This window comes from Euleptes europaea, chromosome 14 (assembly GCF_029931775.1).
Source record: "Euleptes europaea isolate rEulEur1 chromosome 14, rEulEur1.hap1, whole genome shotgun sequence".
NCBI classification, from domain to species: Eukaryota; Metazoa; Chordata; class Lepidosauria; order Squamata; family Sphaerodactylidae; genus Euleptes; species Euleptes europaea.
The window spans coordinates 13,133,310-13,205,398 of NC_079325.1; the positions used below are offsets into that span (position 1 = coordinate 13,133,310).

Consider the following 72,089-nt stretch of genomic DNA (forward strand, 5'->3'; position numbering starts at 1 on the left):
TTTCCTCTAATTTCCTATACAATTAGAATATTTCTATAGCTCTGAAGTCTGGTCAAGAGCATCCTGTGCACACAAATGTCATTGAAACAGTGTGAAAAACAGAGATGTTGCAGCCAGAAATATTTCTGACTGGAAATATTGGGAAATAAAAACAATGAAACTGAATGGGAGGATAGTGAATGTAATGAAAATGAATGAAGTTTCTAAGCAAAACAAAACAAAACCAAGCTGTCTCTTGGTTTGGGAGCCAGCGTGGTGTAGTGGTTAAGAGCGGTGGTTTGGAGTGGTGGACTCTGATCTGGAGATCCAGGTTTGATTCCCCACTCTTCCACATGAGCAGCAGAGGCTAATCTGGTGAACTGGATTCCCCCCCCCACTCCTACACATGAAGCCAGCTGGGTGACCTTGGGCTAGACACAGGTCTGTTAGAGGTCTCTCAGCCCCACCTACCTCACAGGGTGTCTGTTGTGGGGAGGCAAAGGGAAGGTGGTTGTAAGCCAGTTTGATTCTTCCTTAAGTGGTAGAGAAAGTTGGCATATAAAAGCCAACTCTTCTTCTTTTTGTCGTCAAGTCGCATCTGACTTATAGCTACCCTAAAGGGTTTTCAAGGCAAGAGACATTTAGAGATGGTTTGCCATTCCATGCCTCCATGTCATGACCCTGGTATTCCTTGGAGGTCTCCCATCCAAATACTAGCCAGGGTTGACCCTGTTTAGCTTGTGAGATCTGACAAGATCAGGCTTGCCTGGGCTATCCAGGTCAAGGCCTCTCTTTCTCTCTCTATCCCTAGGGACTTACAGATGTCAAACGTTTTAATTTAGGAAATACATATCAGTGCACATTAATTATCTTCACATTAAATAAAACTGACACTGTATCATCCTAAATTGCAATAGCTTGACTAAAATTCATTTCATGCAGCCTATGGGCAGGCTGCAAGCCCTGTCCTTGGTGCTGAAAAGGGGCTGATGGCTCTGAGAAAAGAGAAGGAAGAAGAAATGAATAAATGTTGACACTGTGAGCCAGTTGGGTTCACTGTGTTTTAGAAATGCATCTCTTTATTTCTATTAATGTTTCACTTTTCAGGAAACCACTGCGAACTCTACCAGATCAGCTGCAATGGTAATTATAAGGATTCTTAGGAAGAACAGCCTAAAGATCTCTTATGCAGGCATTTCCTGGAAACAGCAAGCTGTTCCATATTAGGAACTGATACATCATGCAAATACTGCTATTGTCAAAGTTTCCATGGCTACAGAAATAATCCCCTGAATACAAAAAAGCAAGAAATTATTCAGTTAATATTACTTAACCTTTAAAAAAGAAATCTATTGATTTGTACAACCCAAAAATAATGTTAATAACTAGACTATCCATGATTGCATGGGAATACTTATTTTATATATGTTTAAGTGCCATCTGATACAAAGCTACACCTCCACAGCACCCTGGACCTCTGTAACCTCAGGCCATGAGTCTCAGAGCTGATTGAAATCAGTGCTGCAAAATGGTCATTATCCTCAGTCAGTTCAACTATTATGAGAAATTGTCTTAAAATGGCATTTGACCCTGCAGAAAATAGCAAAACATCAGGTTCTTGCTGATTTCCTCTATAGACGATGGTGTTAATAAGGATGTGGTGTTTTTTTTAATGGATGAAAATGTTCTTTCAGATGAGTTAAATATCCAGCTCTCCCTTATATCCCTTATATAAATGAGTTATTTAAATACAGAACTGTTGAGAAAGACCATGATGCAGTGTTATATTTGATAGTCATTCCAGTTTTGGGTTTTTTTTTGTGTGTGTTTGCTCTTAAGTCACAGCTTACATCTGGCTCGCCCATGGGGTTTTCAAGGCAAGAGATGTTCAGAGGTGGTTTGCCATCGCCTGCCTCCGCTTCATGCCCCTGTTATTCTTTGAAGGTCTCCCATCCATACACTTGCCAGGGTCGAGGCAGGGAGTATGTGACTGACCCAAAGTCACCCAGCAAGTTTCCATGCCAGAGTGGGGATTCGATCCTGGCTTTCCCAGATTCTAGTCTGACACCTTAACCACTATACCATGCTGGTGCTCATACACCATGCTCTTAGCATACACTAAATACTGCAAGACTCAGGCAAACCCATCAGAGCAAGAATGTCTCTAAATAGTGTGACAATAGTTAATGATCAACAGTTTACCAAAAATCCACAACAAAGATAGTAATGGTGGCATATCTCCATTCACACCCTCCAGAAGCCTTTAATGGCACTTAAGTCATCAGAAGAGGGGGGGCAATTTGTACCAATTCCCCCACCAACTTCAGATGCTCACTGTGCCCCTTCTACTGTTCCTGAGGGTCCATTGACCCCCCCCAGAACAAAACTGAGGGGGGGACCTACTGAGCTGCAGCAGCTGGGGGGAGCCAGAAAGTCCTGGTATGCAAAGCCCACTGTTGGTTGGATGCATCTCACTGAATGTTCACAGTTTGAATTCAAATGTTCACCATTCACAGTTTGAATTACTTCTCATGCGCAACCATGTGAGGGATGAATTCAGTCTAACAATTTAATACAATATGTGTGTGTGTGGGGGGGAGGTATATGTATAAGTGGTATGCAAATCATTCCCTTTGAAAAAGTGAATGCTTTGTATACCACTTAAATCTTACAGGGTTACAATGTGATGTGTTGTTTATCTTTTAAACATTTTGGTGACTTTTTTTTGTGGGGGGAAAGCAACAGTTCTTCCACAGCAGTCATAAGACCGGACCTTGACAAACATGCAACGCAAGGAATTGGACTGGAGATGTCCACTCATTGTTGGTCACTACTCAATGACTGCCACTTTAGTACCTGCTTCACTTTCTGCATCGAGGAAGGCATGTCAGACAGTTTCTTTCCCAAGGGCGTTCAGCGGATGGTGACCTGGGATGATCCAATTTTGTGTTTTTAACCTATGCATTGTTTTGTCTTGTGGATGGTCTGTTATGCTCTTTCAGTGCCCTCGCAACTTGTGGTAGCTCCACTAGCTGCCTTGATTCAAACGAAATAAAGCTGAAGGCTGTAGGAAAAGAGAAAGAACCGGCATGAGATGGATTCACTCAATAAAGGAAGCCCCAGCCCCAGACTGCAAGAACTGAGCAGGGCGGTTAATGATAGGACATTTTGGCATTCATTCATTCATTCATTCATTCATAGGGTCGACATAAGTTGGAAGTTGGAAGCAATGTTAAAATTAGTTGAATATTCAGTAAGGGCAAGCTTTATTATGTAACTGCTAAAGTATCAATATTATAGTGAACTAATGAGCAAGCAACAATTAAGAGTACTTTATTATTAAGATGACAGAATAGTTGGAGGTTTCATAAAATGTTGTATAAACATAATTGATTATGGTCGGAAGAAGTAATATCAAGAGCACCTATTATTAAGATACTAGAATAGTTTATTATTAAGGAAAATTACTGTAATGTTAACAAATTTATATATGGTCACCCAGATCTTATTTCTTTGTTTCTTTCATTGGTATATGTATGCTATTGTTTTCTATTTTTCTATGTATTTTTTTCAATTTCTATTTTGTATTTTTGTTTGTGTTTTTATTGAAAGGAAATAAAAATCTCTTTTTTAAAAAAGGAAGCAACTTGATGGCAGGTAAGACACAAATTTTTCAACTAAATAAAATGTGTAGTGTACCATTAGCTGTTCGGAGGCGTATTTAAGTGGGGTGTTTGTTGTTCAAACTCCCGTGCTATTTTTCCCCAGCAAATGAAGGTGGTCTATACATGGCAATTGTTAGCTGTAATTAACCATGTGGCCTGGCCTTCCGGAACCATCTACCACATCTGCAAACAAGTGGTTGGTGCTGACAAGTTGAGAGCCAGCATGGTGTAGTGGTTAAGAGCGGCAGACTCTAATCTGGACAACCAGGTTTGATTCCCCACTCCTCCACATGAGCGGTGGACTCTAAATCTGGAGAACCGGGTTTGATTCCCCACTCTTACACATGAAGCCTGCTGTGTGACCATGGGCTAGTCACAGTTCTCTCCAAACTCTCCCAGCCCCACCTACCTCACAAGGTGTCTGTTGTGGTGAGAGGGAGGGAAGGTGATTGTAAGCTGGTTTAAAGAAGAAGAGTTGGTTTTAATATGCTAAGTTTCTCTACAACTTACGAATTAAACCGTCTTACAATCACCTTCCCTTCCCCTCCCCACAACAGACACCCTGTGAGGTAGGTGAGGCTGAGAGAGTGTGAGTAGCCCAAGGTCACCCAGTTGGCTTCGTATGTAGGAGTGGGGAAACAAATCCAGTTCACCTGATTAGCGTCCACCGCTCATATGAAGGAGTGGGGAATCAAACCCGGTTCTCCAGATCAGAGTCCACCACTCCAAACCACCGCTCTTAACCACTACACCATGCTGGCTTGAGACTCCTTAAAGGTAGAGAAAATCAGGATATAAAAACCAACTCCTCTTCTTCTGTGGATCCCCACCACTTTAACGGAGCCCTTCGCAGGAGAACCTTGGTTCTGTCTAACTCTAATTATACAATAAGCCAGGTTTGATGCAAATATGAAGTGGAAGCAGGTGCAGCACCCTGCGGCTGAATGCTGACCTTTTAAATCGGTGGTAGGCAAACACGGGAATTAATAAGCAGAGAGGAAAAGAGAGGACGGACGAGTTGCTCAGCCGAACAACCGATAAAAAGCATCAAGCCAAAGGAAAGGGCCTTTTTATTTTTCCATAGTTAGCTTTGGAGCTCGCTTAATTAAGCAGTATCGCAGCCCCTCCAAAGACAGTGAGGTCTAAGCCAGGGTCAGCAACAAAGGGCAGTTTAATTAGTGGCCAGGCATTGTTGCCAGTGAATGTTACGGCGTCTCATTTGGCATTGCAAATGAACAAGTGGAATAGAAATGAAACAATTGGTTTTGTTCTACAGGCCAGGGGCCTCTTTCTCAACAGAAAGCAGCCAGATCCTCCCAAAAGCTGTGTGAGCTCGGATCTGACGTGAATCAGGCTGTCTGAGAGGTTTGTTGGGCAGAGAGCAAATGCGTGACTTGCAGCTTCCTCCTTAAAATCAAAATGGACAACATCCGCAGCTTCTGCTTGGTCTTTTAGGGCTGTGTCAATGCAAAAGGGACCCTGATACCTCTGTAGTTGCAATTGATCACAACATGGTTGCTTTTATTGTGCAAAGCTTTGCCAATGCTCATACGCACTTAGTAGCATCGGAGGGTCCAAAAAGGCAAACTCACTATGTGCTATGGCATATTTGCCTTGAACAGCTATTTGGTATAGGGCTGCAGAAAAATGTTTTTGGTAAAATTCGAAATCGGCAAATTTGGCCCCTTTTTATTAGGGAAATGGTGAAGTCCAAGCTCCCCCTATTTGGATCCATAGAATTCGGCATGAAATTCGGCATTCCCGAATAAATTCAGCCGAATAAAATCATTTAAAGGACATTTGCGGCTTTCTGCAGCTCCGGGGGGGGGGGGGCATTTTTGGAGATAGAGGTCCCAAACTTTCAGGATAGCTTGGAGGGACCCTACTTGCAAGAACGCCCACATTTGGTGAAGATTGGGTTAGGGGGTCCAGAGTTATGGGGTCTGGAAGGGGTCCCCTCCATCCGCCCATTGGAATGAATGGGAGCAGGCAATCCTTAATGTACATCTAGAGAGCGGCAAATCCAAGGCAAAATCTCCCATTGTTTCTCGTTTAAAAAACATGTATTGATCATGAGTCATTTACATAAAAAAGCACAAGCACAACATAAAGAGAGACGTTCTGTGGGGTCGTTTCTCCTGGTATACCCCCCCCCCCGAGAGCATTACGCTCTGCTGATTACAATTTGCTAGTGGCCTCCTGTCCAAAGAGTGTCTGGCTGTCCTCAACTGGGGCCAGGAATTTTTTAGAGAGGGGTTATAAGCAATCCATCATTACAGAGTCTCTCAGAAAAGTGGCTCTTAAGGATCGGGATTCCCTACTTCGTCCCTATAAGAGGGATATTACTAAGCAGCCTAGAATACAGGCTTCTTTAGAATTTAATCATCTCTCATTTGAAATACAGAAGATCATTCGTAAACATTGGCACATCATAGATAGCATACCAGGGTGCTCAATACCACCTATCATCGGACTTAGAAGGACAAAATCTTTTCGCAATATGTTGGTTAAGACTGACAGATTAGCCGAACCACAGGGTAATCTACCATCCGGGCACTTTAAATGTGGCGCATGCGCCTTTTGCCCGTCTAGCCTTTCTATTAAGGAAGTCAGTTCCTCAAGTTCCAATTTTAAGTACACTCTTAAACAATTTACCAACTGTGCGTCTAAGAACGTGGTCTACGCGATTATTTGTCCGTGCCTTTTGATGTACATCGGGTCCACAAGCCGCCAATTAAAATTAAGAATTGGCGGGCACAAAGCGTGGATACGCTCTAGGACCCTGGAGGCACCACTCACGAGCCATTTCTTGGAGAAGGGGCACTCCGACTCAGATTTGTCTTTTTTTTGCTTTGTGGCAATATAAACATCGAAAATATCAGATGGAAGATGTTTCAAAAATTTTGCATAGACGCGAAATGCAGCTCATTTTTTTGTTCAAAACAATGGCTCCCATGGGCTTGAACAATGAGTTTGATCTTTCCAGCTTTCTTTAAGTTTTTTCAGCAAGGCTCCCCTAGCTGTTAATTGGTCTCAGCTGTAGCTAGCATATTTCTTTCCTGCATCTAGCAGAGCAGTTACCAGCCCTCAGAGAGACAGAACCATTTGGTCAGCTGGTCATTGGTAGGTATGGAACTAATCTGATTATGGGATGTACATGATTATCATGTATAAGATTATTCTCTAGGTATGTGGTGTGTTATTTACTTTTTCTAGAGGTCTATGGACCCGCTTCAAAGAAGGAACACCAACTGAAGAAGCATTTCTGGCGAAACGTACACAAATCCGGAGGTGGCGTTTTGAATTCTTGAATTCATGAATGAACTTTTTTTGTTTGAATTATTGAACCACTGGAACTTGAACTATTGCAACGGTGGACTCTTGGACTTTCTATGATTCATGTGTCTTTATAGGACTTTTTTGGACTCTTTTGAGTTTGCATTAAATAAGGGCGATTGCACCCTATATTGTTTTACACGGAGATTCATGGTGATGTACCCTTTATAATTTATGTTATACTGTATAGTTTCTTTAATACAAGAGAGTTCTGCTTCACATTTCAATGGAGAATTTTTTATACTGAACTACTATTGAAAGTGCATAGTGAGCTGGTGCTGTTGATTGATTTAACTGTGGTTATTCAGCATACGTTTTTATTGTTTAACTGCCAGGTAGTAGCAGGAGATCTCCTGCTAATTCAACTGATCTCCAGCCAATAGAGATCAGATCACCTGGAGAAAAATGGCCGCCTTGGCAATTGAACTCGATGGCATTGAAGTCCCTCCCCTCCCCAAACCCCCCTCCTCAGGCTCCGCCCCAAAAATCTCCTGCCGGTGGCGAAGAGGGACCTGGCAACCCTCTGTGGTGTAGTTTTAAAATATAGTGGCTTGTCTTGTCAAAATGATTTTTCTTGCCCCCCTCCCCTTTAGTTTAGGATGCATCTCTTTCTAAATACATCTTAAACTCCCACACAAATGCATTTTGAACTTTCTAGTACCTTGGGGTCATGTCGCTCAATGGTCATGGCTCAGTGGTACAGCTTGGCATACAGCAGGTCCCAGGATCAATCCCTGGCACCTTCAGTTTAAAGGACCAGGCAGTAGGTGATGTGAAAGACCTCTACCTGAGACCCCGGAGAGCTGCTGCCAGTCAGAGAAGACAATACTGACCTGGATAGACCAATGGTCTGACTCAGTATAAGGCAGCTTTGTGTGTAAACATTTCTATGTGCAGGGAGATTTGTTATATAAGGGAACATTCAATCATGTGAATCCTCTCTGCCTGCCATCTAAAGTGGAATGTCCAGAGACTGTTTTGCCGCCATGCAATTTGCTTGTTCCACAGATTAACTCCCATTCATTCCTACACCTCTGCTTTAACATCAGTCACCTTGATTTTGAGTTACACCGGTGTGTGGTGCCAAATGGAATCTGACCTTCACCCATCGATTGTCCTTCACATGGCCTCAAAAACGGGGGAAAAACCAGAGACCCCGTTATAAATAGACTGAACGCCTGTCAAGTGTCTCGGCACCTTAATTAAGTTCACCTCTCTACCGTCTGCCTGACTGTCATGAAATCCGTTCTGGCAGCCTGGCTTCCTGCCACATATTGCTTCAGATATGACTGACAATGGAGGCAGCTTATCCAAGGATATTAATTACTTCGCCACAAATAACATTCACTGTAAGCTCCGCTGTGTGGTTCTGTGTTTCTGATGGTGATGAACGTTTAGTAATACATGAGAGATAAGAGAAGAGGAGAAATAAGGGCTGGGGAAATGAAAGGCAGCATTTGTGTTGAAGGGGTCCAAGTGTGCAGGTTAGAACTTTGTCACGTGGGGGGGGGCATGGACCCCTTCTATTTCTGGCTCTCTCCTCTTCCCAGGGAGCCAGCATGATGTAGCAGTTAAGAGTGGCGAACTCTAATCTGGAGAACGGGGTTTGATTCCCCACTCCTCCACATGAGCGGCAGGAGCTAATCTGGTGAACTGGATTCCCCCCCCCACTCCTACACATGAAGCCATCTGGGTGACCTTGGGCTAGTCACAGTTCTATTAAGAGCTCTCTCAGCCCCACCTACCTCACAGGGTGTCTGTTGTGGGGAGGGGAAGGGAAGGTGATTGTAAGCCGGTTTGAGTCTCCCTTAAGTGGTAGAGAAAGTTGGCATATAAAACCCAACTCTTATTCTTCATCATCCTTGTGCTAGGGTGGCAGCTGCCGCCAAAGCAACATTTTTAAAGCTCTGTGTTGCCAATCAGATCTCCAATGGCCAATCAGAAGTCCTGCTGAGCAAATGCCTTATCTGGCCCCACCCACTTCCTAAAAACACATGGTGGGCACCAGGAAAGGTGTCAGTAGGTGTCATTGGCACCCTCAGCTGGCACATTGGAGACTCCTGATATATAGCTAGCAACTAGTTATAATGGATACTAGTCATGATGCATACCTATTCTCTCCAGGATCAGAAGAGCACGGCGCCTATTATATTAGGTGCTTTGGAACATGGGCAGGATAATTCTGCTGCAGTCATCTTGTTTGTGGCCTTCCTGGAGGCACCTGGTTGGCCACTGTGTGAAAAGACTGCTGAGCTTGATGTGCCTTGGTCTGATCCAGCATGGCCTTTCTTATGTTCTTAACTTTCTTTTTCAATGGGTATTTCTGAGACTGGCTGAATTTGCCATCTCTGGGCTAGTTGCCAGAGCTTCGTGTGTGGAATTTGAGGCTGGTGGCTTGATTTTTTCTCCCCGGTAACCTCAGTAGAATTATTTTCACTTAATGAGTGTGTATGAATCATATAACCCACGCATGAACAGTAAGGAGCCAAGTTGCTGAAAAGCCAACTCAGCAACCTCTTCCCAGGGTGGCACCAGAGACCGCATGTGTGTGCTTCCTCTGTTGCTTGAGCTGATGATGACTGGCAGCTGCGAATACATCAGACCAATGGAACAGCATGGCAAAAGCAGCCAGGAAGCAATAAATACGTCACTTCCATGTGCAGCTGCAGCCTAAACACTCCACGCTAGAAATAGAGCACTGAGCACAGAAGCGGCCTCCTTTGGCCGCCTGCACCATTTTAAGTAGCAAATGAAAACTTTATTACTGGTCCAACTGGGGTGTTTGGTTTAGGAGACACCTAAAGGAGAAGACAGAGGTTTAGGAGACACCCAAAGGAGAAGACAGAGGTTTAGGACACACCTAAAGGTGATACCTAAAGGAAAATGCAGAGGTTTAGGAGACACCTAAAGGAGAAGACAGAGGTTTAGGACACACCTAAAGGAGAAGACAGAGGTTTAGGACACACATAAAGGAGAAGACAGAGGCTTGTCAGCAATGCTTTAGGCTGATCCTGCATTAAGCAGGGGGTTGGACTAGATGGACTGTTTGACCCCTTCTATGATTCCACCTGGCACACCCAAGTTTCTTGTTCAGGAGACTGAGGGCAGCAGTTACTCATGGGAAAGGTTAGTGAAAGAAAGCAAGAGGACTCCCCCCCACCCAAAGCCTTTTAATAAATAATAAATGGTTTCAGGACACTGGTTTGAGGCTGACCTCTCGGTTGGCTTTTTATGAATTCTCCATGTGTAGGAAGCTGTTACAGGCAACAGAAAGAAAAAGAAAGCCAATGACATGAAGTGGGGGAGAAAAGGTTAGCATGAATTGATTCTAATGATCTGAGTGCACCTAAGTAGGTGAAGTGGTTAAGAGCGGTGGCTTGGAGCGGTGGACTCTGATCTGGAGAACCGGGTTTGATTCCCCACTCCTCCACATGAGCGGCAGATGCTAATCTGGTGAACTGGATTTGTTTCCCCACTCCTCCACATGAAGCCAGCTGGGTGACCTTGGGCTAGTCACACTCTCTCAGCCCCACCTACCTCACAGGGTGTCTGGGGAGGGGAAGGTGATTGTAAGCCGGTTTGATTCTTCCTTAAGTGGTAAAGTCGGCATATAAAAACCAACTCTTCTTTTTTTAATCAAAAACCATGGAATCTGAAATATAGAGCAGATATGCTGGTGGAACTAGGGGGGAAGCAGCATTTTTGGCAAGTCCTAGGCCAGGGCTTAGTTTTTAATTGATTGATAGCCTATGAATTATTTTAGATATTTTTTACCAAAATCCTGAATTCCATGGATTTAGAAGGGTGTGACTGCGCTTAGGAGTGCACTGTGTGTATCTCACAGTTCTGCCTGAGGGCAGACAAAGCGTTAGGTACAGCATGAGGTGCGAAACTTACCCCGGCATTCTTTCTTTTTTAAAGCAAGCTTCTCTAGCCCAAAATATGGTGTCTGTTTGGCAATGTCTGGTGAAATTTCAGCAGTCACCAGCCAGGGGGAGTTATTTAATTCATTGTGTGGAAGTCACAGGACCCTTCCAGACCTGAAGAGATCCTTGCTCCTTCCTCAAGTCTAGCAAAAGCAAAGAGCAGCAGCGAAATCATTTTGAAACTGCAGACTCAGTTATGCAAAATAAAGGAAACAATGCATTTCTGCTCAATTTCCATAACTGAAAACAGGTCACGGGACCCCAGCAATTTTTGCTGCAGAGCTTGGCTGAATTTTGTGCATTTTTTTTTTTTTTTAAGATAGCAATAGTACGGGTAAAGCATTGAGCAGTCCATGTTGGTTGGATGTCGAACAGCATTTCTCAGGCAGGAAATAAGGACAATTAAATTAGCTGATGCGCATGTCAATCTGCCCATTTCAAACCTGGCGCAATCTCTGAAGCTGTTTCTACGGTAATTGCATTGGAAACCCAGGTTATCCCCTCTCTTCCAACCACTCAGGGACTGAACTGTGCTGGAAAAGTCATCCCCTGCTCTTTTGTGGTAGAGCTTAATTGTGCCTTTCCAGGGTCAGAAATCGCCTCTGCCTCGCACAGACTGGCAGTTGTTTCTCTCCCCCCCCACCCATGAAGCTTAAATAGCGAACTGCGTAGGGGCCGTACACATGTCAACCAAGCTGTCACTAGTTGCCTTGCATCTTTTCCCCTTTTTGGGTTTGCTGACATGGCATTCCACCAGCCGCTATTTCTCTGGGGTGTGTGGCAATTGTGTGTGTGTGCATGTGCAAAGTGCTGTCAATCTCAAGCAACTTCTGGCAACTTCTGGAGGTAGCGAGCTCTCCTTCCCTGGAGGTTTTTAAGAAGAGGTTAGATGGCCATCTGTCAGCAATGATTCTATAACCTTAGGCAGACTGAGGGCATCTTCTGGGAATGGAGGAGGGGTCACTGGGGTGTGTGTGTGGGGGAGGTAGTTGTGAATTTCCTGCATTGTGCATGGGGTTGGACTGCTGGTCCCTTCCAACTCTATGATTCTATGAACCTCATAGGGTTTTCGGGGAGGGAAGGCACCATGGTATAGCCCGATCTCTTCAGAGCTCGGGAGCTAAACAGGGTCAGCACTGGTTAGTATTTGGATGGGAGACCACCAAGGAATACCAGGGTTGCTGTGAAGAGGAAGGCACTGGCAAACCACCTCTGTTAGTCTCTTGCCTTGAAAACCCCATAAGGGGTCACCATACGTCAGCTGCGACTTGACAGAACTTTACGTACACACACACATAGGGTTTTCAAGGCAAGAGATGCTCAGAGGCGATTTATCATTGCCTGCCTCAGTGCAGCAATGCTGGACTTCTTTGGTGGTCCCCCGACCAAGTACTAACCAGGGCTGACCCTGCTTAGCTTCTGAAATCTAGCGAGATTGGGCCAGCATAGGCCATCCAGGTTAGGGCAATAAAGTTGCGGACCCCTCAAAAGACTTGTCCTAGAATATGGTATCAGAAGATACAGGCAGATTTCCCTTTGGTTTGTCTGGAGTCTCATCTCCATATATTTTTTTAAAACTAACTTTGGATTTTGTGCCTGTTGCCATAAAAGACAAACCCCTCCACTGCCTCTCGGGCCAGCACTAGCCACATTCTGCATCATCTATAGATGATGATGATGATGAAGAAGAAGTTGGTTTTTATATGCTGACTTTCTCTACCACTTAAGGGAGACTCAAACTGGCTTATGATCACCTTCCCTTCCTCTCCCCACAACGGACACCCTGTGAGGTAGGTGGGGCTGAGAGAGCTCTAAGAGAACTGTGACTTGCCCAAAGTCACCCAGCTGGCTTCATGTGGAGGAGTGGGGAAACCAATCCGGTTCACCAGATTAGCCTCCGCCGCTCATGTGGAGGAGAGAGAAGTCAAACCCGGTTCTCCAGATCAGACTCCACCTGCTTATGAACATCAGATTTCCTCACCCTGATGAAACACTCCAACTGTTACCTTTGTACTCCAATTCTTGCAGCAGTTCAGGTGTTCTTTTAAAACAGAACCAACGTAGTCACGTTTCTCCAGTGAGGACATTTCCATTCATAAGAGCATGAATTCCCACAAAATGTCCCTCCTTGCCCCCTGCATCTATTTTTTTTAAAATATTGGCAACACCCAAAGGACTGGCAGTTGTAATTCTGACTTACTTACATTGGGCTTGTTCACACACTGGAAATTATTTGCCATTGGAGGTTCATCTTTTCAGTTGTTTGAAGTGCAAATGTGTTGTGGGAATGGGAATCCATCAGAAATGGGAATTCTTTGATGCTAGGGATGGTACAGTATAGCCACTAATCTTCAATGTATGAAACATTGCAGTGTTACCTACACTGTCTGGCAGTGGATCTCCGTGGAGATGTCAGGGATTGAACCTACGGCTTTCTGCTTGCATGGCACATGCTCTACCAAGGAGCCAGTGTGATGTAGTGGTTAAGAGCGGTGGACTCTAATCTGCAGAACCGAGAGTACACATGAAGCCGGCTGGGTGACCTTGGTCCAGTCACAGTTCTATCCGAACTCTCTCAGCCCCACCTACCTCACAAGTAGGGTTGCCAGGTCCCTCGTTGCCACCGGCAGGAGGTTTTTGGGGTGGAGCCTGAGGAGGGCGAAGTTTGGGGAGGGGAGGGACTTCAATGCCATTTTCTCCAAGTGAACTGATCTCTATCGGCTGGAGATCAGTTATAATAGCAGGAGATCTCCAGCTAGTACCTGGAGGTTGGCAACCCTACTCACAAGATGTGTGTTGTGGGGAGAGGAAGGGAAGGAGATTGTAAGCTGGTTTGAGACTCCTTAAAGGTAGAGAAAATTGGGGTATAAAAACCAACGCTTCTTCTTCATCTCTTCTTCCTCAAAGCAAAGAGCAAATTCTGGGTTTCCTCCACCTCAGTGAGGCAGGACGTGCATCAGAACCCAAGATACATCCCCTTTGTGTTTGCAGAGAACACCCATTGAGAAACAACAGCCTCCATCATAGGAGGATTCTTGGCTTGCAACCACTTAACCTTTTCTGTTAGGCCCTCGTCTCCATGGAAGCCATTTTGGGTTTGCCCCCTCGGCACCCATTTTGTGGAGGTTCCCACACTGCATCTTTAAAATTCTAGATGCACCCACAGGCTCAAGAAGACAGGGGACCCCTGCACTAAGCGAGGGGGCACTTTTGAATTCTGTATGCTCTGCAGAGAGAGTTACCAACTCTGGATTGAGAAATTCCTAGAGATTTAGACATGGAGCCTGGGGTGGGCAGGATTTGGGGAGGGGAGAGGCCCCAGCAGGGTATAATGCCATAGAGTCCATCCTGCAGAGCAGCCATTTTGTACAGAGGAACTGATCTCTGTCATCTGGATATTAGTTGCAATTTGGGGAGATCGCCAGGCCCCACCTGGAGGTTGGTAACCCTATCTCTAGGCTACAGAGATCAGCTCCCCTGGAGAAAATGGCAGCTTTGGATGGTGGACTCTGTGGTATTATACTCTGCTGAGGCCCCTCCCCTCCATAAACCCCACCCCCATATCTCCAGGAATTTCCAAACTCAGAGTTGGCAGGCCCTCTCTGTAGAAATGACTTAATCTTTCCTAAATTATTTTTGCTTGTTATGTTGTCATGAGCCCCAGTGCCCTCTCCATGTTCATTTCTGGTGTTTCTAGTTCATTGTTTCATTTATGTTATATTTCATTTATAACCAGTTGATCCAAAAATGCTGGAAAACGTGTTAATTTTGATGGGGAAAAAGTTACTTCAAGGGAACTGTAAATGGCATGAAATGTTCACTTTGCACACGGAAAAAGCCAAACTGTAATCCTAACAATGTTACATTGGGTGTCTGGCAGTGCCTTTCCAAGTAAGAGTTATACCCTTCTAAGCAGGGTTGCCAACTCTGGGTGAGAAATTCTTGGAGATGTTGGGGGTGGAGCCTGGAGTGGGGTTTGAGAAAGGGAGGGACCATAGTAAGGTATAATGCCATAGAATCCACCTTCCAAAGAGGCCATTTTCTCCAGGGGAACTGATCTCTATAGCCTGGAGATTGTAACTCCGAAAGATCTCCAACCATCACCTGGAAGTTGGCAACCCTACTTCTAAGCCTTTGGAATTCACTGGTCTCAGAAAGCTATAACTCTGTTTAAGATTGCACTATGAATGCCTTTATGTTTTGAATGGAATGGAGTTTGGTGAACTAATGTGTTTGGTCGGTGTTCTTTGAAAATTGTGTGAATGCTGAGGTACGTGTGAGGTTGAGAGATGTTATATACAAATGCATCCCCTAGTTAAGTGGGTCTGTGGATCAAGTGATAGCGTTATCCAGTGGAGAGCTGTGTTCAAATTCCTGCTCAACCACTATTTTTATTCAACAGCCTTCCATAACATCTCCCCCTGCCTCAGTTACCCCCCTGCAAAATGGCAAGAAGAACGACATATCTCCACAGAGACGTTGTTGATCAATGCAATAGAAAGACAGTAAAGTCCTTTACGGTGTATTAAATGTACTATATAAACGGGGCGGAGGAGGGTTTTTATCCTAATAGCTTTAGTATCAAAATCCAGATTTCTTGGCTGCAGCTCCCTGCTGAAGGTATACTTGCTAGCAGACATAGCAGCATAATATGTGGGGAAGTTCTTGGATAAAATCACACCCATCCATTTGGGAGCAATTCCTCATCCAGCTGAAGGCTGAACTCGTTGGGTTCTGTTATAGAAGCCATAAAATAACGGAGGATCTGATGCATCTATTTATCTCCAGCACTGAGATCCAGTCTACCATTCCAGGGTATTCCAGGTGCCTCTGGATTGGAGTCACAGTGGATACGATCCACAAGGCAAAACACCACCCAATGTAGTGGCCCATGGGAAATTCAAGACATGCTTGGCTGGGTATAGAAGGTGCCCATCCCATCTCCCTCCCCTCCTCTCCTTTAATTCAGCAACGACATTGTCCATAATGTACCACCGTGTTAAGCACGGGGGAAATGTTCTAGCTACATTCCTTTTAAAAGACACACCCTCCCACCACCTGAAAATAAACCGACAGTGAAATATCAACATTCATCATCGAGCACTTTTTCGTTTTTGTCCATGGATCTCAAAATGGTGAGTTAAGTCCCTGTAGTTACCCCTATTTTGCAGTTGGCAGGGAAGAAGCCCCAGATAATGGGAAGGACCTCTTTGTGTCCAGTAATAAGTTGGCAACAAAAGCATCATCTTCTATGCCTTTGGTTTCCCACTCTCCCTTGTGCCTCCTGCAGGTTTTGTGCACTTGAATTGTCTATAGTTTGGCTCGCTTCTGTGTTATAAGGACACCCTCTCTTTCACCTCTCCCACTGTCCCGTTGGATCCATTCAACTCCGCCAGCTCTTGGCCTTCACCTTTAGTCTCCTCCTTCTCTTCTTCCTGATCGCCTCCATCTTCCTCTTTGGCCTTATCTGCTTCCCCTACGCTCAGAAGGTTGACACTGGAGAGGTGGCTGAGGAGACGTCCCTCCTGGAAAGATTCGGCCAGTTCTTTGGCACAGCACGCAGGGGTGTTGGTTTCATAGGTGCTGTGGAAGCTGTTGTAGTCAACTTCGTAGAAGTCCTTCTCCAGGGTGAGAACGGGGGTGAAACGGTGGCCCCAAAGCACTTCTGTGTCCATGTAGGAACTCCGTGCCTGGCAAGTCATTCCTGGGTTAAGAGAAGGAATGGAAGAAGATTATTTGGGTTGGGAGATGCAATGGAGGAGACACAACGTGGAAAGTCAGCCTCAATGCACACGTTCTGTCTCCCGTTTTTGCTTAAAAGCACTTCAGTGTAGCTTCCATGCCCAATTGCTTCAGGACACGGAAAAATTCTTTGCCTAACAAGTTTTATAAAAAGGGATCTTATGTTTAAGCAAAAAGCACAAAATATCCATGGAAATGAGCATGCCTTTTGGAATACATAAAAGGGAAGCTTTAATAGTAAACAGTGGTTTGGGCAAAGGGTTTAAATTGCAAATGTTCCCTCTTCCTGTGCACTTTTGGTACTGAATGTCAGGATTTATTCTTACATTCCTGCCAGTTTAATAAGTAGTGGAAAGGGCCATCAATTCACAGCTAATGCACGGCAACCCCGTAGGCAAGAGACTAACAGAGGAGGTTTGCCTTGCCTGCGTCTGCATAGCAACCCTGGACTTCCTTGGGAGTCTCCCATCCAAGTACTAACCATGGCCAGCCTCACTTAGCTTCTGAGATCTGACAACATCAGGCTAGCCTGGGCCATCCAGGTCAGTATATATTATGTATATATATCATTACACCCCTCTGGATCATTATATTGCTGCATCACCCTCTTTTCTAGAGACTAGTTTGGGGCATGGTAGGGATGTAAAGACTGGGCAGGAGCTCCATAAAAGCTAACAAACTGTCAGGTAGCATGGTATGGATTTTATTCCTAGTCACTACACGGAACCTTCTCTGGAGGCCCAAACCTAGGACTTCCATAAAGTTCTTTTTGGTGTAAGCATGTAGGTCCTTGAGGTAGGTACACTGTCACCCATAAGGTTGATTCGGCATCAAGTAGTAGAAGCAGAGCACAGATAACAGAGCACAGGATCATATAGCCTATAGTCATTCTCAGGATATGGCGTGAGGGCTTATTGAGGAACGAATGCATTTTCTGAAAGAACACTTAAGAGGCAAAACAGAAGTCATTCTTTCTCTTTCCAAAATGTGCAAGAAATATAACACAAGCTGAGACTGTACAGACATTTCTTAGGAATGCTCGGGCTTTCTGTTTCACATACTGAACAGTGGCTTGAACACATGAAGCTGCCTTATACTGAACCAGACCCCTGGTCCATCAAAGTCAGTACTGTCTACTCAGACCGGCAGTGGCTCTCCGGGGTCTCAGGTAGAGGTCCTTCACATCACCTACTTACCTGGTCCCTTTAACTGGAGATGCCAGGGATTGAACCTGGGACCTTCTGCACGCCAAGCAGGTGCTCTACCACTGACTCTAAGACCACTCCCATGTCTAAGACTATTCAGCTTTATATGGGCTTAGTTGAAGATTGTACTGCTTAGGATTGCACGAATAGGATGGAGCTGCCCTAGGGCAGGATTTGACTCAGGAAGCATGTTACCTATCCTCCTCCCGACATGTTCTTTATTGCATTTGGTGTGAACACAAGGACACCACCTTTAAAAGTGTTAGGCAAGAAGTATGCATTGGTCTTGGTTTCACACTGGATCCAGATCTCAGGATTGTGGAAATGGCCACATATTTTGGATAGGCTGGCAGAATGAGTAAAATGTAAAGATTGGTAAGGTAAAGTTATTACTTTCTAAAGAGAGGAACAGCCTGTTACAATTCACCATGCTACCCTATAAAAGGTAATGGAAGCATTCCCCTGCAGTCCCTTGCTGACAATAATAATTTCTTGATGGCCCAGAAATGAGAGGGTATTGGCTCCCACCTGTATTGGCTCCCACCTGAAGAAACTCTCTCATATTGGTGACATTGTTAAAATGCCAACTTGATAACTGCAACTCCAAAGGTTGTTTCATATGTGCATTGATGTTCCTCCATCTCTCCTTCCTTGCTAGGTGACCTTTATCTGTTGAAGAGTTTGGGGTTGTCATTAGGGTTGACAACCTCCAGGTGGTAACTGGAGGTCTCCTGGGATTAGAACTGATCTCCAGTTCACCTGGAGAAAATGGCCACTTTGGAAGATGAACTCTATGGCATTATACCCCAGTTAAGTCCCTCCCCTCCCCAAAACCTACCCTCTTCAGGATCCATCCCCAAAACCTCCAGATATTTCCAAATTCAAAGCTGGCAATCCTGACAGCAACCCCTATCTTTTTGACGATGTCCCCTTCAAACTTACCTTGGCCAATCCTTCTCAGCTTTGACAAGTTTGGGCTAATCCAGGCTATTCAGGCCGCTCTACACTCTTACAGTATGTATTTTTCGGCAGTTCTTATTGCAATTGTTCTAATTGTGTGACCTGCCTTGAGTCATGGTGAGAAAGGTGAACTCTCAATGAAATAAATAAATAAGTCAATGACGAGTGATCAAATGAATGCATGAATGGGGCATGAATGTTTTTGCTACAAGGAAGGAGCAGCTGTCAGCAACGGAGCCAGTGTGTTATAGTGGTTAAGAGGGGTGGTTTGGAGCGGTGGACTCTGATCTGGAGAACCGGGTTTGATTCCCCACTCCTCCACATGAGCGGCGGAGGCTAATCTGGTGAACTGGGTTTGTTTCCCCACTCCTCCACATGAAGCCAGCTGGGTGACTTTGGGCAAGTTACAGTTCTCTTAGAGCTCTCTCAGCCCCACCTACCTCATAGGGTGTATGTTGTGGGGAGGGGAAGGGAAGGTGATTGTAAGCTGGTTTGATTCTTCCTTAAGTGGTAGAGAAAGTCGGCATATAAAAACCAACTCTTCTTCTTCTACATGTGAAGGCCCAGCAAAAAATGAAATTTCACAACGCCTCCTTCTTTAATATTGTACCACACCAAGCTTTTAAACCTTCTCAAGATGATTACTGGAAAGGAACAAAAATAAATGAATTTTTTTTTTGCAGTTGAAACTGGGCTAGAAATCTCTCCAGCTGGCTGTCAAGAGAAGACTTCTGTTATTGGAGGCTTCTGGGCAGACAGAAACAAGAACAGTGTTAGTCATGGCATTTTGGCTTTCAGCAAATGCAGGAACTAGGAAGTGCAGAGGCTGCTGTGAACAATATTGTACCGGAGGAGGAAAGCGAAGGCACGTTGTTCTGAACTGGGTGAGTGGGCCTTGCTGAGGAAGTGGTAGGCCTGGCTTGGAATCAGTAGGTCAGAAAGAATCCTGATTTTGGAGGGGCTGTAAGAACGCCATCTTCTTTGCTAGGTCACTGCAGTCTGAATAGGGTTGCCAGGTAGGTTGCCAAGGAAGAAACGGGGGTGGGGCCTAGTGCGTTGGCACAATGCTGGCATGCGTTCCTTTCCCTGCTCCATTTCCTCCCACCAGTGCCCGAGGTCCTGATGGTAGGGTTGCCAGGTCCCTCTTCTCCACCAGCGGGAGGTTTTTGGGGCGTAGCCTGAGGAGGGTGGGGTTTGGGGAGGGGAGGGACTTCAATGCCATAGAGTTCAATTGCCAAAAACCTACTGCCGGTGGCAAAGAGGGACCTAGCAACCCCAGTTGTAATAGCAGGAGATCTCCAGCTAGTACCTGGAGGTTGGCAACCCTAGTCTGAATAGACAGTACTGACATTAATGGACCTGTGGTCTGATCCAGTATAAAGTAGTGTCATGTACAATAATTGAATAATAGAATTGGAAGGGGCCATACAGGCCATCTGAGCCACGGCCTCTCATGGGGGGCAAGGAGATGCAATTCCTCTTTGGCTGAAGCACAAAGCCATATCATGCCAGGCTCCTGGCTACACCAAATCCCTCCTTTCATTCACAGACTGTCAAAATGGGTATTTTGACAGGTATTAATATTAATCCTCCTCACTGATCAGCGATAGGCAAAGGCAGGGCTGGTCTTTTCATGAAGTAGCAAGAAACAGAAGCGTTGACCGGCTAATTCCAGGAAGGCCCCCATTTTCTTCCCTCCATCTCTTGTCTTTCTATGAGGGTTGTTTGGAGGGAGTCAGCTTTGACACTTGGCTCCAGGCAATGGTTTTCAATTGTATCTTCCATACCTGAAGCTCCCTGCTAGAAATCTAACGACCCTTAGCATGGCTACCTGGGCTTGTGATAAAATCTCAGATAACAGAAAGGAGCTCCCTTCATTCATTCATTCCTCCACAGTAAGGTTGCCAACCTCCAGGTACTAGCTGGGGATCTCCTGCTATTACAACTGATCTCCAGCCAATAGAGATCAGTTCACCTGGAGAAACTGGACTCTATGGCATTGAAGCCCCTCCCCTCACCAAACCCCGCCTCTGGTACCTTGTGCTGATTTGGAACTCCTCCAGATGCAATTCTCTCTTCCTATAAGTATCGTGTGGAACAATGGAAAACCTTCACCAACCATATGCTTTATTCTTAGGGTTGCCACCTCTGGAGCGTGAACTTTAGGTGATTGTACCATGCTGAGGGCCCTGACCTGGATGGCCCAGGCTAGCCTGATCTCATCAGATCTCAGAAGCTAAGCAGGGTCAGCCCTGGTTAGTATTTGGATGGGAGACCACCAAGGAATACCAGGGTTGCTGTACAGAGGAAGGCACTGGCAAACCACCTCTGTTAGTCTCTTGCCATGAAAACCCCAAAAGGGGTCGCCATTAGTCCGCTGTGACTTGAATGCACTTTACAGACACACACACACACACACACACACACACACACACACACACCCCATGCTGAGGTCCTTTCCCTCCCTCCAAACCCCACCCTCTCCTGCCTGCACCCCCTAAATCTCCAGGTATTTCCCAACCCAAAGTCACAATTTTCTCCAGAGGAACTGATTTCTGTAATCTGGAGATCAGCTGTGAAAGCAGGAGATCTCCAGGCCCCACCTGGAGCTTGGCAACCCTACATATTCTGCAGCAGTTGCTTTTTATTATTATTTACAGGGGCACACAGAGCCAGCTCAACTGAAGCAACTTGTAATTGTGCCATAATGCCAATCAGAGATTCCTCTTAAGCGCATAAACATCTGCATTAGTGATACCGGGATGCAACACCTGGCAACCCTGACATCCTTGGAAAGGAATGCGGCCTTGTCCTTGCCTCGAAATCCCATTAAGGGTTAATCTTGGAGGATGCTTCTTCTCTCCAGCCCATGCTTATTAAAGCATTTCCCCCATTTTCCTTGTTAATTATTCCTCTGCGCCAACGAAGTCAACAAAAAGGTGTTAAGGCAGAAGAGATGAGCTTCATTAAATGCAGACGCAGGCTGCTGCTACGTTGCTGGAAGGCAGGGTGACCTCCATGTTTGGCATTTTTTCAAAATCTAATCAGCGGTAGACAAGAGACCGTCAGGGTCAATTCAGATGGGTACTTTTCCTCTGCAGCAGCGCATGGGAAACCAATGCTCTGAGATGCAGCACGTAAGTTTATTATATTGACGTTTCATCCAAAGTTAAGAAGTCATATGGAAATCAAGAGTGAAGAGTCAGACACTTGGAAAGTCCACAAGGAGCTTAACTCAATAACAATACTTGACATTTATCTAACAGGTTTGGTGCTCAAAAAGGCTTTGTGCACATGCATCTTTCCAGCAACCCTTTGCAGAATGAGGGTGGTGCAACGGTAGAGCATTTGATTGGCATGCATATGGTCCCAGGTCCAATCCCTAGCATCTCCATTTAAATTGCTCAGTGAGTGATATAAAAGACCGGAGACCCCGGAAAGCTGCTGCCAGCCAGAGTAGACAATACAGACCTTGACTGACCAGTGGTATGACTCAGTAGAGGGCAGCATTGGTCCAAATATCTGCTCAGCCATGGAGCTTATTGGTTAACCATAGAATGGCCCCTGTGAAATGTGCTTCCAAAGATAGGACATGTCTGTCTCTTTCTACCATCAAGACATTTTCATTTCAGAGAGCCCTGATCTGTTGAGGAAGGATTTGGAGTGTGTTTATTCTGCTATCTTCTTTTAGATTGTTTACTATCGGGTGTATACTCATGCTAGATTGCATTTTTTATGTCATGTTATATATATCTGCCCAGAAAATTGACCATGGCTGCAGTCCTATAGGTACTTCCTTTGGAGTAGATCCCATGGACCAAAATGTGGTTTACTTCCTATTATATTTTTATCACATCTTTCCTTTAAGGAAACCCATATAATTCTCACTGTATGTGCATAGATTTGGGCTGGAAGACATTAGTGTTGCCAGCCCAGCTCCATACAGCAGTGGGAGCATTTAGGGAGCAAAATGGCATTGTGCAATGCTACAATGTCACATCTGGCTGGGAACCCAGAAGTGATGTCATTGTGTGGCATGATCCTCTAGAATTTTCCCCAATCTCTATGGTGAAAACCATAGAGATCAGGAAAATTCCTAGAGTGTCATGCAACACAATGACATCTTTTCTGGGTTCCCTGCAATAAGTGACATCACAGCATTGTGTGACCCCCCCATTTTTGCTCCTGCTGCTGTATGGAGAGGTGGCAGTGCATAGAACTCTGATACCCTTTAAGGAAAATGCAGATAAATAAAATTATTAAGGCATAACTCTAAGGATAGTTCACCACATCCTGGGACAGGGAGTTGCACACTTTAACTATGTGTTGTGTAATGAAATACTTCCTTTTATCTGTTTTGAATCTGTCACCCTCCAGCTTCAGCAGATGACCCTGCGTTCTAGTATTATGAGAGAGGGAGAAAAGCTTCTCCCTGTCCACTCTCTCCATACCATGCATAATTTTATAGACCTCTATCATGTCTCCCCTTAACTGCCTTCTTTCCAAGCTAAACAGCCCTGAGCATTTTAACCACTCCTCATAGGGCAGTTGCTCTAGTCCCGATCATTTTGGTTGCTCTTTTCTGCACCTTCTCAAGCTCTGCAATATCCCTTTTTAGGTGTGGGGACCAGAACTGTATGCAGTATTCCAAGTGGGGAAATTGTCACTGCCATCTAGTCAGGGTGAGAAAGGAAAGGTCATAAATCTTCCAAGTATCATTTCTCTAATTAGGTTGAGTGTGTTCATCATCAACATCAAAGCCACCAAAATATTGGTTCTTGTGGGTTATCCGGGCTGTGTAACCGTGGTCTTGGTATTTTCTTTCCTGATGTTTCACCAGCAGCTGTGGCAGGCATCTTCACTGAAGGACGAAAGGTCAGGAAAGAAAATACCAAGACCACGGTTACACAGCCCAGATAACCCACAAGAACCAATGAACTCTGACCGTGAAAGCCTTCAACAGCACCAAAGTATGATTTTAAATGGTTGTAAAAATTAGTACCCTATTTGCACTAATTAATCCCACAAAAACGTCAGCCTCTGAAAAATTGAATACCATTCCTCGTCAGAAGCAAGTTCAAATGTAGTTTGGGCTCAGTTCCCAATTTGTTCTGTGCATTACATCCAGAGGAGAGCTTGTCCGCACTCAGTTCACTTTGATTTCCATGCTGGAGGGAGATTTCTGGATTCTCTTTTTCTGAATGCTCCATGGGTTTGTAAATGGCCCTGGGATTCGGAAATTCAAAAGAAGGCAAGAATAGAAAGAGAAATGCTGATTTACAGCACATGCTAAAGGAAGAGGAAGAGGAACCTTGCTTAACCACTACACCAATGCGGTGTAGTGGTTAAGAGCGGTGGTTTGGAGTGGTGGACTCTGATCTGGAGAACTGGGTTTGATTCCTCACTCCTCCACATGAGCGGCTGAGGCGAATCTGATGAACGGGATTTGTTTCCCCACTCCTCCACATGAAGCCAGCTGGGTGACCTTGGGATAGTCACACGCTCAGCCCCTCCTACCTCACAGGGTGTCTGTTGTAGGGAGAAGGGAAGGTGATTGTAAGCCAGTTTGAGTCTTCCTTAAGTGGTAGAGAAAGTCGGCATATAAAAACCAACTCCTCTTCTTCTTAATTATGCCAGAGACAGAGAGGGCCATGGTGACAGCATTATCCCATGGCACATCTTGTAACAAAAAGGTGTATATTTCTGTGCCAGAAGGTTTAATTTCTTTTTGCTTTCAACTCAGAACTTACCAAGCCCAAGGACAAAGGAACCAAAAGGAATATGAAAGGAACCAAAAGGAATATGAAAAGAACACAGGAATCGGATGCTGTCTCAGTGTAATGCACTCCTTTCTTTTCATAGAAACTTAAGCATTCCATAAAACTTCACTCTCTGAGTCTTTGTTCACTGATAGAATCTGAAGGCATTTGCACGCAAGGAAGAAGTGAGCTGTGACTCACAAAATCCCATACTCTGCCAGAAATTCTGTCACACTTGAAAGATTTCAAAATACTTCTCATTCATAAGCTCAAGAACCCTTATGGCAACCCTTTGAAGACAACCAGAAGGTGAGGAGAGGCCGTGGCTCAACGGAAGAGCCTCTGCTTTGCATCCAGAAGGTCCCAGGTTCAAACCCCGGCATCTCCAGCTAAAAGGACCAGGCAGTAGGTGATATGAAAGACCTCAGCCTGAGACCCCAGAGAGCTGTTGTCCATCTGAATAAACAATACTTACCTTGATGGACTTGTGGTCTGATTCAGTATAAGGCAGCTTCATGTGTTCAGGAGGATGGGTGAGAGACAACCACTTGCTCAAGGCTACCTTCATAGAATCATAGAGTTGGAAAGGACCACCAGGGTCCCCATCTTCATAGAAAAAGAGAAATTTTTAACCAGGGATTTGCTGATGGGTAGATCAGAGAAGAAGCGTGTGGCACATGAACACATGAAGCTGTCTTATACTGAATCAGACCCTTGATCCATCAAAGTCAGTACTGTCTACTCAGACCGGCAGCGGCTCTCCAGGGTCTCAGGCAGGGGTCTTTCACATCACCTACCTGCCTAGTCCCTTTACCTGGAGATGCTGGGGATTGAACCTGGGACCTTCTGCGTGCCAAGCAGAGGCTCTACCCCTGAGCCATAGCCCCTCCCCACCTTCTGGGTAGTCGTGAATAACCAGTCCCTTCTTCATCCTCATCTCCCAGTATCTTATCTAGCCAGGAACAACAGATGGAATTTTACTATTTGGTACTGACAACAACAGTAATAAACGGGAGGGGGGGGGTCCATTGTCAACATGATACAGGTAGAGTAGGAGGGCTGGCAGGCAACGGATATCTGCTACAAAGTCTTGGGGATGTGCAGACTCTTTGTCATGCAGGCTGACGGCTCAAGGGTGAAAAAATTGTATTCTTGAATGTTCTCTAACTGAATCAACCAAGTCATTCATCAAATAACTCAGACAAAACTGAGCATGTGCAGGGGGTCAGCAGCCAGTTGCTTGCTTCTTAAGGCTGTTTGGATTTTATTGTCACTTTATTGGGTTTTTATTGTCACCTTTCTCCCCCTGTTGAGCAAAGAGACCTCTTTCATCTGGATAGAAAGGAGTGGCTGTCACTGAAAATCCGACGTGCAAGCACTCAACCACTGCGGCTGCAAGCCTAAAGACAGGTTCTTGGGAGCAAGCCCCGCTAAATAATGGGACCCCTCCTGAGTAGACCAGCGCAGGCTCATTCCCTTAGAATTTTAACTGGTTTTAAGTCCATTTTACTACCACAAGGCACCCTGAGAACTGATCTCACCAAATTTCCCTCTGAAATTTTTTGACTGCAAAACAGTTTTCAGGTATCCTCTGGAATGTGCAAATGTTTAGTGGAACGTCAGGTATTTGAGATGTTTGCAATTTGGGTTTGTCTGGACAGCCCTGCTATTATCAAGTGAGCTGTGTGTGTAGTGGTTAGAGGGTTGGACTAGTCACTGGGAGATTCAGGTTCAAATCCCTACTTTGCCATGGAAGCTTGCTAGATGTCCCTTGGCCACTCACACACTTTCAGCCTAATCTACCTCACAGGTTTGTTGTCAGGATAAAATGCAGGAGAGGAGAATGATATCACTCAATTTGGGTCCCCTTTGGGAAGAAATGTGAGGTATAAAGAAAGTAAAATTTTATTGTGCTTTTTAAGTTCCCACTGGGATTTTTTTGCTGCTATTTTATCCTTTCGATTTGCTTGTTGAAATTGTTTCAATGTGCTTTTATGCTGCTGTTATTTCATAGAATCATAGAGTTGGAAGGGTCCACCAGGTCATCTAGTCCAACCCCCTGTACAATGCAGGAAATTCACAACTACCTCCCCCCACACCCCAGTGACCCCTACTCCGTGACCCCCATTCCTATTTGTTTCATCGAGTGTATCGATTTCCTTTGCTGATAATGTGGTTTTTAAGTTTTTATGTTTTACATTGTCATAAAATAATCTGGTCATATTCTATGGGGAAGCAGCTAACATATTCAGATGGGTGAATAAACATTGGATATTCAATACCAGCTTTTGACAGAAAAGGAGTTTTTCAGTAGCAGTCAGTATTTTATCATCTTTGACAGATGTCATAGGAGAATGGAAACATTAGATGTGCAGTAATCAGTGTTTGCTGGTATCTGTCAGATGAACTGCCACAGTATTTACTAAACTTGGTACTTCATTTTTTTAAAGTCCTAAAACACGTCTTTAAAATGTGGAAGAAACCCCCCCCCCCAAAAGAGCAGCAGGAGGAGGAAGAGGAGGAGGAGTAGAGTTGGTTTTTACACCACGATTTTCTCTGCCTTTAAGGAGTCTCAAACTGGCTTACAATCGCCTTCCCTTCCTCTCCCCATAACAGACACCTTGTGAGGTAGGTGGGACTGAGAGAGTTTTGAGAGAACAGTGACTAGCGCAAGGTCACCCAGCAGGCTTTAGATGTAGAAGCGGGGAATCAAACCTGGTTCACCATCTTACAGTCCACCACTCTTAACTGAATTTCCATGCCTAATTTCTGCACCAAAATTCACATGCCAGAATTTATTGGGGGAATTTTAGAGAATCACCTGAGTCTGAATTAGGGATGCCAGCCTCCAGGTACGACTGGGGATTCCCCAGAATTACAGTTCATCTACAGACTAGAGAGATCATTTCCCCTGGAGAAAATGGCTGCTTTGGGGGGTGGGCTCTATGGCATAGTACCCCACTGAGGTCCCTGTCCTCCCCAGGCTCCATCCCCAAATCTCCAGGAGTTTCCCAATCTGGATCAGGCAAACCTATCCCCACCCCTCCCCCGCTGGTAGCGGGGGGGGGGGGGGCTGGCAACCCTAGTCTGAATAGCAGCGTTTGAGTACTCATCAAATAGGAATTGTTTGACCATTTTTCTTTCTGTGACATTGAAGCATCGTTTTGGAGATGGGGCCAGAAATCGGCCAAGGCAGTTCTGCTGAGCAGAGAGAATGCCGGCTGTCATTTGCAAGGACGTTTTGTTAAAGCGACACGCATTTTGCCAGCCAGTGTGCTTTCCCACCCCCCTCTTGTAACACTGTTGCTGTCATTTAATATGTCTGAACTTAAATCAGTGCTGTCTGATGAGATTCCCTTTAAACGAAGGCAAAAGAGGATTCGTGGCCTGAGTAATTGGTGGGCACAATATCATTAAGCGAGAGGCAGAAGAACTTGGGCAGTTTTCATAAAGCAGCCTCGGTTGGTGAAACACTTCTGACTCTTGCCCTCCTCTCTCTGTAATTAATCTTCACGCGCAATAATGAATTCAGGGCTGTAAAAAAAAACCTCCCACCAGCCTCTGCTGGATGTTATAAAGGCAGCACTTCAGTGCGTGCTTACTTATGAGAAAGTCCCATTGAATTCCATGGGATTTATGTGCAAGCAAACATACATAGACTCCAGCTGTAAATAAAACTTACTGCCTTGGGGACTGATTGAATCTGAGAAACAAGTCAGGGAAGGTAATGTCTAGATTAAATTACAGGGGCAGACAGAGGGATATGGCAATTATTTATTAGATCACGGCGACATTTTTCAACTTATTCCCCTCGGAAATATGTTGCAAAATCTATTTCTTGCTGAGGCATTCTTCCCTCTCTCACACACATGCCTTTCACCTGGTTGCACACTGGTATTCTGTCTCCTGCATACATTTGTTACAACTGCATAGTGCTTATGCCTGCACATCTACAAGTATGTGCGTTCACACATTCACAGACCCTCATTGTGATAAATGTAAGTTCTTAGGATTGGCTTTGCAATGGTGTGGATGAATAGTATTCCCTCAACCAACTTCTCTTCAGTGGGGTGAGTATAAAATTTGCTTACGTATGAACCTGCCTTATACCAAATTGGACCATTACTGCATCTATAGGGTTGCCAACCTCCAGGTACTAGCTGGAGATCTTCCGCTAGTACTACTGATCTTCAGCCGAGAGATCAGTTCACCTGGAGAAAATGCCTGCTTTGGCAACTGGACTCTATGGCATTGAAGTCCCTCCCCTCTCCAAACCCCGCCCTCCTCAGGCTCTGCCTTCAAAACCTCCCGCTGGTGGCAAAGAAGGACCTGGCAACCCTACTTTCCCCCAACCCTTCCTAGAAGCAGCTCAGGACTGCAGACATCATTATCCTTTCCCCATTTTTATCTTACCATGTGAGGTAGGTTAGGCTGAGAGAGGTGTGCCTGGTTCCAGGTCACTCAATGAGCTTCACAGCAAAATGGTGATTTGAACCCATGTCTCCCAGTTCCTTATCTGACAATGTAAACATTTACACCACACAGGTGCCCCATGTATTTTGTATATTATGTGAATGTGTGTGTTTTAGGGAGAGGGGACACAAAGGCAAAATATAGAGCTGAAAATCACTTCAAACCAACTCTGATATGAGTATTTGCCAGATGACTGATTTTGGTTTGTGCGGACTCTGGATTGTGGTTTCTTATTAGGGTTGCCAACTGCCAGGTAGTAGCAGGAGATCTCCTGCTAATTCAACTGATCTCCAGTCGATAGAGATCTGATCACTTGGAGAAAAATGGCCACTTTGGCAATTGAACTCTATGGCATTGAAGTCCCTCCCCTCCCCAAACCCCGCCCTCCTCAGGCTCCGCCCCAAAAATCTCCTGCCGGTGGTGAAGAGGGACCTGGCAACCCTACTTTATTGCACTCTGGGTTGTCCTTTGGTTTTATCTGTTGTCTGCTTGGAGGGTTCTGCCTCTTAGCTTGTATCTGAATGGTTGGGTGTGATTTCCCCCAAACTATAAGCTGTTGGTGGGGGGAGGGGAGGAGGGAGAGAAGGTTATCCACATGCAGAGTATAAATTTTTAAAGAATAAATATCCTTCATTAGCCGGCGCGATTGTGGCAAATATGAGAGCTCTTAATCCTGGAGACAGGAGAGCATATTGCAGCTACGGCGCTCGTTCCAAGCACCACTCTTAATTGGCTGTCTGAGCACTGACTCTTAAGCACCGTCTGGGTGCTGCTACTCTTGAGAAAGAATTATGGTGGGGGGGGGCACAGAAATGCCACTTCAGCTCTAAGCAACAAGGCCCTGAGGTTACCAGAGGGAAGGGAGGAGAAGCTTGCAATGTCGGGAGTACGCCATACGATTGAGTTACTCCAGTCTAGGAGTAACTCCAGGAGAGTTACTCCAGTCTAAATCCATGCATTTCAAGGTGCTTAGGCTAGGGTTGCCAACCTCCAGGTACTAGCTGGAGACCTCCTGCTATTACAACTGATCTCCAGCTGCTGACAGAGATCAGTTCACCTGGAGAAAATGGCTGCTTTGGCAATTGGACTCTATGGCATTGAAGTCCCGCCCCTCTCCAAACCCCTCCCTCCTCAGGCTCCACCCCCAACATTTCCAGGTATTTCCCAACCCAGAAATACCGAGGATATGCTGGTTTCACTTTAGAGCTCCAAATTCTGGGGAGGGATTTGGATCCGGAGAATTTCAGAAGCGTGCCAATCCCATGTTCTTGCCTGCACACCAGATGCAGCACGCTGTTTGGGGAGCGGAATAATGGAATTGCCACAGATTCAAGCTCCTTAATGCTATTAGGCACTGGTCTGTGTGTTCCCTTGGGTGGAAGAGCCTATTTGTAAAGCAATATGCTTTTGTCATGCTTTTAATTCCAAGGTTGTTATTGATAATGACTTCCTTTTGCAAATCATTAGCCATGACTGAGCTGCTGGATGAAGAATCACTGTCTGTAGCCAAGCACAGAATCAGTTCTCACCAGACCTGGTAATATACTCCCTATTTACCAGGGGCACACCTTATTTTTGATTGCCCATCGCTGGTCAGTCACTGTTCATAATTTGCCCTTGTTATTTTGCCTTCAAGTGATGTCTTATTACAATTTTACTGTGAGTTGGTATATTTGTTAATTTTCCAGGTTCTGCTCCATTATCAAGATTTGTAGAAGATCAACCACAGAGGGAAGGTTTGGAGCTGGGGAAAGTACAGAATAGACAACCAGGATGATCAAGAGGTGGGAAACACCTTTCCTATGAGTAGGGTTGCCATCCTCCAGGTAGCTGGAAATCTCCTGATATTACAACTGATCTCCAGACAACAATTTTACTGTGAGTTGCTATATTTGAAAGAAGGCGGCTAAGGGGAGACATAGAGGTCTATAAAATTATGCATAGTTTGGAGAGAGTGGACAGGGAGATGTTTGTCTCCCGCTCCCATAATACTAGAACACAAGGTCATCTGTTGAAGCTGGAGGGTGACAGATTCAAAACAGATAAAAGGAAGTATTTTTTCACACAACGCATAGTTAAATTGTGGAACTCCCTGCCCCAGGATGTGGTGATGGCTGCCAACTTGGAAGGTTTTAAGAGGGGAGTGGACATATTCATGGCGGAAGGGGGTATTCATGGCTATTAGTTAAAATGGATACTAGTCATGCTTCATACCTATTCTCTCTAGTATCAGAAGAGCATGCTTATTATATTAGGTGCTGTGGAACACAGGCAGGATGGTGCTGCTGCAGTCATCTTGTTTGTGGCTTCCTAGTGGCACCTGGTTGGCCTCTGGGTGAACAGACTGCTGGACTTGATGGGCCTTGGTCTGATCTAGCAGGACCTTTCTTATGTAACAGAGATCAGTTCACCTGGAAAAAATGGCTGCTTTGGCAAGTGGACACTATAGCATTATACCCTGCTGAGGTCCCTCCCTTGGACCCCCCCCCCCCCCCGAATCTCCATGTATTTCCTAACCCAGAGTTGGTAACCCTACCTATGAGTAAAGGCTGAAGGGTCTGGGTCTTTTTAGTTTAGAAAAAAGAAGGCTGGGGGGGGGACATGGTTTGGGTTTATAGAATTATGCATGGGTGGAGAAAAATGATTGAGGGAGCTTTGTCTCCCCCTCCCATAATTCTAGAACTCAGGGACACCCAATTAAGTTCATGAGCAATAGTTACAGGATGGACAAGAAGAAAACGAAAAGTTGTTTTTTATATGCCAATTTTCTCTACCTTTTAAGAAGAATCAACCCATCTTACAATCTCCTTCCCTTCCTCTCCCCACAACAGACACCTTGTGAGGTAGGTGAGGCTGAGAGAGCTCTAAGAGAACTGTGACTAGCCCAAGGTCACCCAGCAGGCTGCATGTGGAGGAGTGGGGAATCAAACCGGCTCCCTCCTGCCACTCAGTCATGAGTGTGTGTGTTTCTTTATAGTGTGTTGTGATATTGCGCTGTCCTTTGTGCCTGCGCCATATCCATGATGCGAGCCGTTATAAAGGACTGATAACACCACCAAGATTAAAATATTGCCACAGAAGGGAAAAGTCCTTTCCAGAAATTAAGAACGATGCTCATCTTAATAACAACGCTAACAATTCAGAGCACCTGAATTAATCTGAAAACCGCTCAGGTCAAAGACAACTCAAAAATACAAGCCACAATTAAATGTCACCACTGGCCAGAAAGGTTCTCCTAACATTTCAAAATGCCAACAGAGTAAAACTGATTTGGACACAACATTAACCTCTGCAAAATTCTAGGGCCTTGACTCCTTTTCAGGCAGCCTTTGAGAAGCACTGAGTTACAAGCATCCTTTGGAAAGGCACTAAGAACAACACATCCCTTGGAAACTAGGGGTGCTTTTGATGTTTTCATCCTTCCTCATTCAACTTTAAAATCCCCATTTTGTTTCTTCCTTGTGTGAACTGAACCCACAAGACTTCATTTTTTCTGTTTCCTCATATCGCGTTTTCCCCATGGACTTTGGGGAGGGGCTGTGGTTTAGTGGTAGAGCCTCTGCTTGGCATGCAAAAGGGCCCCAGGTTCAATCCCCAGCATCTCTAGTTAAAAGGACTAGGCAAGTAGGTGATGGGAAAGACCTCTGCCTGAGACCCTGGAGAGCTGCTGCCGGTCTGAGTTGACAATATTGACTTTGATGGACCAGGGGTCTGATTCAGTAGAAGGCAGCTTCATGGGTTTATGTGCTCACGTTTTAAACATAATTTTGATATATAAACTATGTCACGGAATGTGTTTGGAAATTTAAAAAAAAAAACCCTCAGAACAATAGTAATATAAATTGATGGAACCAGCAGAAAAGAACAAGAAAGACCCCTACATGTGAAACAAACCAGAAAGTTCTATTCCCCCCCCCCCCCGCACACCACTAACAGATGCCACATTCTGGGTATTGTTAAAAATAATGCTTCTTTCACCTTTGTGGTGTGGATAGCCTATGCAAAGATGTAGCTGGTCATGTGCTTGATTGTTTTTATGGTAACTAATTGGAAGGCCTGATCTTGTCAGAGTGTAGAAACTAAGCAGGGTCAGTCCTAGTTAGTACTGGGATGGGAGACCATCAGGGCCTGATTTAGGTTTGATGAGGCCCTAAGCTATTGAAGGTAATGGGGCCCTTTATATGTCCAGCTGTCCTTTGTCAACAACAAATTGTCGCTGTTTTTTGTGTTGAATATATGCTATAAGAGGAAGGCACTGGCAAACCACCTCTGTTAGTCTCTTGCCATGAAAACCCCAAAAGGGGGTCACCATAAGTCGGCTGCGACTTGACGGCACTTTACACACACACATATGCTATATGGTAATTTATGGACCTAATAGGTATCTAAAGCCATTTGTACATAACAAAATATTTTATCAAAGTAATTGTTGAACTGAAATACAATTAAGAAGTATATTAATAGTGAAATGTACATGCAGTTTTTTTTCCTTTAAATTTTTTTGGGGGCCCCAAGAGAGTGGGGCCCTAAGCTATAGCTTGTTTAGCTTATGTGTAAATCCAGCACTGGAGACCACCAAGGAAGTCCAGGGTTGCAATGCAGAGGAACGCAATGGTACTCTACCTCTGTCCGTCTCTTGCCTTGAAAACCCTCTGGGGTCATCATAAGTTGGCTGTGACTTGACGGCACTTTCCACCACCACCCATTATTGTTATTTTTTAATGTAAATTTGTTCCCATAATACAGATTTAATCTTCTTACAATTGGTTCTTCAAACTAAATCTGGTATTAATAGGCATGCAAGCTCATGACAGATCTGGGCCTCCGGGGCGGCTAGAGAGATTCTCTTTAGACACGGTAAAGTGGGCCACAAGAATGTATTGAAAGCAATCACGTCACAGCAGTTTGGAACGATCATTATTCATATTTGTATCTTATTTTTCCCCTCTAAGCATCACAGGATGACAGACAGGGGGATTGTCCTGTTTTATCTTCACAACCACGCAAAGAATTAGGGCAAAACTGCATGCTACATTTTTTTTAATGAGCTGAGTACAGGTTCCCAGCATACTCCATGTGCAGTTCCAATGTTATGCAAATAAACCAGCACGGGGCCATTTTGGCATGGAAATATGGTGAACAGGGGAAGGTAAGTGTTCCTCCTTCCTTAATGGCACGAAGAAGAAGAGTTGTTTTTTATATCCTGCTTTTTTCTACTGAAGGGAGTCTCAAAGAGGCTTACAATCACTTTCCTTTCCTCTCCCCACAACAGGCACCCTGTGAGGTAGGTGGGGCTGAGAGAGTTCTGAGAGAAATGTGACTGGCCCAAGGTCACCCAGCAGGCTGCATGTGGAGGAGTAATCAAACCCGGTTCTCCAGATTAGAATCCACCGCTCTTAACCATCACGTCATGCTTGCTCTCAGGTGGTCTCATGTCAAACTGGGTTCCCTGCAGGGTTTAAAATGGCACTCCCCACTAGGGTTGCCAACCTCCAGATGAGGCCTGGAAATCCCCCAGAATTACACCTGGCTTACAGATGACAGATCAGTATCCTTGGAACTGGAGACTATGGCTGCTTTGGAGGGTAGACTCTGTGGCATTGTACCCTACTGAGGTCCTTCCCTTCCCCAAACCTCGCCCTCCCCAGGCTTCACCCCCAAATCACCAGGGATTTCCCAATCCAGAGTTGTGTGTGTGTTAAGTGCCGTCAAGTCATTTCTGACTCATGGCGGTCCAGCGTTGGCAACTTTTTAATCCTGGCCCCTGCTGTGTGGTTGCAGGGAAAGTGAGTTGGGTCCGAGGAACCCGGAACAATGAACCCAGTTTGCTAAAAAAAAGTATAACATGTAGTTGGACCTTTAGATTAAGTTGAGAAATTGTCTGTCACACCCCAGTTCACACAATACATTTTTTGTCCATGAAAGAACGTTAAGCTGACTGTCAGTATACATGCAGCTTAACCATACAAATTGGAAAATCATAGGTGAAGTGACCAACAATTGAAAGGATTTCAGTGGCATTTTTTCCCATGTCTCCAAAGTTGTCTGCATGGGCAAAAATTGGATTGTGCAAACTAGTTACAAACGTCACAGCTAGAAGAAGAAGAAGAGTTGGTTTTCTCTACCACTTAAGGAAGAATCATACCAGCTTAAAATCACCTTCCCTCACAACAGACACCCTTTGAGGTAGGTGGGGCTGAGAGAGCTCTAAAAGAGCTGGGACCAGCCCAAGATCACCCAGCTTGCTTCACGTGCAGGAGTGGGGAAACCAACCCGGTTCACCAGATTAGCGTCCACCACTCATGTGGAGGAGCTGGGAATTAAACGCGGTTCTCCAGATCAGACTCCACCGCTCCAAACCACTGCTCTTAACCACTACACCACGCTGGCTACAAATGTCACTATTTCTTTGTATAATGCTGCTGTCCTTAACATCTCACATTTTTTAAAACTTGTGAGCCTGGGAAGTTTCGAATATAGACAAGATTCCATTCATTTCCAAGGGAGCTTGCTGTGGGGATTTTTTTTTAATGCACTTTCTTTGTCCATTTTATTTGCTTGGCAATGGGCTTCCATGGCAACCATCAGATCTTGAAGGTCACCTAGGAAGCTGCACAGACTCCAAGAGAGAGGTAATAGAAGTTGCAATGGGGGTGGGGGGAAGCTTTCCCTTCCTCCAGAACCACCACTGTGTTGTGCTGAGCAATTTATTTGCTCTGGAGAAATGTGTGTTCCTTTGTGGTAAGAACTGCTCTCTGCAATTCCACCTCCATTCAGAAGCAACGCCAGACTCCAGAGCAAGAAGTTGTCTTTGTAAACCCCCACTCTATGACAGCCTTGAGTTTTTGGGGATTATACTGCAAACATAGAATTTGGCGTTTGATGTCGGTGTCAATCCCACCCCCTAAACCCCAAGTTTCATTAGGGGGAAAAACAAACAAGTTATTGTCCTTAGAACTCAAAAATAAACTAGGAAATTAGTGTGAGCTTTCAGACATTTAATTCTTGCCTGTACCATGGCCATCATTTCCCTCCCTTAGGCCTGAACCCTAAAAGCCTTTTCACATGTTCTCCTTCTCTGGGCTCAATATTTATTCAGTGTGGATCCTGGAAGTAGAAAACATTATGCAGAATACGATCCGTGTAGGCAGTCTTGTTCTGCCCTTTGTGTTGTGAGTTATAATGCATGCATTCTCAGGTAAACAAGACAGAGAGATGAAGAAACTGCTTAAGGCCATGTGTGTGTGTGTGTGTGTGTATATATATGTGTGTGTGTGTCAGAATTATAACAAATTTTGTTACAACTCTGATTCAGTTCATAAAGATCAGTTTTTATTATGGTTTCTCCACACTTGAGATGTTTGACCAGCTGAGGTCAGTGACCCCAAATTCAGTTGGAGGAATGCCGGTGTGGTGGTTAAGAGTGGTGGTTTGGAGCGACGGACTCGGATCTAGAGAATTGGGTTTGATTCCCCACTCCTCCACATGAGCGGCGGAAACTAATCTGGTGAACTGGATTTGTTTCCCCACTCCTACACATGAAGCCAGCTTGATGACCTTGGGCTAGTCACACTCTCTCAGCCCCACCTACCTCACAGGGTGTCTGTTGTGGGGAGGAGAAGGGAAGGTGATTGTAAGCCAGTTTGAATCTTCCTTAAGTGGTAGAGAAAGTCAGCATATAAAAATCAACTCTTCTTCTTCTGTGTTCTTTGCTTACCACTAACAGTACTTCGGAGCCAACCAATTACCCTTAAAACTGGTGCCTGTTTCTTTATAAATAGTAGGAAACTGCATTAAAAATTGTGAAAGAAAACAAAGGAAGACGGGAAATTGGACAAAGAAAAGGGTTTTCTGAACCATGCTCAAAAATTAACGTAAACCAAGTGCCAACTGGAGTTATATTGACATTGCAGGAAGGTCTTACCAGTTGCTTCCACCATCCCCTCCAAAATCACCACGATTTCAAACTCTTCTTTCTCCAGCTGGGCACGGGACATCTCCCAGAAGGGACTCTTCTCGTTGATTTCATGAGAGATGATGAGCGGCGACACCAGAAACAGGCGGTCATCCCCAGTGTCAAAGCCCACATTGATGTCTGTTTGGTTCAAGGGGATGAATTCCCCTTCTTTGGTCTGTTTGGATTTGATCAGCTTGGCCCTAATGGAAGCCTCAACAATGTGGGAATTCCGCAAGTCCCCAACCCGAAACATAAGACACAACTTCTCATCCCTCATGGAAATCACAGCATTGTTGGAAAACATGAGGGTCTCTGCTCTCTTCTTTGGTTGGCTGATCTTCACAAACATGCACCCTACCATGAATGCATTGACTATGGATCCCAGTATGGCCTGAACCAAAAGCAAGATGATGCCTTCAGGGCATTTTTCAGTGATAACCCTATGGCCATACCCAATGGTGGTTTCAGTCTCAATGGAAAACAGAAATGCTGAGACAAACCCGCTGAGGTTGTCAACGCAAGGGATCCAATCCTTTTCTCCTACATGGTCCAGATCTCCTCGAATGTAAGCAATGAGCCACCAAATGAAGCCAAAAAACAACCAAGTGATAGTGTAAACCATGGTGAATACAAGAAGGTTGAAACGCCATTTGAGGTCCACCAGTGTAGTAAAAAGGTCACTAAGATAGCGGTAGGTTTCGTGGACATTTCCATGATGGACGTTGCACTTGCCACTTTTTTGCATGTAGCGCTGTCGCGGTTTCTTGATTTCTGCAGCCAAAAGGCGTGTCCGATCAGTGGCAATCGGGATGTCATCTCGGGCTTGTTTGGGAATCTTCTTGAGCTCTCTTGGAGTGACGGCAATTTCCATGTCCTGGTTCATGAAGATTCTAGAATCTCCAGCCATGGTTGGCCTAGAGGAAAACAATAAACATAACTTCCTGAGCAATCCAGGCTGCTTTAGCAAAAGAATATCACAATTCAGATAAATCTGTAATTCCTGCTTATAGCTATTGTTATCTATAATAAAACAAATGCAAAAAATGAATTCTCTATACAATTACAGAAAAAAAAAATCAGAAGCCCAGAAAAACGCATGAAATATAGATCAGTGATATGTTTGTGAAATGATAATGTTCAGTCCCACGTAGAACCCTTTGATTTTGTAGGAACCTTTTCCAGATGTTATGTCTGCATGTGCGGGAGGCCAGCGGCCACACAGCAAGAGTGTGCTCCTTATAATACACACAGTCATGATGTTTTCTGAAGAGAGACACTACACATATTTTGCAAGTTCACTTAACTTTGGTAAATGAGAACCAGGACCCTGGAAAATCCAGTGTTTGGTTTGCATATACTGAAGATTTATACGCCTGCAAACAATGCACAGTGCTCCTCTCCAAAAAACGTCTAGTCTCTTACAAGTTTTCCCATTGTATAGTCAGCCTACACAGCAGGGGCAGTGTAACGGCTCAAGAGTCAGACTAGGATCTAAACTAAATATTATGGATATTATTGTTATGGATATTATTATGAACTACACCCAATATCATGGATCTCCCCAACATTTTTAAAGAAATAGCCAAATGGGGGTCCTGATTTACATCAGGGCCATAGTCAGCAGGACAGGAGTTTTGGAGTAAAGATAATTCAGCATGCCTGGACACTGGGAGTGCTATATTCCCCCTTTTGTGCTAGAATCAGACTGTCTAACAGAGCTGTAACTTGCCCAAGGTCACCCAGCTGGCTTCATGTGTAGGAGTGGGGAAACAAATCCAGTTCACCAGATTAGCATCTGCCGCTCATATGGAGGAGCTGGGAATCAAATCCGGTTCTCCAGATCTGAGCCCACTGCTCCAAACCACCGCTCTTAACCACTACACCATGCTGGAGGATAGAATGAAAACTGGAGAACACGATGCAGGTCACCCTTAGCCCCTTGGAGGAAAAAAACAAACAATCAGTTTGCTTGGACACAATTTGCTTAGACAAATTAGATTAGATTAGAGAAGAAAGGTGGAAATGGATTTGTCAAATCTCAAATATCATCTTCAGCAAACCAGGGCAATTTTGACACATCTTGAAGAGGTAATGTGCCTGTTAATGGAATCTCTTTGTTCCACTGGGGAGAAGAAAGAAAGAACGAACCCACCAGGAATCTTATCATTAATCCAGGGACAAAGAAGGAATCTCCTAAGGAAAGCAGCCTCTTCAGTACATCAAAGCAAGAAGGAAGCCGCATGCTCCGAGATGTACATCTATCACAAGCCCTATTAGAAATCTGACCAAGTTTGTTAATGCTCTCACTTTGATCTTCTCAGGCCTTTGTAAATGGGGTAGGAGCAAACAAAACAACTAGAGAGATGCGCCTTGAGGAAAGCAAAAACTTCTGGATGACTCTAAGGGCAGAAGAGTGAGGAAGAGAGAGAAAAGACAGAATTCACTTCCTGCTTCCATGGATTATACTGGCATTGAGTGGGAATGGGGGTTCACCTATTGTTTTTTTTTTTTTTAGGGTCTTTGCAGGTGATACTCCGCATCTTGATACCAAAAAGAGATCCCATTCCTAGCACTATATCCACATTATCATGTACTGGATCAGGGGAAATTTTGCTGGAAAATAAGAGGGAGGAAGCATTGTTTTTTGCATGGAAGGAAGGTAGTGTGCTTCTCTCTGAAACTTTCGTTGGAAATGGGCCTGGATGAACTCCAGAGCACTGGTTTTGTACAGCAGGATGGTGGCAGTGCATAGCCAGCAAAACCAATCAAATTGGGAGGCAGAACTGCATATTTCCAAAGATGACCGGCAGAGCACAGGCTAGCCCGATCTCATCAGATCCCAAAAGCTAAGCAGGGTTGACCCTGGTCAGGACTTGGATGGGAGACCACTGAGGAAGTTCAGGGTTGCTGTGCAAAGGCAAGGAACAGCAAATTACCTTTGCTTGTCTTTTGCCTTCAAAGCCCTATGGGGTTGCCATATGATGGCTGAGTCTTAACAGCGCTTTCCACCACCATCAAACGGGTGAAATCCAGTGCTGAGAAAATGTTAAATGCCTGCAACAGAGCAGACACCTGAATGGAATACAGGAAGCTGCCGTGTGCTGAACCAGCTCAGTATTATCTATTTTGACTGGCAGCCACTCTCCAGGGGTTCTGGTCCTTCTAGCATTTGCTTCCTGGAAGCCTTCAAAAAGAAAATGTCTGATATTTTTAGACGATATGATACAATAAAAGTTTATTGTATTGGCCAAAGGCCGTCACAATCTGTCATACAAAACCCAGTCATAAATAATAACATTAAAACGGTCTGACCAAAAAAAGCTAGTAACTAAATGCATTAAACACACTGATTAAAAGCAGCTTTAGCCCGGATTTTCTGGGCTGCCAAGGCAAAGAGTGACACAACTGGAAACAACTGGATCGGTGTCTGAGAAGAGAAAGAGCAGCTTCTCTGGATCTGAAAAAAGATTTAGGCCCTTTAGAAACGCTGTGGGAAATTTAGATCTGGGCTCTGTATAAAGAGGACAGAATAAAGTGTAATGCATTAGGTCCTCTGGAACGGCAGCTCCACAAATATATAGATGAGAGAGGCCCATGGTGTTTGGAGTAACATCGAGTTAACAAAGCCATTGGCATAGTTTGAAACCGGAGTGAGGTAAAAACTATTCTGAGATTGTGGAAGGGGAAATTGACCAAGTATGAATCTCTGACTTGATCCCTTTTAAACTGTGTAAACCATGGTGAGAATTTGGACTGATAGATTTGCTTTCCCCATCAAACGCGGACTGAAGACAGTTTACAGTAAGAGCATAACCATACCTTACCATTCAAACTACATTCTATATGTAATATTTAAACAGAGTCAACAGTATAAACCCAACTTCGAGGAATCCAAATTTAAACAAACGTTCTTCAGAACAAAAATAAGTAAAAAATATCAAAATAAAAGCAAGTAAAGAGGAATAGCTCTCACCTGGCAGCCACCAGAAAAAGCCAGAATGGCCACGCAGATCTCCTTATTGGAAAGAACAGTGAGGAGAGCTTGAGAAGGTGAGTGAAACTGAAGCCTGGGAGTATACAGGGCTAATATTAGTAGGTCCATTCTAGGTTTTATTATAGTTTCAAGGGTGCCAGAATCTGCAGAAGCTCAAAACTGCGTTTTACTTATGGTCCTCTCTAGGGTTGCCAGGTCCCTCTTTGCCACTGGTGGGAGGTTTTAGGGGCAGAGCCAAGGAGAACGGGGTTTGGGGAGGGACTTCAATGCCATAGAGTCCAATTGCCAAAGCAGTCATTTTTTCCAGGGGAACTGATCACTTATCGGCTGGCGATCAGTTATAATAGCAGGAGATCTCCAGCTATTACCTGGAGGTTGGCAGCCCTATCTCTATCGGCTACAGCTAGGCAAGCTGTTTCCAAGGCCTCTGGCTGGCCTCATTGTTTCATATAGTTTATTGTTCTGAATAAAGTTATACTCTGTTAGGTAAACAGAGTATAACTTTATTCAGAACAATAAACACCCCTCAGCATACTCCTGAGTGACTGCAGCATCTTACCACTGGGTAAAGCAGTCTTTCAGGTATGTGGGCCCCAGGCAGTGAAGAACTTTAAAGATTAAAAACCAGAATCTTAAATTGAGCCCAGAAGCTTATTGGCAGCGTGAAGCTGTTGCATGATGGGGGAAAATGATAGGTCTTAGGGGATTACCACATTATGTATTCCCAGCGATGTATTAAGAGTCTGAAAATGTTATAAAAAGTACTGTTCGCACTTTGTTTGGCCCCTTTAGCTGTGAAGACATCTTCCAATCATTTTTAGCCGTGGCATCCAAAAACCCTTTTAAAGCGATGTTTTTTAATAACATTTTCAAACTCTTAATACATCGCTGGGAATACATAATGCGGTAACCCCCTTAGTCTGAAGTCGAACTGCTGTTCTTTGCGCTCATTGAAATTCTTAGGAAGTCTTTCAAAACAGTCCTACATAAAACAGATTACAGTAATCTAGCCTCGAGGTTACAGGAGTGTCGATCGACATAGCTGGATGAACTAAAGCCAAGAAAGGGGTTAATCAAACGTTATTGTTCTAAAGCACTGTTCAACCCTGCTGGATCCAAGAGCGAGAGCCCGTGCAGGGTAGTGGTTAGAGTGGTAGCCTACGGTCTGGAAGACTCAGGTTCAAAACCCAGTTCTTGTCATGGGGCTTGCTGGGTGACTTTGGCCTGTCACCTTCTCTATGGCTAATTTACATAGGGTTGCCAACCTCTAGGTAGAGTCTGAAGATCTCCTGGAATTAGAACTGATCTTCAGGAAACTGAGATCAGTCCCCTTAAAGAAAATGGCCTGCTTTGCGGGGTGGGCTCTATGGCATTATATCCCACTGGGGCCCCTCCTCAGGCTGTACCCTCCAAATCTCCAGGTAATTCCCAGCCCAGAGTTGGCAACCTTAGTCACAGGGGTGTTGTGAGAATAAAATGGAGGAGCGAATGATGTATACCACCCTGAGCTTTTTTGGAGGAAGATGTACTAAATGATATATAAATCTTAATAAAAGGTACTCCCAGATGGAGTGGGTTGAATCTGGGTTCTCCTGCACTGAAGAAGAAGAGTTGGTTTTTATATGTCAACTTTCTCTACCACTTAACGGAGACTCAAACTGGCTTATAATCACCTTCCCTTCCCCTCCCCACAACAGAAACCCTGTGAGGTAGGTGGGGCTGAGAGAGCTCTTAATAGAACTGTAACTTGCGCAAGGTCACCCAGCTGGCTACGTGTGGAGGAGTGGGGAAACAAATCTAGTCCAGCAGATTAGCCTCCGCCGCTCATGTGGAGGAGTGGGGAATCAAACCCGGTTATCCAGATCAGACTCCACCACTCCAAACCACGGCTCTTAACCACTACACCACTCTGGCTCTCCATTTAGTCACAGCCCCTTCTATAGGAAGAAGTCTAGAATGTGCTCAATGGACTGGTAAAAAAAATGCACTGATTGTGCTGAAAACGTAGAGGTGTCTGGAAACAGTACCAGCTTGATGTCCTCCAAGTAAATCACGGTTTTATGGGAGACCCCCAAGGAAGTGTAAATGTGCATGCCAGAGCCCTTACCTCAGTGTGAGAGCCAGCGTAGTCCAATACATAAGGCATTGGCTTTCATCATGGCAGTCCTGAGTTCAAATCCCATTTTAGTTATGAATGTTCTTGGTAACCTCAGTTCAGCCATTTCCCCTTCACGCCCAGCTCCTTGGCTGCAAAATGGGAACAAGAGTGGATTGCAAAGACAGGAGGAATGTCGCCAAAGGACTGTTTGCATTACTATAGGCAGTTCATTACACATTCATAGTCTCATAGTTTTGTGAGAAAGCAGGCTACCATCATGAATGCTTTAGGAAGAGACTGTAGTTGTCTCAGAGCCAGTGTTCTGAGGGAACCTGGCTACAGATTTATAGTTTCTTGAAGGAGCTCACATTTACATTGTGAGATTCCCAAGCTTTACTGAATATCCTTATTTACCCCAATCCCTGATAGTTATTCAAACTTATTGGCTTTTTAAAATCCATGTCTCGGATGAAATAACTGCATATAGAAGGCCACTGTGGTTCAGCCTGTCAGTAGAAGGTTGGGGTTGAGACCACTCTGGTCAAATTACACAGCACACTACCTCTTCTTAAACACCATTTAAAACCCCAACCTTCATACCCTCCACCCATAGGTTTTCTTAAGAACATAAAGTGAGTCCCGCAGGATCAAACCATCTAATCCACAGCATCCTTTTTCCTATAGTGGCCAACCAGATGATCCTAAGAAGCCCCCTGACAGATAGGCCTCTTTCACCATTGCCCACCCCAGAAATTGATATTCAGAGGTACAGTAACTCTGAACATGGAGGCTCCATTTAGCTAACATAACTCATAGCTGCTGATGGACCCCTCCTCCACAAACGTGTCTAGCTCCCTTTTAAAGCCATCTAAGCTAATGGATGTCACTACGAATTGTGGGACTGTAAGTTATAAACATCAGTTGACAGATGCCGCTCCATACTCCAGAAATTAAAACAAGGTTTCTAACCTTTAAAGGAGGAAGCTTTCCCCCCCCCCCCTTCAAAATAACCATCCCTTGATCTCACTTTTTTGCCATTTGGGTTATCAGCCATTGTTAGCGTTGCCAACCTCCTGGAGATCTAGTTCTGTTACAACTAATCTCCAGACTACAGAGATCAGTTCACTGGAGAAAATGGCTGCTTTGGAAGGTGGACTCTGTGGCATTATGCCCTGCTGAGGTCCCTCCCCTCCTCAAACCCCACCCTCCCTGGGCTCCACTCTCAAAACCACCAGGTATTTCCCAACCTATAACTGGAGACCCTGGCCATGATTAATATACCCAACCTTTGATACTCATACCCCCTACATACTTGTATCATTGGCTATCAACAGCTTAGCAGCAGAAATGGAGTCAAGGATCATGCCTTTACACATTGCCAGACCGTAATCATTTATAAAACTTTCTTTCGTCTGTTCTTTTCATTGGACTGACTTCATTGGGTGACTCTAATTTCCACTCTTATGAAAGAGGGAGAATAATCTTTTCCTATCCATTTTCCCCAAAACGCTTCAGTTATTTTATCAGTCTCCATCAAGTACCCAATTTTAACAAAGCTGGCCTTTCTTAGAAGTGGACTCTGAACGTTTCCAATTTTTGCCTGGCTGCAATCAAACAAAATTGCCTAGTAAGATGTCTGATTATAATCTCTGCCCAGAAGTTTAAAAAAAAAAAGGTCATTACAGAGATTGGCCCTCTGCATAGACTTGCACTGAAACCATGGGAAACCACTGGGAATCAGGCGAGGAGGAGCACAGCACTATCCGCTTTTGCTTTCAGCCATATAAGAACATAAGAAAAGCCATGCTGGATCAGACCAAGGTCCATCAAGTCGTCTGTTCACACAGTGACCAACAGCCGTCTGTTCACACAGTGACCAACCAGTTACCTCTAGGAGGCCCACAAACAAGATAACTGCAGCAGCATTGTCCTGCCTGTGTTACACAGCACCTAACATAATAGGCATGCTCCTCTGATCCTGAAGAGAATTGGTATGCATCACAACTAGTATCCATTTTGACTAGTAGCCATGAATACCCCTCTCCTCCATGAACATGTCCACTCCCCTCTTAAAGCCCTCCAAGTTGGCAGCCATCACCACATCCTGGGGCAGGGAGTTTTGTTTTCCTAAATCTGGGTGCAAATGTGCATCCATGTATCATATTTTTGAGACACAACTTCCATTCACACCTAGGGGATGGCGGACTGAACCGAGCACTTTTGGTCTACTTTGGACAGTTTCAAGGGAAGATAATTTATGCCATATGGTTGCCAACCAATAGCTGGCAACCAAGAGGAGATGGGGGAGACATGGGAGCCGGGTGTTATGTGTGGTGTGATGTCACTTCTACAAAAAACCAGAAGTGATGTCACGTCACACTTGAAATCGCTGAAAACTCTCATTTTACCATAGAGTTTCAGGCAATTCCTAGAGCGACATGACATCACTTCTGGGTTTTCCCTGGAAGTGTTGTCATGTTGCATGTGATCTTGGCAACTTGTTGCAATACACTAACTGGACCTGCTACCTGAAGGAGCAGTGGCAAGAAAACCTAACAACCTTAACCTTACATCAAGAACCACATCGGAAATAATCTGATATAAAAGATTCAGACTTATCCTTGCAACTACAAGGAGTAGGGGTTTTTTTACTTTCTTTTGGAAATCAAAGCAAAGTTGTTGGCACAGAGGAAGGGGAACACAAAACTTATGGTCATGTACATTAGACTTGAACACATGAAGCTGCCTTATATTGAATCAGACCTTTGGTCCATCAAAGGCAGTACTGTCTACTTAAACCGGCAGTGGCTCTCCAGGGTCTCAGACAGCGGTCTTTCACATCACCTACTTGTCTAGTCCCTTTAACTGAAGATGCTGGGGATTGAACTTGGGACCTTCTGCATGCCAAGCAGATGCTCTACCATCCATGCTTAAAATCCTGACACTGCTGTTGACTTAAAGCAGAGGTGAAAGCAAGTTGCTACATGGAGTACTGATAAGAAACTGGCCAGTCGTACCTGCCCCCTTCCGCTGCGAGCCCTCCAAGAGAGAGAGTACTGGTAAAAAATGTACATTGTCATCCTAAACTGGTCAATTCATAATCCCACTCAGGTCTATTCAATGGGGCTTACTCTCAGGAAAGTGTTCTTAGGATTTCACTGTTAAGTCACTTCATTCCTGGGAACCAGGATTTGCCGTGCTACATTTGCTTGAAAATTAGGTCAGAAGATGGCAAAATTAAAATAAGTTACTCCCCACATGCCTCGTGTGTATTTATTTTATTATATAAAGGAGTATGAAGCAGGCCGTTCCCAATGTATTCCAAATCTCCCATGACATTTCTTCAGAGGAAAAAGGCACGCATTCATCTCTACAAAATAGAGACAATAAAAAGAGACAATATATAGTTAATGAACACAGCTATGCTACTACTAAAGTTAATATTATTCAGTATGAGAATGAAGGGGAACAGGTCTCCCATTATCCTATAGTCAAATAACAGCTAATCAAAGAAGTTGTAACCGCACATCAGAGCTACCAAGCCCCCATTCGGGGTGGGGCACCCCCCATTCCCTGTTTCCATTGCCTGCCACAACTCTGAGTGATGGAAGGGAAATTTAAAAAAAACAAAAACAATGCTGGCTGCAGCATCCCCTTACTTCTGGTAAAAAACTAGTAGTGACAATGGGTAGCTCTAGGAATTGTCAGAAACTCTATGTTTTACCATAGCGTTTCCAGCAGTTCCTAGAGCTACTTATATGTCACTTCTGTTTTTTTTTTTTATTGGAAGTGATGTGACACCACTGCCAATGTTGTAGCCCCCTCCCAATATTCCTATCCCCAGCCCTCCTTCCACAAACCCTACCACCCATTCAAATTTAAAAGGTTACTTTCGCAAACTAAAATCGTCCTTGCAGATGAGCTGCTCATGCATAACTCCCCGTTGATTTTCAGTGGACCTCATGCAAGAAAACCTCCCTGTCAAGGGGGCCCAGAGTCTGCTCTTCTGTATCCAGAGGTGCATAATTAACCGTACAAGTACATGAATGCAACTGCTGTGCCCAACACTATAACACTGCTATGATTCAATGAAGAAACCTACATAGAGCCGCTGAATTAGAATTAGAATCAGGAAGTTTAAAGCAATCCAGTTAGGGCTCGATTATGATAGTGGTTTCCTTTCACATGACGTGTGTTAAATTACTTAGCAAACCTAGGAAGTTTGCTATCATCCAGATCCTTGATCTGGATGGTCCAGGCTAGCTTGATCTCATCAGAGCTTGGAAACTAAGCAGCATCAGCCCTGGCAGCACTTGGATGGGAGACCATCAAGGAAATCCAAGGTCGCTTCACAGAGGCAGGCAATGGCAACCCACTTCTGAATGTCTCTTGCCTTGAAAATTGAATGGGGTCACCATAAATCAGCTGCCACCTTGATAGCTCTTTCAGCCACCAGGAAGAATGAGCTCTCATCTGTTACTGCTTCTGTGAATGGTCACTGCTCTCTTTCCTGCAGACATCTGAGATTTGCATAGAAGTATCACAAGACTCTGGTTTGCATCTTGTGCCTTGCAGCACCCTTTTGTTGTTGTTGCTGTCTGCTGCAGAGCACCTTCCTCTAGCGTCCACTGATGCAAGACCAGCATGTTCCAATGAGTCATAAAGTTCCTAGTGCCAGAGGAAAGGAATGCATAGCAGAGGAATGCCTCTACCAAGAAAGGTGCAGACTGAAGCAAGTACTTGAAGATGGTTATCATATTGCCTCTCAGTCTTCTCCTCTTCAGACTGTCTCTCAGAAGTTGTATTTGAAACAAAAGGTATGCTTAATAAGGCAAAGGCACACTTCCTAGATTATGCCCAATTTGAATCCAGCAGCACCTTTGAGACCAACAAGATTAACGAGATCTAAGCTTTTGAGAATCAAAGCTACCAGTATCTGATGAAGGGAGCTTTGACTCTTTAAAGCTTATACTTCAAAAATCTTACTGGTCTCTAAGCTACTGGACTCAAATCTAGCTGTTCTACTGCAGACCAACAAGGTAAAGGTCCCCTGTGCAAGCACAGGGTCATTCTTGACCATTGGGTGATGTCACATCACAACAGTTTCTAGGCAGACTTTGTTTATGGGGTGGTTTGCCAGTGCCTTCCCCAGTCGTCTTCCCTTTACGCCCAGGAAGCAGACCAACAAGACCATCCTCTAAACAGATCATGCCTGTCTCTCCCCGCCCCCCGCCCACATGCAACATAATCTGCAACACTTAGATGGAAGGCAGAAAGCAATTTTTAAATTTGCAGTGTCATTTTTTATTTTGACAGAAGACTGAAGTTTCCAGCTTGTTCCATCGCAAGAATAATGCCCAGCAGAGTGGACAGATTCAGGGTCTTGGATTCCTCCCCCCCATCTGCATTACCTGCATTTTAAGTACCCTCAACACTGACCCCGATGTACTTAATAGCAGAGCTGTGCAGGCATCAGCATGAGAATCAGAGGCTGGAGAGTAACGCTATCGCTTCCTCTTCCCAGCGGGCCACAGTCTACCAGGGCCACTAACTGTCAATCTCTTGGACCGCCCTGTGTTCAAGCTGCTCACCATCCTTGGTTAAACAAGGCTAAGGCGTATAAATATGTCACTTCGGTATAAAGCCATTTGCTCCTTTAGGACATGCTGATGAAAAGCGTTGCTGAAGAGGAGACGTCATGCATCACTCTCTTATCAGCGGCACAAAAAGGCATTTCCCTATCGCATGGCTTCTCTTCACATGCCAAAGATGGCTAGCTGGCTGGCTGGGGAGTTACATTAAGAAGAGGTTCTTTCAGAAGGTGAACATACTCTGTTGAGCCGAGGCTCAAAAGTAGTGGCCCCTCACACCAAGCGCCCGCAGCCTTCTCTCTAAACAGAATCCTGGTTTCTTTCGTCAAGGACTTTAAAAGGGCAAAGCCCTTGTGAGCATGTGCAGAGAGTCTTTCCCCTCTGGCAGAAAGTAGCTATAAAATGGCGAGTGCCTCAGAGCATGTGCAGTGGGAGGGTGGAGGGTCTGAACTTAAACACAATTTTGATCAAACTTGTTGGCCTTTAGAATATTAACTCGTAATTTAGATCAACAGAGCCCACACGGGCAGAAGTCATACTGGTCAGGCCCTTTGCACTATGCCATTGCTCCACCATTCATATATGTAGCCACCATTTTACATTCCCTGTGTCTGTGGGGGCAGCATCAGCAGAGGAATCTCATCCAACATTACTAATCTTTACGTTGAAGAATCCCTGATGAGCACTGGAGGATTCCCAGTTTGAAAAACACAACACTGTTGCATCAGCTTGGCTTGTTATAAAATACGATGACTGCAAATTGGGGGACCATGAGAAACTGCCAAGCAGGGAATAGGATTGGGAAATCCCCCCTTGCAATAGTTTAATAATGTTGTGGCACCTTCCTCTTTTGCTAGTGGAAAAGCTGGTTGGATCCATACCATATTCCTGAACGTCATTGGTTTGACTGTTGAGATATACAGAATTGAAACCGAACAGTACAATGCATTGTAGGGGGTTTTCACCCTCTTTCTCCCCATGTTGTATGTCATGATTGGGGGGAGAATTAGGAAATGCTCACCTCAAAGGATCCCAGAATTAATTTTGGGGCCCCCACACACCCTGAAGGGGATTGGTGGACTACTGCCTCAGAGGGATCCTGTCCCAAAGCCCCTGCCCTACAGTGTGGCCAGCTCTTTGGCCCCCCATCTGAGGAGTGAGATGGGCCATAGGAATGGACGTGTCCCTTTGCACAGCGCCATTTTGGTCTCTTAATCTGCTCTTGCCCATACTCCATTCCAGGATTGGAAAAGCTGCTAGCAACTGTGCCTCCTTCACAACTTACAGTAACTTGCTGTGGCTGGGGCTTGTTTGTTAGAGCTGCACAACCTCCGTTCCTAATTTCTCCCTGCAAGATACTATAATTTATTAAATAATCTAACTGGGCAATTTATCCTCCCTTCTCCATTTCCTTCCTTTCTCCCTTCAAACTGGCGACTGCCCTCAACATTCAGTGGCTCTCAGAGGGTAATGAGAGTGCTCAATGTTAGTCTTTTTATTTAAAGGGAGGGTTGTTTTTAAATTAATGAACTATTATTAGGGGGAGCCCCCCAAAGGTGCAGAAACCCCTCCCTTGTCTATGGGTGGCCCCATATCGCTGCCCTCCTGATAGGCCCTGGACTATCGTCTAAGCTCTTAGAAGTTATTATTAATAATAATAATAATAATAATAATAATGTTATTACAAAATAAATATGTGTGCCCCCCAAAAAAGCTTACCCAAGCAATCAAGTGCACTCCACACCAACCTCAGAAAGTGAATTCGTCCCACCTTTCCCACATAATTCCTATTCAAAATGTAATCTCAGTTCAGCCTAGAAGTAATGGAAATTGCTTGCGTTTTCATCTTTTCGGGTTTTGCTCCCTTGGAAGAAACACCTTCTAACAGCAGAGAGGGAAATTAATGCCACTTACAATGGTATCCCTCAAGGACTGCCTGCGATACCTGCCGGCAGAAGTACAAAGGGGTATGATCTGCGATAGTTACTTACCAAAGCAGAAAGATAGCTTCACTGCCTGTTATAATAGAACCCACCTGCTGACTGCTGGTCTCTTTGAAATACATTAGCTTCAGAAACACTGTACCAATAATGCAGAAGGGGCAAAGAGGAGCATATAAAGGGATTTCTTTTCACCATCCCTTTTGGAGAAAAAGACAAAGGGAGAGGAAGCTTTGGCTGAAATTCAGCCTTTTCAAAGGAATGGGTGGATTCCCCCCACCCCGCAAACACACAGACACCAAATGGATCTTTGATGAGAGCAGAAATGACAAACTGCACATTTTAAAGAAAGTCAGTTCAATTAAGCTGAGATCCTAATTGCTTTCCTCCATTTACGTATTTCATTTTCTGTGCTGTGGTTTCCGTAAGGCTCTGGGTGGGTAAGAAGAATTTATTTACCGGTAACACACACGACATAATAAAAATGGAGTAACTTGGTGGGGGGGGGGTAGGATGTCAAAACTGATTAAAATTTCCCTGCTCACTCCTGTCTGTTAAAAAGGCTCTTGTGAAAAGGTTAGAATGAAATCACGGATGCTTTGAGAAGTGCAGGAAGGTTGAAATAGGATTGTAAATTCACCTTCCTGTGTGGCCATCAATGGATTCAGAAATGTGACACCTTTAAAAAAAAAGGCTTTTCACATATCAGAGAAACCTGATACTTGCATATTTAGAACTGCCCGTCTGGTTTCATATGCATTCACCAATAGACAGAGAGGGGCTTACAAGTGCTTTTAGGTGAATTTGGCTTTAGAGTTTGAGGAACTTCTAGCAGAAGGGAGTTCTACAGTCAACTATACAGCAATCACCAAGAAAACTTTGTTTTTCTGTGGCATGAACAGTACAGTACAGTCAAGATAGTGTTGTTCTTGATCTTAAAGATCTTTAGGAAAATAATATAAGGGGCTATCTGTTTAAACTAGCAATCTTTGGTTGTGTCCCAGAAGCAGTATGAAGCCAGCACAGGTACCAGGCCAGTACCAGGAAACTGATCATGACTTTATGTGCTTTCACTGATGTGCGCCTGATGGGGTGGAGAAATGGCACATGTTTCTGTGGCTAAAACCTTGATGCATAACTTCATGTAGAATGTGCTACAGCAATCTATTCTGAAGGTTATATAGGCATTAATGATAAACCTTAGCCCTTAAAGTGTGGTATTTTTAAGCAATACCTCCAAGGACTTCAGGGCAACATACATGGTTTCTCCATGTTCAGCGTCAGTATGGTGTAGTGGTTAGAGTATCATACTAGGAACTAGGAGACATGAAACACATGAAGCTGCCTTATACTAAATCAGACCCTTGGTCCATCAAAGTCAGTATTGTCTACTCCGACCGGCAGCAGCTCTCCAGGGTATCAGGCAGAGGTCTTTCACATCACCTACTTGCCTAGTCCCCTAAACTGGAGATGCCGGGGATTGAACTTGGGACCTTCTGCATGCCAAGCAGAGGCTCTACCACTGAGCCATGGCCCCTCCCCAGATTCTGACCCCCACTCCACCAAATGAGTCGGGATCCAACCCCCTGCCCTTGGCTTTACAATGTATTTTGGGGCCCAGTGCCAAATCACTGTTTACCTGTGAGGGGTATAATTAAAATAAAAAATTATAGACCAGGAAGAAATATAACCGAAAGGGAGAAATGTAACAAGAGGCCAGAACTCCACTCAAGTGAACAGCACTCAATCCTAATCTTTTGAATCAGATTAGGAGCGGGTTCAGAGATCAGTTCACCTGGAGAAAATGGCCACTTTGGAAGGTGGGCTGGGCTCTATGGCATTATACCTCACTGAAGTCCCTCCCTTCACCAAACTGCTCACTCCTCTGGCTCCAGCCCCCAAATCTCCAGGTATTTCCCGAACCAGAGCTGACAACCCTACCTGTGACAGAAGAATATACTGCCCCAACTGCAGGTGGAGGGTGAGATTTTGGAATGTTCCCCTTATGTCAAAAGCTCCCTGCAAAAAAGAAAACCTGCCCTCAGTGTAAATAGAAAACTAACAAAGTAGGGAGAAAGGAAGCAGGTAGACCCTTTCTCCCTACTTTGTTAGTTTTCTATTTACACGGAGGGCAGGGTTTTTTTTTAAAAAAAGCAAAAGAACATTCAAAACTGGAATCCATCACATACATGGAGGGCAGGTTATTATTTTTTGTTAAGCAAAGGAACATTCGAAACAGGCATCCATCACATGTATTTTTCGCAACAAACAAACAGCAGCTCTTGGGGTGGTTTCAGGATGCGACAACCGCACAGAGGGGAAGGTTCAAGCCCGTTCTCCATATGCACCAAGGCTGCAATCAGAGCTGGACCCCTGTCCACTTGTGAGGCACAAAATTCCCATCACACATCTGACACAAAGTCCTAATGGAAGCCAGAAGGATTTTGTAGATGTGAATTGGCCCTTAGTCTGATAAGAACCGGACACAAATTGATTCTTTCACTCTACCCCGCCCCCAGAATTCTTAGTAGTTCCTGTGACAGATGGCCACCATCTTTCCTGACTTCCCTCTTTCCAAGAACAAACATTGAAGATGATAAGGTAGATGATAAACACTGCAGGTGATAAGACCTAGCAACCCCATTCATCAGTCAACAGTTAATATGGTTGTGGTTTGCAGCAACTGCAAAAACAGCTACGTCAGGAGAGCCACAAACAAGTAAGGGGTTTCTACATACTCAAAGGACTCCCCATGTATGTGGGAAAACATTAGTTTGTAAAAGCCCCCCCAATGGTCTGATGGGATCTAAGAGTCAGTTCAAGAAGGAAAAAGAAAAGGGAGATCTCGAAACTGACCTGCACAAGCATCTAGAACTTAAAGGAACTAAGAGGGGATGTGGAAATATGGGTTTCAGCCAGCATTTTAAATTCTTTTCCTTTCCCCTATGAATCCTCATTAGGGGTGTGCACCAAGAAAACATTCATTATACTTTTGTACCTGGAGTTCGGGGTGGGGGGAGGTTTTTTTTGTAATTGCTTATGTTCATATAGGTCATTGCCAGTTTGGAATTCAAATCCGTGTGGTTTTTCAAGAACCGTTACTTTGAATGGGGGATCTATTGGAGGGTCTCGGACAGCTGTTTATAAAGATAATGGCATAAAATTTGCACAGAACATAGACCTCCCTCTAATCTAAAGACTCCCTCCCCAAAGCTTTGAGTGAATTGGACTAAAGGGTTTGATTTTACAGACCTCCGAGGTAGAGGCCTTTCGATACAGGCACAGTTCTCTCCACTGATTCTTATGGGGGGGGGGGGAAATGGCTCTGGCCACCAGCATTCAAAAAACTAAAACCCCATCTGCATTCATTTCATATTTCTACCCTTACAGTGACTAACAATATACCCACACCCCTTTCTGCTAAAAACTCTGCATTTCCCGTGCTTCCTTGTTGTGGTTATTTGTTTGTTTCATAAAGTGAGGAAGGAGAATGGCAACTCTTCCATTATTCCCTATAAGGGCCTTTTTCAGGGGGGGGGCCTGGAGTGGTTGTTTTTCAAACAAATAACATCAAAATTACTATGAAGTGAGTGTGGACTGTCCACTAAAGACCACCCAAGTTTCAAGCAAATTGGACCAAGAGGTACAATTCTACAAGGCCCTGAACAAGGTCCCCTAGGCATTCTACTTTCAGAGAATGAAAGGGCTCTGCTCCCATAAAGGAGGAGCAAAGGAGAATGGCAGCAATCTGCAGCTTCTCTCCAAAGGTGATTGGCTGGGAGTGCTCTGTAATCCCCTCTTGCAAGGATCTGATTGGAAGGGGAAAATGCCATTTCCCAAGAAATCAGTGGAATCAAAGAAAAATATGAGCACATGCTATGTTGCTGGTAAGCACCTGAACTTGGAAAACAAAACATAGATTGCTCAGGGAGCGGGGTCATTATACTAACAACCCTGGATTTGTACCACCATTACAAGAAATCACTGTACCATCCTGAACCAGTGATTTCCATGTATAACTTCAGCTAGGGAATTTCATTATACACCCCCCCCCCCCATCCTCACATGCCCCCTGCTTACAGTTACTTAAGATTTGGGGTTTCATGTCTGGATCAGACCACATATTGTCTCTACACTGGCTTTCTGCATCTTCATATGGGTCTTCTAGTTGCTGGTATCAGCTTTGGGTTCCTAGCACTTTGCAGCCTCACAGGCAGCCATGGTCCATTTATAGTAAGGAAAAAGTAGAAAACTAGACGGGTGAGCATTGATGTCTCTATTGAAACCATGTGCATTTTCAACCCATAGTACATGACCACATGGTTCTGAAACACAGAGAAGATCAACCGATATGCTCCAAGGTGCCGACTGAATGGGAAGCTTGTGCAAGGGTATGGAGCCCATGGTTAATTGGCCCAAAGATTCACATCGGCAGCTCAACACCAAAGGTCTTACGTTACGTTGTTCTAACAGGGAGTTCCTCGGGACACTTTGTAACATTCTGCCTAGATCAGCATCTGAGATTCAAGCTGCATCTCTTGAGTTCATCAGTCTTCCTGGGTTATCAGTCTTGTGACAGCGAGACCTCTCAGATGATTTATAATGGCCGGCAACGGTCAAAAGGGGGAAATCAAAAGAGAACAAATCCATTTATTTTGAGAAGATAGGTATTTTGTTCCTCTAACAAGGCGCAGGGCATTATTTGCACAATTTGCTCCTTCTATAGGGAAAAAGGGTAATTTCTGCCAATTTCCACTGCCTGCTGCAGAGCTTCAACTTGCCCCTCATATTCATTTGCAAGATTTATATCCCACCTTGCTGACCCCACGAGGGCCACCAAGGTGAATAACAAATCAAAACATTCATAATAAAATCACATTTTAAAACCATTTAGAACCACCACTACCAACCACAAAAAAATGTGTTTTCCCCCAGTACAGGAGTTTTGGAAGATCAGTGGGCTGCAGCGGGAGAAGTGGAGACAGTAGGGTTGCCAGGTGCCTCTTCACCACCGGTGGGAGTTTTTGCGGGCGGAGCCTGAGGAGGGTGGGGTTTGGGGAGGGAGTTCAATGCCATAGAGTCCAATTGCCAAAGCGGCCATTTTCTCCAGGTGAACTGATCTCTATCGGCTGGAGATCTGTTGTAATAGCAGGAGATCTCCAGCTAGTACCTGGAGGCTGGCAACCCTAGGAGACAAGAAAGGTCTGTTTCACTGATGTTAAGGGCCTCGCATGAGCAGACATTTTAGTCTGGATCCAACCCATGGGGACTAACGCCCACTTCTTCAGATGCAACTATACAGACATTTTATTTTATGCTATTTATGGTCCACTTTCTCACTGGGACTCAAGGAGGATTACACAGAGTGAGTCAATACAATCAACAAGACGGGGTATTCAACAAACGATGAAATAGGATCTAGGATGCAGAACCGACCAGAAATCTAAAAACAGCACTGAAGCAAGGTGGTAAGTGTTAATGCAACACATTAAATGATGTAAAACAACACAACAGGATCCAACCCACAGCAAACTAGACTGTAGTTCAGACCACAGCCTCCAACAAATTATCCAAGTATGTTTGTGATGCTGTTTATACATGTCTATCCTATTGCCTGTGTAGAAAAGCCCTCTTGAATAATCCAGTTTTCCATTGTTTGAAGAAAGCCAGGAGAGTGGGAGCTTTCCTGACCCCCTCAGGCAGGCTGTTCCACAAAGAGGAGGGCTCAACAGAGAAGGCATGAGTACGGGCTGTTAGGGTTGCCAACCTCCAGGTACTAGCTGGAGATCTCCTGCTATTACGACTGATCTCCAACCGGTAGAGATCAGTTCCCCTGGAGAAAACAGTCACGTTGGCAACTGGACTCTATGGTATTGAAGTCCCTCCCCGAACCCTGCCCTCCTCTAGCTCCACCCCAAAAACCTCCCACCAGTGGTGAAGAGGGACTTGGCAACCCTAGTTGTTGCTGATTTTGCCCATTTGCAGGATGGCACCTGTAGACAGCCTTGCTCGGATGAGCAAAGCTGTCATGGTGGAGCATAAGGGGTAGGGTTGCCAGGTCCCTCTTTGCCATCGGCAGGAGGTTTTGGGGGCGGAGCCTGATTAGGGTGTGGTTTGGGGTGGGACTTCAATGCCATAGAGTCCAATGATCAAAGCGGCCATTTTCTCCAGGTGAACTGGAGGTCCAGTGTTTCCAAAAGTAAATGAATTCCAAAAATCAACTCCAAACATCAAATTCAATCAAAATCAAAACGACACTTCCGGATTCGTGTGCGTTTCGCAATCCGGTTGCTTCTTCAGTTGATTAATATCTCCTCTTGGTTCTCCGTCTCTATATTTACGTTTTGTATAGGGTACAACGACCTCCACAGTGACCAGCCGACCCTCAAGGTTCTGAGCTAATTCCAAAGGAGCCTTTGGACTTGCTTTAGAAATTGGACTTTTATGAATGGACTTTCATGAACGGACTTGACTGGATTGTGGAACTGGATACAATATTAGAAGCTGTAGGTTGGGCAACCGGGCACTGGAACATTGTATCTTTGTAATTTATTTGAATACCTAAGCAAGCTAAGTACTTGCCTGAGTTATATCTTTTTATTTTTGTTTATTGAGGTCCATATAAATATTGTATTGAGTTGTGAGCCTTGGTGCTGCTCTTTTCTTCAATTACCTGGAAGTTGGCAACCCTAATAAGGGGAGACACGGTCTTAAAGATATGAAGGTCCAAGACCATGATGGGTTTTCTATGGGATAGCCCTGCACTTCAAACTGAGCCTGGTAACTGATGGGCAGTCAGCAGAGTGACTGAAAAATGGAAGTAATATGCATGCTCCATCTAGTTCCCGATAATAGCCGAGCTGCGACATTCTGCATTTTACATAAGGGTATGAAAAAAAATCCCAAACTAACAGCAGGGTCAAGGGACCATGAAATTCCGACTGCTCGTGGCAAAATGCTGTTAAGTAAAATTCAAATCTAACGCCAGGGATTTCTTCCTAATTACAGGTGTCAACTCTCTGTGCTAAATCTGGGACACCCCAGGTGTCAACTCTCTGAGCATAACTAATGAATGGTCTCTGGGCTTTTCTTGATTTGATCTGCATTTTACATAATTACATTTCACTTTGTCCTTCCAGCACTGTTGTGGCCCCTTGATCCTTCTGTTTGTTTGTTCGTCCATGAAAGCTTATGCTAGAATAATATGCCGCGAGTCTTTAAGGTGTCACAAGGCTCCAGATAGCTTTTCACGGCATTAATAAGTTCCTTTGTCTTGGCTAATTCTTCCCCTTCGCAAGATTAGCAACCATTTAAGCTACACTCAATGCGGTCTATTCACATCCTGTAGCAATGACCTCCCTCCAAGTCCTGCAACTTTCCAGAGAGACACAACTTCACAGCCTCAGTGGAATGTAGCTGCTAATCAGAGTCTGCCAGCAAAAAAGGAAAGGTCTACAGCAGGGGTGTAGAACTCATTTGTTACGAGGGCCGGATATGATATAAATGTCACTTGGTTGGGCCGGGCCATGCCTCGCCAGCCCAGATTGGGATTGGAGGGGGTGGCTGGCTCGCAAGCTGGATGAGAGCTCTCAAGGGGCTGGATCAGGCCCTCGGGGCTTATGTTTCACACCCCTGGTCTAAAGCGATCTTGCCAGATGGCCTGGAGAAAAATGTCCTGTCCCTTGGTTAGAGTTTAATATGTGGAAATGGGGTGGTGAAGCTTTTCATGGCATGGAGGCAAATAACATCACCTGGTAAATAACACTCCATTAAGCTTCTATTTAAAAAGATAATTTCCTCCAGCCAGTTGGCAACCCGGTGCAATCCAGTGACTCAGATTACCTCCACTAGAATGAACACAAACTGTCTTTAATCATGGCTACTATTCGTTTCAGAAGGACTTGCCCAGAAGAATGGCCCGGTGGGACTGGATTCAAATCAACTACCTTACCCTCAACCGAAAGAGGGCTGACAAACTGGCAAACTGTTGTGTACGTTGGCACAATCTTGAAGGTGAGAAGGATCAGCAGCTGCAATTGCAAAGAAAATCCAGGCCAGACCTTGGATCGTTAATTAGCACTGGATGCCAGCCACATTAAGGTCAGACCAGTGTCCACGGCTTAGTGTTTGTGCCAATTTGGAAAAGGACCTTGAATGATACAAAACTTCATGATCAGTTTGCAGGACTCATTTCTTCCTGCGCATTTAAGATTTCATGAATAATCAAGTTTGAAAGTTTGCTTTCTGGAATAATGCTAATTACCTTTGGGTATGTAGGGCTGTTTAGGATTTGTTATCATGATTAATAATTATATTACGATGATCATTCTAGAGTTCTAAGCGTTTTCACATGTTAGCTGGCTGCAGTCTTTACAACAACCCTGTAATGTAGATCAGTATTATTATCCCAATGTGGCAAATGCAGGGAGACTGAGACATGCTTCAGGACACATCGTACATTCAGGGCAGAGGCAAGACTCACACACAGAACATTGTGATTTGTAGCTTATGTTACAATCCTCGGCAGACTTATTCCAGACCTTTTGATTTCTAAGGGCCTAGACTGAAATAACTCTAAACAATAAAAAAGGATCACATTGGAAGTCTTTTAGCCACTATGCTACAACAGCTCCAGACAGGATAACCACCCAAAATACATGGCACTTCACAAAGTCTCTGCCCCAAGGTCTTTACCATCTAAATTTGGACAGGACCAAATTAGACATGGTGGCAACTAATGAATTAAATCAGTCTAGCTCTACCCCAATACATCAAAAGTGTGAGTGTAGGATCCCCAATATTTAGAACCTGATGACTATCAGCACAATCCTATGCAGTTTCTCCAGTCTAAGCCCATTGAAATGAATGGGCTTAGACTGGAGCAACTCTCTTCAGGATTGTACTGTGTGGCTATGAATAGGGAGGGGCCGTGGCTCGTCGGCAGAGCATCTGCTTGGCATGTAGAAGGTCCCAGGTTCAATCCCCGGCATCTCCAGCTAATAGGAGCAGGTAGTAGGTGACATGAAAGACCTCCACCTGAGACCCTGGAGAGCTGCTGCCAGTCAGAGTAAACAATACTGACCTCAGTAGACCTCTTGTCCGTCTCAAGATATGCCTGCTTCAATCCTTACACTTCCACACAGCACAACACCCTCCCAGGCATTTGTTTCCTCGTGTGAATTCCACTGGGAGAGAAAGGATGTGGGGATGCAGCTGGTGGGGCACAAAGAAAGTTCAGTTTCTCTCAGACGTATCCCTGCTTTTGCTTTAAAAATAATGCTTAACCCCCTTGCAGTTGAGATGACAGAGGAAGAAGAGACGGGGAAAGGTGGTAAGGTGATGAGCCAATTCATTTACATGCACTTTCACTTCGTTGCAATTGGCAGTAACCAACTGAAGGGTAAAGCCAAAGACTAGGGGAGGGGCTGTGGCTCAGTGGTCGAGCATCTGCTTGGCATGCAGAAGGTCCCAGGTTCAATCCCTGGCATCTCCAGTTAAAGGGACTAGACAAGTAGAATCAGAGTTGGAAGGAACCACCAGGGTCATCTAGTCCAACCCCCTGCACAATACAGGAAATTCACAACTACCTCCCCGCCACACACCCCAGTAGAAGAAGTTGGTTTTTATATGCCGACTTTCTCTACCACTTAAGGGAGAATCAAACTGGATTTCAATCACCTTCCCTTCCCCTCCCTGTGAGGTAGGTGGGGCTGAGAGAGTGTGACTAGCCCAAGGTCACCCCCCTGGCTTCAGGTGGAGGAGTGGGGAAACCAACCCGGTTCCCCAGATTACTGTTCGCTGCTCATGTGGAGGAGTGGGGAATCAAACCCGGTTCTCCAGATCAGAACCCACTGCTCCAAACTACCGCTCTTGACTACTACACCACGTTGGCTCTCAGTGACCCCTAGTCCATGCCCAGCTGATGTGATGTGAAGTAAGTGATGTGAAAGACCTCTCCCTGAGACCCTGGAGAGCCGGTGCCAGTCTGAGTAGACAGTACTGACATTGATGGATCTTATACTGATTCAGTTTAAGGCAGCTTCATGTGTAGCAGGTGAATTTAGAGGAGGGGATCTAAAACAACCTAGGAAACTCCCTCTAAGAATGCCTGTGCAGTGCTAACAATAACCTTGAGAGGGAGGTCACAGCCCCCCCCCCCCCGCGGATCAATAGCTGGAGAGATCGAGGTCCAGCCACCACAGGATCAAATTCTGCTGCCTGGTTAGATCACAGCCTCTCCCATTGATTCAGCCACACCCACCCACCAGTTGAACTGCAACCTCACAGCTATGTAGCGAATGTACAAGCCTTGTCTATCCAGGTGTTCAGTTTGGCTGTTGTCTAAAAGATCTCATGGCAGGTTACACTCATTATTTTCCAAAGTGCAGGCTACAAACACCAGAAGAGCCATCTTTGATCAGGCTAAAGGTCCATCTTGTCCAGCGTCCGGTTTCAGCCCAAACCTGTGAGCCCAAACAAGGCTTAATATGGCTCTTTCCTCTTCTATGTTCCCAGCATCTGAGGTATACTGCCTCTGCACCTGGAGATTCCATTTAACACCAAACATTTGTCTAATCATTTTAAAAAGCCATCATCATATCACGTGGCGCCGAATTCCCACGATCCCTTAGTACAGTTTGCGATAAAAAACAAAATGTATGTGTGATGATTAACTTCAGTTACCAGGAAGAATTTCCACCTAAGAAGCATCTGAGCTATACAGCCTCTGTACCTGGTGGTTCCATTTAACTCCATACACTTTGTCTAATCCCTTTAAAAAAGCCATCACCATATCATGTGGCAACAAATTCCCTTAGCAATTTGTTTTTAAAAAAATCACATTTCTGATACTAAACTTCAGTTTCCATTGGAAATTTCCAACTAAGTAGTTCTATGACCCCAGCATCTGAGGTATATTGCCTCTATACTTGGAGGTTCCATTTAACTCCATGCAATTTTTTCCCTAATGCTTTTAAAAAAAAGCCATCACCATATCATGGGGCAATAAATTCCTGCTACCCCCAGCAATGAAAAAAAAAAATCACATTTCTGATACTAAACTTCAGTTCCCAGCGAGAATTCCCAATTAAGTAATGCTTCGGCCATTCATGCAAGGGAGGTTTTGCCTTGGATTTGCCGCTCTCTTGATGCACGTTTCCCCCATCCAAATCCTCAAAACTCAAAAATAAGCCCCCATCCAGAGTTTTGTTTCTTGGGAGCGGCAAATCCAAGGCAAACCTCCCTAAACATTTCCACGGGAGGCACCTTCCCTCATTTCTGCACGGGAGGTTTTGCCTTGGAATTGCCACTCTCTAGATGCACCTTTCCCCCATCCCAATTCTCAAAACTCTGAACGGGGGCTTATTGCTGAGTTTTGAGAATTGGGATGGGGGAAAGGTGCATCCAGAGAGCGGCCAACCCAAAGTCAAACCTCCCATGCATCGATGGCCCTGGTTTCTTCGGGCGTCCCTCCTCCTGCAAGCGGCGAGGCGCCACCCGACCAGAATATCCTGGGTCCCTCCGCGGCCGATCTTCGGACTCCCGGCTTCCTCAAACCCCAGACCCTCAAGCAGCCCCCCAAAAGGGGGAGAAAGGGGATCAGGACCCCCCCCCCAAGCGAGAATGGAAGGCAGCTTACTTGCCGACGGCGAGGCTTCGGGAGACCCCCGGGGGCCATTCGGCGGCACCGGCGCTGGAGGAAGGCGGCGCGGCTGCTGCGGGGAGACCCGGCCCCATGCCATCCTCCGAAGAAGGGGGCACAGCTCCGCCTGGCTCGGGGCCCCCCCCACGCCCCCCCCACGCCCCGGGCCCTGCGCACGCCCCCCCCCCCGGCTCAGCCCCCCGCACCCTCGGCGATCCCCTCCAGGCCGCGGCCGGCCCCCATCCCCAAGCCCCGGGATGCCACTTCGGACCGGTCAACTGGCCCGCGCTCTGCCCCCTCCTGCTGCTGCTGCTGCTGCCACCACCTTCCCGGCAGCGTGCCTGGGTGTGCGCGCGTAGTACAAATGAACGCTCGGTGTAAGCTGGCTATTTAAAGGGGCCGGAGGGGAGGGGAGAGGGGGGGCAGACGGGCCCATGTGATGCGAGCATCATCTGTTCTGAATGAACAGGAGGGGAAAGGGAAGGAAAGGTGGAGGGGAAGAAAGGGAGGGGGGAGGGGTCGTGCCCGGGCTTTGCCTTTGGGGCTCCCCAGAGAGGAGGGGGGAGGGGGAGATTCAGCCTCAGTGCCCTGGAGAAGACCCAGATGCCCGTCCTTTCCCTCCCCAGACCTTCCCGGCTGCTGGCTCCGGAGCTGGCATTGCCAGCGCATGCAAGAGTCTACCAGGAGCCCTGCTCCTTTAAGGGGACGGGGGGGGGGGGAGAGAGATCCCTGCTCTCTTTCTTTTCTTTCCAGGCAAGCTTGGCTCGCGGTGGGGGGTGGTGGGGGGGGGAGGTTGGAGGTGGAAACTGCAGGCGATTTCGAAATGTGCAGCTCTCTCTCCCCGCGTTTAGGTGCCCCTCGGTTTGCTGTCGAGAAACCAAGGAAGGTGGCTCTATGGAAAGAAGAGGAAAGGGAAGAAAAGCAGCGGGGCGCCTCTCTCTCTCTCTCTCTCCTTCTCTCTCGTTTAAGACTGGAAGGGGAGTCGTGTTAGAAAGCCACGCTGCCCCCCTCCCCCCCAGCATCGCTGCAGAAGAAGGGAAAACCTCCCCTCCACGATTCATTTACTATAACAGCCTAGAGAATCGTGCTACTGAACAGAACCCTGTGCTGAGGCAATAGATCTGCAATCCAATGGAAGGGGTGTATTAGGTACGGATCCCGTGAAATATTTTCCTGCAGGAAGGGGTGTGTGTGAGTGTTGCTGATTCCCCCTTCCTCCCCACACACACACTGCAGACCCCCGACACCCTCCTCATGCTATTGGGGGAGGGGCTGTCCCCGAAGAGTAGTAGGGGGGCATTTCTGGCTGCAGAGAAAATAGGAGCAAGGGAATCTCTCCCATCAGCAGAAAAGGTCTAAGGATCCAAACCTCTCTGTGGGTGCACATGCATAATTTATTTAAATAAGATTAAAAGGTGAGGTTGAATTGTCTACATATTTCTCTTGCTTTGCATGAACCCAAATCAAAGGGTAAACGAGGCCTCCAAATAAAAGATTACGGGTGAATCAGTGTTTGGCTCTCCTAGCCCTTTCTTACATGCCCAGGGTAATGCCAATTGCCACTTTGGGGCCAGGAAACAATTTTCCTCAAAGCCAGATTGGCCAGGGATCCTAGAAGAGGTTTTTGGCCCTCTTTTGGGCATGGAGTAGGGGGTCACTGGTTGTGTGTGTGTGTGTGGGGGGGGGAGGCAGTTGTGAATTACCTGCATTGTGCAGGGGTTTGGACTAGATGACCCTGGTGGTCCCTTCCAAATCTATGATTCTTGCTGGATCAGGGTGAATGCACTCCTCACTGGATATTATCCTAAGATCATTATATATGCACCCCTTCCCACAGAGATCTCGCCATATGATCTGATTTTCATGGAGTGCTATATGGGATCTTCTTGTTTTTTTACATCCTCTTCATGTTCATTTGATCCACTAAAACTAGAAATGAGTTCTTCCAGAAATCTACCCTATCGATCTAAATGCAGGCAATTCTAAAAACCATTATTTTGAAGAACTCCACACAAAATTGGGGTATTTAAATTTAAAAACCAAGGATGTCCCACAAAATCTGCAAATATTCTGACATATGCAGCCTCAAACATTTGCCTCTTTATTCAGCAATTGTGGGACTGGCTTCCATGCATGGGATGGCAGCCTCACTGCTGTGTACTGGTTGGAGTGTGATGGAGAGACCCAGGTTCGAATATCTGCACCCCATGGAGCTTACTGAATGACCCTGGGCCAGTCAGTTCTCTTCAGCTGAACCAACCTCACAGCATCATTGTGAGGATGAAATGGAGGAAGGGAAAACCCCATGTGGTACACTGTCCTGCCCTCCCTAGAGGAAACGTGAGGTCAAGATGCACCCACAAAGAAACAATGAATTCATCTTACATGCCTTTCATTTCTGTGAGGGGAAAATTATCCGGGTCTGAGAGGAAAATCTTTTTTTTTTCCTGTTTCACAAATTATTCAGCTCTCTGCACCATTTGTTAGATTCCGCCAGCTGGGCTCAGATGCCAGACATTTGGCTTTTCCTCTTCTTTCTCAGTTTTCCCTTGTGTTGCCTACCTCCTCCAACCTTACATTCTGCCAAACCTTTTCTGGCAACAGAAACAAAAATATGTGTCCTCTAGCTATAGGTGCTATTTGAGTGTATGATTGTGTTGCCATCGGGAAGGGTATGGACCCAGGTGCAAGAAAGAAAGCCTTGCTGTAGGGACCGTGGGGCAGTGGTAGAACACCTGCTTTGCATTGAGAAGGTTCCAATTTCGGTCCCCAGCATCTCTAGCAAAAGGATCCCCAGTAGACACGTGTTCCTTTGCCTCAGACCCTGGAGAGCTGCTGTCAACCAGAGTAGATAATGATGAGTTGGATGGACTAGTGGTCAGACTTTGTATGCATGTGAGTAAAGTGCCGTCAAGTCGCAGCTGACTTATGTGTGTAGTGGTTAAGAGCGGTAGTTTGGAGTGGCAAACTCTAATCTGGAGAAACGGGTTTGATTCCCCACTCCTCCACATGAAGGCAGCTGGGTGACCTTGGGCTAGTCACAGTTCTCTTAGAACTCTTTTGGCCCCTACTACCTCACAGGGTGTCTGTTGTGGGGAGGGGAAGGGAAGGTGATTATAAGCCAGTTTGATTCTTCCTTAAGAGTTAGAGAAGGCCGGAATTTAAAAACCAACTCTCCTCCTCCTCGAGGTAGATATAATGCTTGAGCTGCCACCCAATACAGCAGAGATAAGAGCGGCTTCTAAGGATTCCAAAGTTGGCTGCCTCTGGGCTAGAATTCCATCTTTGATGGGCACTTCACTCACACAGATCTTTCCACTGTCACATGTGTCTTCATGAGGCAGTTCCCAGATCTTCTAACAAGCCTAACAGCACTATAGCAAGAGTGAAAAAGTGACTTTGTGCTGACTTGACCATATCAGATCATGAACATGAACAGTAAATCTCGGTGCCAAGTTAATAATGGGGGTTATTGCATTTTTTAAAATCCCAGTTTATTTTGTCAGGGCAGTGCGGAATTTCCTGAACATTTGATAGCTGGGGCACAGTCTTCCCCCCCTGGATTAAACCTCAAGGCGTTCTTCACTCTATCTGTACTGTATTTGAACATATTAAGCTGCCTTATAGTAAATCAGGCCTTTGGTCTATCAGGGTCAGCACTGTGTACTCTGACTGGCAGTGGCTCTCCAGGGACTCAGGCAGCGGTCTTTTACATCAACCACAAGCTGATCCTTATAACTGAAGTTGCTGGGGATTGAAGCTAGGACCTTCTGGATGCAGAGCAGTTGTTTTACCACAGAGACACTGCCCCTCCCACAAAACCACCACGCATAAAGTGAATGGTAAAGTGGGACAGCTAGGCAACCTTTTTTTTCTCATGCTGGTTGCAAGATTGTGATCATGCTATTGCCATTTCCCCCTCAATAATTTCTTTATTATATAAAATAAAGGATACAGAAGGAAAACAGGGAAAGGGGAAAAATATAGATATCCGGCATATGATTTTAGCAAAAGGTTAATAGGAAATATTCTAATGCAAAACAAGCAAATAACTTTACCAAAATCTTCATCGCTTGGGCTATTCATAACATATTGAGAAAATAATAATTGTCTGTAACTATTTAATACATTAACAAACCTAGTAACTTTCAATGGATAAAATTGAAATTACATTATAATATGTCTAGTTGAAACCTTATCTTTCACTATCTGGTTACTAATCATGAGCCTCTATGTAGGTGTAAAAAGATTTCCATGTCTCATTATGCTATGCAATTGCCATTTTTTTAAGCCAAGCAGGACCTCATAGATACCAGGCTGGGACTAGATGGGTCAGGGACAATAAATGGAATGAAACAGCAGGAACAGTAGTGGATAGCTGTGTTGAGGCAGCAACAGGAAGAGAAGCAACATAATGGCTGAGTAGAAGATACTATGATCACTGGCAAAATCTGCAGTACCAAGGACAGCTCCATGGGTAGATGTTGCTCTGGCAAAGGCCAGAGTCAAAATGAGCCCTTATAGAACATGGGCCAAATCAGAGGCTAGAATTTATTTCTTAACTACAAAAAGAAGAACTCTTGTACACAAGAAAAGACATATTGCTTATAATTTTTTTTATTTGCTTCATCTATACCCCCAATTTTCTCTCCAACGGGGACCCAAAGTGGCTTATATCGTTCTCCTGTCCTCCATTGTATCCTCACAACAACCTTGTGAGGCAGGTTAGGCCGAGAGAGTATGACTGGCCCAAGGCCACCCAAGCAAGCTGCCATGGCAAAGTAGGAATCTGAACCTGGGTCTCCCAGAGCCTAGTAACACACTCTAACTACAATACCACACCCTATAGAACAGAACCTGTCAAGTATATCCTTTCCTGTGTTCATTGGCATATTTATTCTTGAACATCATTGCACAAACGGCATGTGTGAATTGAACCAATGAACCAGGAAGAGATTTGTAGGTCAATATCAGTCGAATTTTAATTTGCTATCTTAGAAATAAGTCCCTCCATCAGCTTCTGTTTTCTCTTCCCCCTCTCTGTCTTCCCTCCGATAAGAGAGGTCAGTTTCATAACAAAAATTGCTTATTTAAGACAAAGCAAATCATTTTTCAAATCATTCCTTCTTTTGTCCTGTGGGATGATTTCCTTCTATTGCTGGACTGTTGGCAAGTGCTGAAAATTAGGCAGTCCTCTTTGAAAACTGGATGTAATTTCTCTAACCCTACAGACAGCGACACCTTCACAAGGACACCATGTTCTCTTGCCCGTAAATGAAACCTTTATAATAAGATTTGAAATTATTTTTAGCGTCGCGGGTGTATTGGTAGCATCGTACAGAATAGGTATTTGTGTTTTAGGGGGAGCAAGAGTAGGGAACAAAAAACTCGGAAGAACAGAATAACGCAACAGCCATCTCAAACTTTGCCAAACGGTGTATCCTACTCCCAAGTGAAATGTTCTCACAATGCCTCCTAGCATACCACTAAAATAATAAAGTACAATGGAATGGCAGGAGCCTTTTATTCAAATGTCAATGTAGCTTCGTAGTGATTTCTCATAATCTCTTCTTTGCCTATTGTTTTTTAGTTTTGGCCGTCAAGTCACAGCTGACTTATGGTGACCCCATAATGTTTCAAGGCAAGAGAAGTTCAGAAGTGATTTGCCATTGCCTGCTTCCACGTCACGACCCTGGTATTCCTTGGAAGTCTCCCATCCAAATACTAGCCAGGATCAACCCTGCTTAGCTTCTGAGATCTGACGAGAACAGGCTAACCTGGGCTTTCCAGGTCAGGGCCAGGTCTGCCTATAAAAGGCCTCACAGAACTGATTATTCTGAATTTCTGCAGTTTCAAGTCCCCAAGCCTCAATACAGTATCGCTTTCCCCTAGTGCAAATGCTTCCTGTGGTTCTTTATTTCGGCATCCATTCTTGGAACCACATTTTCCCCTGCTAAATGTATGCATTTTTCATCTTAGCCGTGTGTCCATAAATCACCTTTATACATATATTACACAGAATTCAGATTTCTGTCATCCTAGACTCATTATTGGAGGGAAGGCAGCACAAAATAGCTGGTACTTAACAGATCTTAGAAGATAAGCAGGGTCTGCACTTGGATGGGAGATCACCAAGAAAGACACTACAGAGGAAGGCAATCACAAACCACCTCTGCTTTTCTCTTGCCTTGAAAGCCCCTTGCTGAGTCGCCATATATTGGTTGAACACACATGAAGCTGCCTTATACTGAATCAGACCCTTGGTCCATCACAGTCAGTATTGTCTGCTCAGACAGGCAGTGGCTCTCCAGGGCCTCAGGCAGAGGTCTTTCACATCTAGTCCCTTTAACTGAAGATGCCAGGGATTGAACCTGGGACCTTCTGCATACCAAGCAGATGCTCTACCACTGAGCCACAGCCTCTGGTTGCAACCTGACAGTACGAATGTAGTCCTATTACTTCACTTATCTGATGTCTTATTCTATTGATTGCACTGACTTACATTATGTAATCTGCCTTGACTCTTGATGAGAAAGTGGGACTATAAAAAGTGTAAATAAATAAATATAAATGGCATCATTGTATGAAATAAAATGTGTCTGAAAACCACACAATTTACCTACCCTAATACAAATGAGCCCTTACTTGGAGAGCCCAGGCTAGCCAGATCTTGTCAGATCTCAGAAGCTAAGCAGGGTTGTGACGCAGAAGCAGGCAATGGCAAACTGCCTCTGTACATCTCTTGCCTTGAAAACTCAGCTGTGATTTGACAGCAAAACGAAAAGAAACCACAAAACTGTGGAGAAAAACCGAAAACCGAAACCATTGACAAGATTATCTGCCCACTACATTTTAATCCCACCCTTCCTCCAAGGAGCTCCAAGCAGCATGAACGTCTTCTTTATCACATTTTATCCACACAATAACCCTGTGAGGTAGACTGGGTGGAGTGAGAATGACTAGCCCAAGACCACCCAGCAAGCTTCATGGCAGAGTGAGGATTTGAACCCAAGTCTCTTAGATCCTAGTCCAACATTCTAACCAATACACTACACTGGCCATCTTAAATATATACTAAACAGGGTTGTGGGGGGGTGGGTGGGAGGCACAGCCCCTCATTCCTACGTGGCTGCGAATCTCACCCAGGCCTCTGGCCCCTTGTTTAAGGCCCAGATAACCAATTATTAAACAAACAAGCAAAAATTCAAAAACAGTTCATAGACTTTGGTTGATTGTTCATCACAGACAAGTTTGAAATTCTAGTACATGTGAGTCAGGGTAGTATCAGATTATCAAACATGAACACATGAAGCTGGCTTATACTGAATCAGTCCACCAAGGTCAGTCCTGTTAAGTCAGACTGGCAGCAGCTCTCCGGGGTCTTAGGCAGAGGTCTTTTACATCACCTACAACCTGATCCCTTTAACTGGAGATGCCGGGGATTGAACCTGGGACCTTCTCCATGCCAAACAGATGCTCTACCTCTGAACTACAGCCTCTCTCCACATCTCCAGCAATTGAGTGTTACAACAGATTAAAAACAACAACAGAGGAAAGGCCCACACATATATTGTCAAGAGTGTGTCATAACTTAGTTTCATCCCAATAGCATTGTACAGGGGAGGGGCTCAGTGGTAGAGCATCTACATGGCATGCAGAAGGTCCCAGGTTCAGTCCCCGGCATCTCCATCTAAGGGACAAGGCAAGTAGGTGATGTGAAAGATCTCTGCCTGAGACCCCGGAGAGCCACTGCTGGTCTGAGTAGACAGTTCTGACTTTGATGGACCAAGGGCCTGATTCAGTATAAGGCAGCTTCATGTGTGTGTTCATGACTTATACGTTTTTAGCCCATCCTTTTAAACAAGCTCAGCACACAGACATGGTTCAGCCTTCCTCTCTTGTCAGTAAGGGGGGGGAGGGGAGAAAGGGAGAGAATGAATGGTCCAAAATCACTCAGTGAGACTAATGGAAGGGAAAGCATCTGAATCTTGGCCTGTCTGGTCCTAATCCCACACCCCAATGGCTTCAGTGGACTTTTCAGTGGCTTCTGGGGTTAGTGGTCTATAAAGATGAAAATACAAAGGTCAATGAAATTTACTAACAACATATGTCTGAAGTCACAGCTTCGTGTTTTGGTTTGTTTGAAAGCAGGTCAATAAAGCATACTTTTCAAAAGCTCATCCAGGTTTTGTAAGAAAACCTTGCCGGTCTTCTACTGATTGCCATGTACTGCCATCTGCTGGGGTGCAGGATGTTTTTCTCTCCGTTTCATTGCCCATGCAAATATTTGCCCGCAATGTGGAGATTTCCTTAAGTTTCTTTTGAACCTGAGCCTGATCCAGGGTTAATTGCATGGCAGAAAGAAAATAAATGGTGAAATAAAAGGCTGGGAAGGAGGGTTGAAAGGTTAAGCTCTGGATTTGGAATTGTGTCGCTGCCAAATGATGGAGATCAACAGCACCAAAATCAGCTTTTGTCTAAACTGACAAATAGAATATTCGCACCCATGCACTGCCCAGTATTATTCCAATATCTACAAATAGGTCAAGGACAAAAGATATTTGCAGATTGGAAAATCAATTATCAGATCCAGCGAGGAACATTAATTGACTCTCACAGTTCTCCTGTTTTGAACATCAGTGAAAAGTCTTCTTCCAAGCAATGATCCGTCCCCTTTTTTTCCTGATGAATTCACACATCACTTAATAACATCTGCATGTGTGAAAGAGCCAATGTAGTCCAACTATGGGCATGCAACTAACACCAAAAATGTACCATAGCACAAAGCTCCCAAGTAGATCTTTTCTGTCATCTAATATCAGTTGGAACTAGGGTTGCTAACCTCCAGGTAGAACCTGGTGCTTTCCTGGGATTACAACTGCAAATTTTGTGCTCAACAATTGAATTTACTTTGGTGGAAATGCCCTTTTTTCTTTCATAGGATTGCCAGCCTCCAGATGGGGCCTGAAGATCTTCCAGAATTACAACTGATCTCCAGACTACAGCAATCAGCTCCCCTGGATCAACCAGCAGCACAGGAGAGTGGGCTCTATGGCATTATACCCTGCTGAGGTCCTTCCTTCCCCAAACCCCACGCTCCTAAGGCTCCACCCCCAAATCTCCAAGAATTTCCAAGGTGGAGTGGGCAACCCTAGTTGAAACATAACTTTTCAGTTAGGTGGCTCACCAGACCTGTCAAATCAAATGTATTAATATGGTCATCTGACCAATCACATGCCAACACATCAAAATTTCCAGACTCAATAGTTTTGCATCACAGAATCACAGACTGCCCGTACAAATAAAGGTGTAAGATCAATAAAAACAACACCTGATTAAAATTATCACCTTAAAATTGATAAAATTATAAAATATTCTAATAATAATTCTCTAATAAAGTTCTGCGTATTTTAATAGCAACAGCACAGAACTTGGCCGTTTGGAGTGTAAACTGAGGATCTTCACCTAATGGGAGCTTCTTTGCCAAAAGCCCAACTGACTTCAGGGAATTTACCAAGCATGGGGAAAAATAAGCTTTGATCTAACTTTGCAGTAGAACGGGCAACATAGCAGTGCGTGTTCGATGGTTTCAATGTCCCCTGTCCCACACAGACAAAACCTCTCTGATCCAGGGATCTTCTTATATTTCCCTTCTAAAACAGCCGATGGTAGGGCCTGGCATCTGGCAAGGGTAAAGGCCTTCCTATAATTAATAGGCTCAAGATGAGAAAAATAAGCCGCAGGTGAGACTAAGTATCTAGACTTATCAGGTACTAGGAAAAATTGTGATTTTCCAAGGTCTGTCTGGCGTTCAATGTCTCCC

At 45.0% G+C, this 72,089-nt stretch overlaps 1 protein-coding gene and 1 non-coding gene across 2 annotated transcripts; both read right to left on the reverse strand.

Moving 5' to 3' along the window:
- Positions 1-16,126: 16,126 nt before the first annotated feature.
- KCNJ5 (potassium inwardly rectifying channel subfamily J member 5) lies at positions 16,127-43,234 on the reverse strand. Its single transcript, XM_056860606.1, has 3 exons — positions 43,104-43,234; positions 36,970-37,916; positions 16,127-16,610 (listed from the first exon to the last, which is right to left on the reverse strand). Exons 1-3 carry the CDS (start codon positions 43,133-43,135, stop codon positions 16,240-16,242), a joined length of 1,350 nt encoding a protein of 449 aa, XP_056716584.1. The 5' UTR covers positions 43,136-43,234; the 3' UTR covers positions 16,127-16,239.
- A 25,382-nt stretch (positions 43,235-68,616) lies between these two features.
- Positions 68,617-68,688, reverse strand: TRNAT-GGU (transfer RNA threonine (anticodon GGU)). Its single transcript has one exon. It is a non-coding gene; the product is annotated as a tRNA-Thr (tRNA).
- Positions 68,689-72,089: the final 3,401 nt, after the last annotated feature.

Bases quoted from the DNA above. Each gene is read 5' to 3' on its own strand.
- KCNJ5 (XM_056860606.1), bottom strand. From the start codon at position 43,135: ATGTATTGGACTACGCTGGCTCTCACACTGAG. The intron at 37,917-43,103 runs GTAAGGGCTCTG...GTTTTCCTCTAG, and splicing joins ACGCTGGCTCTCACACTGAG to GCCAACCATGGCTGGAGATT. The intron at 16,611-36,969 runs GTAAGACCTTCC...CTCTTAACCCAG, and splicing joins GGGGATGGTGGAAGCAACTG to GAATGACTTGCCAGGCACGG.